Source organism: Equus caballus, chromosome 11 (genome assembly GCF_041296265.1).
Source record: "Equus caballus isolate H_3958 breed thoroughbred chromosome 11, TB-T2T, whole genome shotgun sequence".
NCBI lineage: Eukaryota > Metazoa > Chordata > Mammalia > Perissodactyla > Equidae > Equus > Equus caballus.
In genome coordinates, this window is record NC_091694.1 from 19,829,458 (window position 1) to 19,899,513 (window position 70,056).

Genomic DNA, 70,056 nt, shown 5'->3' on the forward strand with positions numbered 1-70,056 from the left:
CAACATTTACAACTTTGTTTTAAACAAAAGTGGCATAAAATAGCTTCTGTTTTCAACTCTGCAGATACAGCTGGGACAAGAAAAACAAAAGTCTGGTTACTACCTCGTCGTAAGGTAGAGAGGAAAATACAGAGAACCAAATACAATTTAAAATCTCACCAAATGAGATTCACGCAGAATGAAGATCCCGCCTGGGAAGCCAGGAAAGCCAGCAGGAGGGAACGGGTTAGAGAAGCATGGGTACCAACTAGGGAGGTAGGGGGAAGGGGCTCCAGGAGCCAATCCCCTCCCGGCTGAGTGCACACTGGGGACTAGGGGGAAGGGAGACATTTAAAGGGAGAGGAGCAGAGGCAGGGGATGCCTGCCCTTGTGGTACCAGTAAGTTGAAGTAGGGATGGAAGGTGGAGCCGGGAGGAACCAGCCCCTCGCACATCACTGGAACTTCAGGGGTCCCTTCCCTAATCTGAGACTCAGTTTCTTTGTCTATAAAATGAAGGGTTTGGCCCAGAAAGATCTCCAGGTGCCTCGCAGCTCTAATATTCTCTGATTTGATGGCTGCAGCCTTCTGCAAACGTGCATAAACTAGATTAGTTTTAGCAGTAGTAAAAACAAAACTGAAAATCAGATTTATCATTTTAATTAAATATACTTTACATGCTCAATTTCTAGGGAGCAAAATGCTCCCCCCGCCATCAGTTTTCCCTTTGTGGGAGCCGTTCATGTCTGATGTGCAATTTAAGAAAATGCCGAACCACCCCCTAAGAAGACACACAATTAACAAGACCCTAACAGGTATTTCTTAACAGGAAAGTGGGACTTGTAGGGGGGAAAAAAGAACATAAAAAGGAAATGTCAGGGAGGGTCAGGTCAGGTGGGGTCAGGATATCAGAGGACTGGGGATCAGGCTGGTGAGAACAACCTGCTTTTGTCACCACTGGGCTCTCAGAAGCAAGTGCGCGGAGCGCGGACAGGGACTCAGGAGCTGGGAGTTTGGTCCCTTTGCCACCCCCCTTCACACACCCCCACCCCACCCCAGGGGTGACATAAGGCAAATTGCTCTCTGAACTTTAGAGTGCTCAACTATAAAATGGAACTAACAATACCTACTTGGAGGAACGCTGGGAAAATGTAATAAGATAACATATCTGCACAGGCTTAGGAAAACAATGAAGTACAAAGCAGACGTCAAACACCGTATTTTGGAAACTTAAATTGGGATCCAGAGCGCCTGGTCCCCATGTGGTTAGGCATTGTGTCCTCCCAGCATGCATCCACCTAACATCCTTCCTTTGTGCCATGCTCTTGCCCACCCAGGCGCTGGGTCCCCACAGAAGCCAGAAGAAAGCAGCGCCTTCACCCAGGAGGAGCGTCATTTCCTGGGCTCTGGGCGCCATGGCCCCAACTCGTAAATTAACAAGTGAGGCTGTAAATTACGAGATAAATCTGGGCTGGGGTCGCCAGCAGAATAGATGAGAATCAACAGGAGAAATAAATCTACAGCAGCAGCTCCTTGAGTCCCAAGGAAGCCCTAGAAGCCTCAGGGACAGAGGGGTGGAGGGGTGGGGTCGGGTGGGTGGCAACAGAAGGGGGAAAGACTTTCCGTTAGAGGAAAGAACACTCAGAAATGAAACCAGGAATCCCCAGCCTCACCACCATTTCCCCCAGAAAGAGTCCAGGATGAATCAAGTCCTCAGGCTTCTGCCAGCTGTGGGGTTTCCTGACACTGCCTTAGTGAGCTGGGGCCTCCACTCGGCTGCCCATTATTCATGATGACAAGAGCAAATATAGGCACTCTCAGAGAACTCAGGAGAGACTAAGTGGAATAAACGGCAGCGTTTAATCTTTAAAAAGAGCAACTGCCTTCCCTGGGCAGAGCCCCGCCCAGTGGGAGCTGTGGCCCCTCATAATTCAAGTCCACACTTAATTAAAAAGGGGAGCATCCTGGACTCTGCCCAACTGGCACTGATTCCATTCTAATCCTTCAGGCTGCTGACATTTGTCCGTTTGTCTCTCTTTGACAGAAAGGGAAAAAATTCAAAAGGAAAAATAAGATGTTATATGCCGCAGCTTTCAGCGAGGGCCTGTCCTTGAGCTGGGGTGCTTCGTCTCAAAACAGAGGGTTGAAGTCTAAATGAACAGGCGAAGAGACAGAACAGGACAAGGAAGGCTCTGCATTTGGGGGGAGCCCTGAGCGGCTGCAGGCAGCAAATAGGACAAGCTGAAGTTACCAGCACCTTCTAAAAAGAATTACTTTCCTTGGGCTGCCCATGGTCTCTCTTTGGCCTCCCAGACAGATTCTTTTCCCAGCCTTAGGCTCAACGCCTCCTCCTGGACAATGTTCCAGATGAAAGGAGGGCGCATTTATTCAGGCCTGTTTAGAATATTAAAATGCTCTTCACTGGGTTCTGACAAGTTCCTATTACAGTTCCCCAAAAGGTGACTCCCCAGGAGGAATTCCAAAATCATCCCCTCCCGGGATTGGCTTGGTCCCACAGAGGTCACTGTGTCCAGCCCGCTGCTCCTGAGAATTTCCTAGCTGTCACTCCCAGATGAGGGTCTCTGGGGAACCAGAAGCTCCCACCTCAGCTCCTCCTGACTGCCGGCTCTACCCACAGTAGGAGAGCCCGAGGGGGTGGGGCTGGGGTGACCCTCTCCTCCTTGTTCTCCCAAGGTTCTTGAGGACATCCCAACCCTACCACACTCAGGGGAAAGAGAGGCTCGGTCCCCACCCAAGCCCTCATTTTTAGGACTTTTCTAATGAGACAGCTCTCCTCCACCGGAGCACCTCTGGAGTTGAGCAAGACACCAGCTTTACCTGTACCTTCCGTCTGCAGCCCCAGCTGCTCCCAGCCAGCTTGCTGGAGCTCCTGGAGGGCTTCCTTTTCTGTGGGATCTCAAGAGAGGTCTTGGGCTAAGTGGAAGGCAGAGAGGAACAAGGGAAGCAGTTGCTCTGCCCTCTTCCAACCACATTCTCCGAAAGTGGTGCCTTTCCAACCATTTTTGTTAAAGATTTTATTTTTCCTTTTTTCTCCCCAAAGCCCCCTGGTACATAGTTGTGTATTTTTAGTTGTGGGTCCTTCTAGTTGTGGCATGTGGGACACCGCCCCAGTATGGCCCGACAAGCAGTGCTGTGTCTGCGCCCAAGATCTGAACCAGCGAAACCCTGGGCCGCCGAAGTGGAGAACACGAGCCCAACAGCTCGGCCACGGGGCCGGCCCCTTCCCAACCATTTTTAAGGTAAGATCTATTGACAAGATTTATGATCTTGTAAAGCCATCTATGAAAAAAGACATTAGCACAGTGGTTCTTAACCCAGGGAGGGGGCTTCACACATCTGCTCTGTGATGACCTTGATAAAAGCTATGGACCCTCTCCTCAGCAAAATGCACACACACACACGCACACACCAGTGCAGGCAGTTGGTCTCAGGGGCTTGCACACCCATGGACCCCAGGTTCAGAACCCCTGCTGTTTAGAGGAAGCAGTGTGAAAGTGGGGCTGTGAGACACGGACAAAAGGAAATCCAAGCGTGGCACTTCTGTTTTGGTGGTCCTGACCCACCAGCCCATGGGGAAGACCCATGTTCCCCGACCCCTAGTGCCTGACCCTGCTCTCTGGTTCATTCCCCCTGGTGACAGCTCCAGTCTGGGAGACACTAAAGGGACATAAGATACCACTCAACCCTGTTATTTCATCTCTCTGTCCTTCCGAGCTGTCTCCCTAGGGTGCCCTCTGAGTTCCCCCCTTTAAGCCTCTGAGACTCTCAGCTCTTCCAGAGTCAAGGATGAGTCAAAGGAAGCCGGGCCCTTGAAGACATTTCTGTCTTCCCCTCACAGTCCGGCTGCACAGGTCACCCAGCCCCCCACCACTACACTCTCTGGAGGCCACTGGAAAGAGCCAGCATCTCTGACGGCTCCTGGGCCTCTTGGTCTGCTCCAGGTGCGTCAAATAGCTTCCTCTCCCTTCTCATCCCAGTGCTCCAACCTTCCAGCTCCCTGAGCAAGCCCCAGGCTTCCTTTGAATGAATATTTGCATACCTAAAATCCATATTTACATTTTATAACTTAGACTCCTGGGAAACAGGTCAGAGTCCAGCCCCAATAGACTAGAGGAAAGGAAGTATTTACCTGTGCGACCCCTACCAAAGATGTGTTGAGGGGTGAAGGAGTATGTCGTGTGTGCTCTCCATGAAGCTGTGTGTCCAGGAGGGGACCGTGAGCGTCCTTAATCCGGTGTACCTATGTGTACTCTCGGGCTCAGGCTTGTCCCCCATCTGCCCTGTTGTATGTTCCCTCAAAGGGTAGTGTTTGTGCCTATGAGTCCATTTGGGGTGTCCTCAGTCTTTTGAGTGGACCCTTGGGGTAGATGTGTGTCTTCGAGGTCTCGGTTTCCTCATTTGTAAAGTGAGGACGCCGCCTCACAGGACTGCTGCGAAGGCTGCATGAGTTAACGCAGGTCAGGCACTGGCAGCAGCGTGTGGCAAGTGCACGCGCTCACTAAGTGATGGTTATTGTCATGTGATTTCCACAGAAACCTCCAGCCCCTCCTCTCCTCTCCCCAACTACCTGGGGCCCTGGAAGAGGCTCGAATGTTCCCCCCAGAGATGTTACTGCGCTGAGCCTGCAGGTTGATTAGAGGCCAGGTAACAGCAGTGTCGGCAGCTGAAGTATCTTCTCTCACTCAGCCTGCATGCTGAGCCATAGCTGGAGGAGGAGGGCTCCCCAGCCACGACCCTGGAAGGGGAATGGGGAGGAGTGCTTACTCTCTAGGGAGCCAAGGGCCCTTCCAGAGAAATGAAAGAACTCAGAACCAGTAGGGCACCCCGAGAGAGCCACAACTGGAGTGCTCACTCGGGACCCACCGGACTCTTCCTCATTGTCAGGGAGACCACATCAGAGCTGCCTTCCCTGGAAGAACCCTCTGTCCTCCTCCCTGACTTCTCTTGGCCCTGAGACACAAGCTCCTCCCTAAATTGCTTCCATCCAGCCCTAAGCTGGGATTTGCTTGGGCTTGTCTCGCCTTCCATGGGCAGGGTTCCTGCTAAGCTCGATTAGTTTGGTCTTTATTGTACCTATTCACTGAACAAGTATTTTGCAGGATACTCACAAGATTGAAGCAGGCTGGAAGAGGACTTACAGAAGCAAATGAGACCTCCTCCGGGCCCTGGAGAGCTCTCTGTACATAGGGATGATTATACCATGAGGCAGAATTGAAGACATATGCACCAGAGATATAGGCAAGAATGTTGTGGGGCCGTTAAGGAACTGATTCAGGCTGTCTGGAAGGCTTCCAGGAGGAGATGGGCATTAAATACGAGACTTAAAGACTATTTCAGCAGAGAGGAAAGGGAAATTTATTTTCATTTACCCAAGATGATCGCATGGAATGAGCCCTAAACAGGTGTTCTAGTCCCAGTTCTGATTGACCAGCTGAAAGAACTTACGGGTATCATCTTCTCTGAACCCCTGCTGCCTCATCTGTAGAGTGATTTTGAAAGCAGCCCCTACTGGCCTGGGATTTGTCCAGTCTCTTGTATTTATCACAAACAGGAAGCAAAATCAGGCTGTCCTCAAAGATCGCATAGACTGTAGACCCAGAGAATTGTCTCAGAAAAAAGGCCTGGGGGATTTTATGTCCTGTGTGTCCCCATGGCTGCAGCCGAAGCAGACCAGCTCCCGTCAAGTGCTTGTCTTAGTCACAGCTGCCTGCCTGGCACCCAGCATTGTATCTGGCACAATAAATGTTTACTGAATAAAGTGAACGAATGAGGTGACAGAGACTATGACAGCTTTTTGGCTAGAACTGAAACCAGTCCTGCCCCCAGATCATCAGATCCCTTGAAGGTTTTGCTCCCTAATACACTATATGTGCTCTCAGGATAAGAGGAAAGATGGCTGAGAGGGAGCTATGCTTTCAGAGGTCTACGCTGGGGCCTCTGGTTTCTGCTGCAATCAACAGAAAGTGGGTCACAGAACAGCTCTACAGAGCACAGACCCTTGAGGAAAAGCCTTGATTCCGTGCCAACTTACATCTATTGTGTACCTACTGTGTATCAATTGTCACACAGCTTTAATTCATTTAATTGTGGCCTCAAAAGGCTGTACAGGAGAATGCGGAGGGTTGGGGGCTGTAAGCCTCACCGTGCTGACTGTGACCTCAGCAGAGTCACCGCCCCTCTCTGAGTTTTCATTTTCGATCTCTGTAAAATGGAAACAATAGAACCACTTCGCCAGGTTATGGGAATGAAATGAGCACGTGGAAGCAGAGCGCTTCATAAATGCTAGTTATAATTGTTCCTCTGGGCACCCAAGTCCGCTCGCCTTCCCCCAGGGCGCACACACAGACATGTTCACACTCCCACGTACGAGCAGAAGCAGAGACGTGTGCAGACGCCAGCTGGAGGAGCTCGCCGAGCCTCAGACCCCGGGCCACCTCCAAGCCCCGCAGAGAAGCCGTCGGGTCCCCGGCTTCGCTCCTTTTCTCTCAGCTCTTATGAATGAACTCCGGCCGCGAGTTTATTTTTTTATGAATGGGAGCGCAGACAGTGAATGAAGCCGGGAGCCAGCCCCTGTGTTCTGATTGGCCCTCGTGGCTGGGAAACTCCGCCCCCCGGCTCAGCCGGGCGAGTCTCCGGATTGGCGGGCGTGCCGGCCCTGGGGTTTCATTCACAAAAGTCAATGAAACAAAGGGAAAGGGGTGGGAGGGAGAGAGAGCCGAGGCCGAGGCTAAGGAAATGCACCAATCAGCGGGTCCCCCGGGCTCACAACTGTCGGCGACGCCGGGAAAACAAGCCGGTGAGCGGGGAACCCGGGGCCGGGGCCGCCTCTCTCCACCCTAGCCCCGCGGTCCTCGGTGCGGCCCCGGAGTATGCTCGGGAGCCCCCGCGACTCCAGCACAGACGCCCCGGCCTCAGGTGAGGCTGCGGGAGGGGGAGGGAGGGAGAGTGTCCGTGATTCCCCTCACGCCCCCAACAAACACCACATTCTCACCACCGCCTCCGCAGATTCCAGGGTGGGGGTGGGAGGCGCTGGGATTCAGGGTTGGAGGGGGCGCAGGAGTTGTGGGCGTGCGAATGGTGCGCGCCTCGCCTGCTCCTCCGCGCGCGAGCACGCGAGCGCGCTCGCGCATGCACACACACACACACACACACACACACACACACACACGTCTTATGTAACCGAGCCTGGTCATAGCAGGGCTGCAGAAAGCAGCCGAAACGGCAAGTCCGGTTCCCAGAAGCAGGTGGGACCTCCTTTGGCGGGAGGGGAGTGGCGGCGGCGCTCAGCTCCGCAGGCGGAAATCTCCCCATCGCCGAGTGAGTCGGAGAAGTTTTGCCGTCGGACCCATTGCCTCGGGACTGCCCTCTCCCTGCCGCCCTTACCCGCCCCCACCCCGCTGCCTTCCCAAGACAGTCTGCGAACGCAGCCCCACCCCCCCACCCCCAGGTCTCTGCCCCCGCGCGGGGCCCGGGCCGTGCGGCCGGAGGGAGCGGCCGGATGGAGCGGAGGATGAAAGGCGGATACTTGGACCAGCAAGTGCCCTACACCTTCTGCAGCGTGAGCGGCGCGCCGGCCTCCACGCCCGCCCCCGCCCTCATCCCGCTCCTCCCCGCCCCACAGCCCCGTACCCGCGGCCCCAGAGGGCTCCAGAGCTGGCCGGCCCCTTAGTCACCCCGGGACCCCAGCCCCGCCCCCCGGACCTGGCGGCCTCAGGGTGACTCGGGGGCATTCTTCCCCTGCCCGGCAGAAATCGTCCGGAAATGGGAGCTTGCGCGAAGCGCTGATGGTCCCGCAGGGGAAGCTCATGGACCCAGGCTCCCTGCCACCCCCCGACTCTGAAGGTAAAGAGCCGGAGAGACAAACTGCGACCCTCCTCCCCACCACGCACAACCCGAGAGCCGACCCTGGAGCCCTCACCCTTTCTCAAAATGGCTTGCCCTCCAAGGGACTCCGATCATTCTCCGCGCCTAACCCCCAAGGCGGGGGTCACCGGGCTCACTAGGGCTCCCTCTCTCTCACCATCACCTTCACCTCACCTTCTCCAATTCCATTATTCACCCCTCAGATCTCTTCCAGGATCTAAGTCACTTCCAGGAGACGTGGCTCACTGAAGGTGAGTAGTTTCTCCTATCGGGGTGGGGGTGCTCTCTGACCCGGTGTTACAACTTAGCCCACTTCCTCTCTCCCTGGCCTCTAGGAGCTCTCCAAGGCCCCCTCCCTAAGTCCTCTGCCTCTCGGCTCTCCCCAGCACCCAGAGTGGACACTTATATTGATATTTATTTTCTCTGCCCTGAGCTAGGCTGGTGTGACTAGGCCTGGGGATGAATCAGACCATTGTGTGGGGTATTTGCTTATTTGAATGGAACTTGGCCCCAGGCCCGTTTTCCTGGTTGAAATTTTCACTTGCAAGGTTTGTTTGGCAGCGGTGCCGAGGTGTGTGTTGGGGTCTGGGGGGGGGAGTTGAGGGACAGGAGGATGAGGAGAAGGAGCAGTTAATTTGTTACCTATCTTACAGAGTTGCCAAAACATTGGTTTTTACTCCCTTGGTTTCTCTTCTTTCCAACTCCCAGCACCAAACAATTTACTGTCTGAGCCAAAAGAACAATAAAAGTTTAAATAATTTCCTTTTGCAAAACTTTGGCAAAGAGGGCCCAGGGCTTTCCCCCCAAGTAGCCTTGATTGTAGTTCTGACGGCAACTGGTCCTCCCTCCTTCTTTCCTCCTGAATTCCTCGGCCCCGGGCAAATTCCTCCTCCTGGGTGCTGGGAGGTTAGCTGCAAGCTGGCTGGGGTGGGGTGGGGTTAGTAGCTGGACCTTGGCTGGCTGGGGAGTGTGTTCTGGGCATCTCCTGGTGGGATTCATTGCGTGTTTTGGTGGGGCCTGAGGGTGTCGCTGGCGGGGCTGCAGGTAGGAGGCCAATGGTGTTTAGACAGTCTCTGAGAGGGAAGGGTTAACACCCCCATCTTACAGACCCTTTATTTATTTTAACACTCTGAAAACCAAGAAACCACAATATTAGGAACACCTTTTTGAGGGCTTTTTCTCTTCCTTAGGATCTCCCCATCCCTCCACCTGGGTATCTTTGGTGATTTTTTTAAGCTCAAACCCAGCTCCTCTGGAACCCTCTATAAAAGCTTGGGGTAGAAGGGAAACACCCCTGACTAGGTCCTTGGAGTGGAACTAGGTCCATCTGGACCACTGTGGTATCTCAAAAATATGTATGTTAACAGGACGACTATTTAGCATAGAGCAGGCACTTGAGACATTTTGTGGAATTCATGGCTGGACAGCTGCATGGGCGCTGGAGAGGTCTCGGGGTTCTGGGTATTTTGCACATCTTCCCCAACTCTGCAAGCCCTGCGTGCCCAGCTCTGAGTTACAAGCAGAGCTATGCCCAGTCTGCCCATCCTCCTCCTGAGGTTCCGGAGCTGGGCTGGAGCTGAAGAACGCAGAGGTGTCAGTTTCCAGGGTCTCTCAAAGACTTCCTTTCCCAACGCCTGATTTCCTTCTGGCTCGCCAAGCTCCTTGTCTGTCAGCTGAGGGTCCCTGTGCTCCCGACATCAGGCAGTTCGTGGGGCTGTGATCTAGGGGTAGGCTCAGAGGCTGGCGTTTTGGCAGCAGCTGGTCCATTTGTGCCTGGGTTTGGAATGGGAAGGGGAGGAAAACGTTCTCCTCTCTCAACCTTGGAAGCCCCACCCCTTGGCAGTGGGCGTCTAGAGATTGTATGTGTGTCTATCTGCATGTGTCGGTGTGACAGTGAGAGAGTGTGTGTGTGTGTGTATGTGTTTCATGCTGCTGCCCTGGGAGCCCCTGTACATTTAAATCCAGTGGGTGGGGAGGTGGGGGTGGGGATCGCAAGGCAGAGGGGGGTGCCTGGGATCTTCTTGGTTCCCTCTCCTTCCTTCTGAGGGAGCAGCTCAGGTTCCCGGCTGGCGATGGATGGCCAGGCCTGAGGGGGGGATGCTGAGGCCGCTCGCTCCTTCTCACTCTCTCTGCGGAGACAGATGCAGCTGCCGGGGCCCTGTCCCCCTGCACCATCCCAGCACCACCCCAGCCTCCTCTCCTGCCTCTTCCCACCAGGTCAGTGACCCCTGCAGCCTAGGGGGAGCTTTGGGGTGGCAGGGAGGGACTAGCTCCTTTGGAAACTTGCCAGTGGTGGGGTGCGTCAGTCGGAATGGGGGTCGGAGCCCGACCTCCTCCCTCAGCTTGATTTCTTCCTAAAGCCCCAATTTGGAGAGAAGCAGCGGATCCTTGTAGTGTGGGTGGGGCTGTGAAGAATTCGGGGGATGCCCAAGTTGGATCTGGGCAGATGTGGTTGCGGTTGTGGGTTCAGAGTCCGGTGTCCTGGGCATCACTGGGGTGAGTGTGAGTGGTGCTGTGTAAAGGCAACTTAGACATCTTTGGGGTTGGGGTTTTTCTAGACAGAGTTGGGGGGATGAAGTGAGGCCGAGAGAGCATGTCTGATTAAGGGGTGCCCGGGATCCGTTGAGTTACTGAACAGAGGATCAGGCTACGGGAGGGAAACCCAGGTTCAGGCAGACAGAACCCATGCTGTGCCTGCTTTTGGTAAAAGATGTGCTGCTTCTGGGCGCGGGTTCTTTTCCCGGCTTGCTGGAAGTCCCCAGGAACGTTCGGGGACAATGACTTTGGTCTATTTGGTAGAAAGGAACATTGACTCTGCACCATGTATGTCCTTTGTGTGAGGCTGGAGTCCATAACCTGGGGTCTGTGGATTGCTAGCAGCTCTAGATAGGTTGCAGGGGTCCCTGAGTCCTCTGATATCGTGTATAAAATTGTTGGGGGTGCACCATCCACAAAGGAATACAGATTTTTCTAGGAGGAGAATGATCCATAGCTTTTATGAGATTCTCAAAGGGGTGTGTCTGTGCTCCCCTTTTCATAAGAATCACTGCTCCCAAATCCCCATCCAAGGTTTCCAGTCCCCTTGCCCTTTGATTTTCCCCCATGATATTTATAAGTCCGAAAAGGGACCCCGTGTGTGAAGGGTGTGCATGGAGGCTGTGTTTCACTCGTGTGCTGCCGTGAAATTAAAAGCAATTAACGTGTGTGTGAATTCATGTGTATGCACACTGGTGCCTCAGCACATCTGTGGGAAGGGATGAGGTTAATTCCCTCCCCCAGTCTTTCTTAGCTACAATGCCTCCTTCTACATCTTTCTGTCTCCTCCCCTTCCAGAAGGCTCTTGGGGACGAATGTCCCCTCCATAGATAGAGAACTGGTTCCTTCCAGTACAGAGGCTGCAGGGTGGGGGCTGGGTAAGGGTGAGCGCTGAGCCCAGTGGTGACACAATGGAGCAGAAGCTCCGGAGGATGCCTTCCCTCTCTCCCTATCTCCACTAGGACTTTTTAAGAGGCCCCTTACCCTGTGATTGGATCCTAGGAAGGGGACAAGGCGATGGGGCATATATGGTGTAGGTGGGCGGCTAACCTGAGGTGGGCCTAGCTGCTTGGCTGTTTGAACCTCCCAGTTCTCCTGGAGCCCAGCTTGGAGGGCCCCCAAGTCCCTCCTCTTCTGCTGACTCCCCTGTTGGAGGGATGTTCCTTAAAATTCTCTCTCTCTAGGGATTATGCTGGTTTGGCACTTTTCCCATCCCCTCCTTAATCATCAGCCATGTCCCCAGGGAGATAAACTTCACCTTACTGCCAGGATAGATTTGGGGGCAGACCCTGGCACACTGGCTTGGCAGCCAAAACTCAGCCAAGTCAACAAACAAATAGAGTGGCGTACACTCAAGACCAAACATGGTAATTAGAAATTCTCCTGCTCTCCAGGAACACAAGGCTCAGTGTCACTGTTCCTATTTCTATCCTTTTTGACAGTCTCTGAGCGACTGAGGCGTTGTCCTGCCCTTTTGGGAGAAGCCAGTGTTCTGGGGAGGGGCCAAGCAGGACTCAGATTCACACCATAGCCCATTTTTGCTTTTGCTGATCTCTCTTGGCCCTAGGAACAGGATGGCACCACCTCTTTTGGGGTGTGATCTGTGTGCTGGGGGTGGCCATCCCTGGGACTGCGGGGGAGGAAGGGTTCTGGTCAAACCTTCAGGCCTGAGGCGGGAGGAAAGGCAAGAGGACCCCTAGGGCTCTCCAGCATCATGTGAACTGGCCTGTGACGCCAGCAGGAGATGCCCCCAGCCCATTACCTCAGTGGAAACTGGTGATTAATGAAGCCCCAGAGGGGGCCCAGCCTGCGTCAGCCTCCCCCGTGTTCTGCACCCCTCTACCCTCGGGACCTTCCGTGCCTAGGCAGCAGGGAGGGAAATGTTGTTCATCCTGTTCCCGCCACCCTCATCCTGCCACCTTTGGGGGTGTCACCTGTGGTGTGGCCAGAAACCACACCAGCATGAGCCTGGGGCTTGGCCCCTGGGCAGCTGAGCAGGTTTTGCTTCCTTCTCTTTATCCAGTGTTTCCCAAACCCGCCTATTCCTAAGCGCCACTAGAGGCACTGGTTAAAAATACAGACTCCTGGGCCCCACCCAAGGCCTATGGAATGGGACTCTCGGGGGAGGGGGCTGGGTACTTTTCACAATGCCCCAGAGGAATGGCTGCCTTTGTCCCTTGTGCTCCTGAAAAGATGTGTGCTGCCTGTGTGTGTGTTTGTTTTTGCCAAGGGATTTCAGGTCCTACTGATTTATTTGATCACTTTAGGATTGTTTTATGCTGACTTTTCATAAGTTCTTTAGCTGCTGGGGCTCCTGATTCTTAAAACCCTTCAGCCCAATCCTCTGTCAAGAATCACCTATCTGTAAACATCTATTTAAAAGCACTTGGCACCTCTGATATTTAAAGCAAGTTGAAAGCAATTGATCACAGTCAAAAGTGTCCCTTGTGAGGCGTGCCTTCTCCAGAGGCCCTGCCTCTGATGGTACCTGGCTCCAGGAGGGGGGCCCTGGTGGGGGAGGTGGGGGAGCTGGTTGGTGAGGATCTCTTCAGTTCTTGCTCCCAGACCCACAATGCTGGCTCCCACCAGCCTGAGGACAGGGGTCTTTGTATGTTTATTCACATAGTCAACAAATAATGCATCAAGTGTCTGAGCCAGACCCTCTTCCGGGTACTGGGAGATCAGATGAACAAAACAGATAAAACCTCTGCCCTCAAGGAGCTCAACTTCCTGGTCCAGAGATGGACAAAAACATGTAGACATAAATTCATAAGATAAGTTCAGGTAGCCACATGTGCTAGGGAAAAAATAAAACAGATGCCGTAGAGAGCCGGGAGGGACTGCTTTGTTTTGGGTGCTCAGAGGAGGCCTCCGAGGAGGTGACAAAGGGAGCTAAGACTTCAATGGCTGGAAAAAACAGGCAGGCAAGGATTGGGGGAAGAGGGATCAAGTCGATCGTGTTTGAGGACTCGAAAGGAGACCAGAGCTCTGGAAAGTAAGGGGCAAGAAGAGGCAGGTCAGAGAGGTGAGCGTTTCCAGACCATGTGGGGCCTTGGAGGCCGAGGGGAAGAGTTTGGGGTTCATGCTGGAAGCAGGGAGAGAAGCGATTCGATTTCTGTTGTACAAAGATCTCTGCCAGCTGTGTGGAGAACGACCGAGGGCAGGTGACCATGGAAGGAGGCAGTTCTGACAAGAGTCTGTGGCTGAAATCCAAGGCAGAAACTCTGGAGCCTCAGCCTGGGAGGGAAGCAGTAGAGATGGGTGTGCACCTGTATCGGCTAAGAGGAGCGGAGGTGTTCTCCAGCCGTCTCCTCGTATCCTTCCCGCTTACCAGCCCTCCTCCACTCTCTGGTCATTTCATCCATCAGTTTCCCCACTGTCCAATCTGACAGCAGTCTCCAGGGAAAAGAGACCCATCTCCTGGGGTTCCTTCGCCTCACCTTAGAGCCATTCTCTTCCTGGACGATCAGGAAGTTCCTCTTGGTGTCTACCCTTGCCCTTCCTGCTGTGATCTCTTTATTCCCAAGAGAGGGGCAAGAGTGGGCAAAGGCTCTGGGGTCAGGGGAAGTACTCAGTCGCGTACTCACCTGAAGTTGGTATGGCCAGGATAAGAACTAGGAATCGAAGCCCGGATATCCAGGTTGAAGGTCACAGATGAGCTGATGTTCTATTTTAGTTTTGCTGCGTAATCCCCAAACCCCACTCCGCCCACACTGGCACCCTGGGAGTGCTCCTCAGACCTCCAAGCTTGGGAAGCCCTCCTCTCTCCTAGCTGCACATCAAAGGAATGAGGCATCTTGGCCTGCCAGTGTCCCCAGCCTCCTCCTCTCCCATTGCCATGCTCTTTTGCCATCCTCTTTTAGCCTCTTTTTTTTTTTTAAAGATTGGCACCTGAGATAACATCTGTTGCCAATCTTTTTTTTTCCTTCTTTCCCTTCTTCTTCTCCCCAAATCCCCCCAGTACATAGTTGTATATTCTAGTTGTAGGTCCTTCTGGTTGTGGCATGTGGGATGCCGCCTCAGCATGGCTTGATGAGCGGTGCCACGTCTGCTCCCAGGAGCCAAACCAGCGAAACCCTGGGCCGCTGAGGCAGAGCACGCAAACTTAACCACTCGGCCACAGGGCCGGCCCCTAGCCTCTCTTGAACTACCCTCTTAACTCCATTCCGTCTCCTTTCCCAGGCTCTAGATTTCTAGATTTCACCTGGGAGTTGTATAAAATGCAGATTCCTGGGCCCAGGCCAGATGCAGAATCTCCCCCTGTGATTCTGAGTCCACAGGATCTCACTCCTCGTAATGCCTGCCCATCCTGGATGACTGCTGTGGCTTTGAGGGTGTTTTGTAAACTCTGAGGGGCAGGGCTGTCTTCCCTTCAGGAAAATGGAGAGAAAAGACAAAGCATCTAGGAAAAGACTGGAATCTGCTCTGACAGGTTCTGGGAACTTGAGCCTTCCCTCCAGGGTCTTAATGGAGCCCAGAGATGGAGGGCACTAGGACCTGGGGTGGAGTTGCCTTCAGTCCTAGGAAGGCTGGTTTCCCCTCGGGCTGGTGCTAATCTGCAGAGCTGCAATACTGGTGTCTCCCAGGGGCTGCCACTGGGCTCCCACCCCAGACTTACCTCTGACCTCTCTCTCTCTCTCTGCAGCTCAGGTACCAGACAGTGATGAGCAGTTTGTTCCTGATTTCCATTCAGAAAACTGTGAGTAGAGGGCCCTGGGTAGAGGGAATGGGAAGTGGGGGAGGGTAGGAAATGAGTCCTGGGGATGGAGAACCACCAAAGATCAACTTGTTCTCTCCTAAAGAAAAGAGTGAAGGGCAGGGCTCCCCGTTATCGGGTTTGGACTCAAAGACCAAGGCAGTAACTGGAAGATGAAGACCTTGGTTCAAATTGGGGCTTGCTCCGTCCTACCTGTGTGACCTTGGAGCAGACACTTCATCTCTCTGTTCCTCCATTTCCTTATTTCTGAAACGAGAGGCTTGAAGCAGTTAGCAGAGTCCAGTTCTCCCATTCTAAGTTACTTTCCTGCAACTGGGGGCAGTTTTGCCTCCCAGGAGACATGTGGCAATGTCTGTAGACATTTTTGGTTGTCACAACTGAGGGTGGGGTGCTACTCGCTTCTAGTGAGTAGAGGCCAGGGATGCTGCTAAACATCCTACAATGCTCAGGACAGCCCCGACAACAAAGAGTTATCTGGCCCAAATGTCAGTAGTGCTACTGTTGAGGAACTCTGCTTCAGTGTCAGAGACTTTGCTCTCAACAGTCTTCAGCAATGAAATGAAACAGGACACAATCGAAAACAGCCTATAACAGAACAGTTGATTGCAGGCATTTGACTCAACTACAGTCTGACAGAATCTCACACTCGCCCAACTTAGAACCAACTCTTTGCTGCTCAGCCTGGTGGCTGGAGTTTTGTGGACCCAGCAGGGGCCACAGGAAAGGCCAACGTTCTTTACAGATAATTAGGAGCATATGTATAATGTTAGTCAGCTGAAATGCAATTGGGCTAATATACAGCCTTAACCAGAAAAAGAAAGATTCTTTATAGCCCCAAATAAGAAAATATTGCTCTCCCTTGGAATTTCCTAGGGCACTCAGGAAAACCACAGGCCCTAGCTTGGAGGTTCTCTCTCCTACAAAGGTCTTTTTTGGGTTTGGGGTTGCATTAAATGTTGAACTTTAGACAGTTTCTTTGGTTAAAATTGGGCATTCATGGGACTGGCCCGGTGGCACAACAGTTAAGTGCGCATGTTCTCCTTCCGCAGCCCGGGGTTCACTAGTTCAGATCCTGGGTGCGAACATGGCGCTGCTTAGCAAGCCAGGCTGTGGTAGGCATCCCATATATAAAGTAGAGGAAATGGGCATGGATATTAGCTCAGGGCCAGTCTTCCTCAGCAAAAAGAGGAGGATTGGCAGCAGTAACTCAGGGCTAATCTTCCAAAAAAAAAATTGGACATTCACCTGACATAATGTAAATAGCCAAACTGCTCTTAAAAAGTGTCTGACTAAATTCTCTGAAAGCTGAGACCCAGAGAGGGGATGAGGCTGCACGGGTTACAGCTGGTCCTCCAAGAGCGGAAGGTGTCGGGACCTCTTCCTGCCACTTCTGTGACGCTCTCTGGCCTTGCTCTGCCTCCCCCTACCCCCGCAGTAGCTTTCCACAGCCCCACCACCAGGATCAAGAAGGAGCCCCAGAGTCCCCGCACAGACCCGGCCCTGTCCTGTAGCAGGAAGCCGCCACTTCCCTACCACCATGGCGAGCAGTGCCTTTATTCCAGGTGAGCCCCAGCCCGGTCCTGGCGAAGGGTAGGACGTCAGGAGGGTGTCAGGAGGAGGGAGGCACCATGAGCAGAGGTGGCAGTTGAGGTGCAAGTTAGACGACAGAGAGGATTTCCGAGCTGTAAGTGAGGGAAGGAGCTATACAGCTCAGGATTTCCTGTGAGTAGCCAGAATCAAAAACGCAGCAGAGGGCTCAAAGGACATGTGTAAGGCTGGGGCAGTCTGTTTCCACTGGAGAAGCCACTGTCTAACCCAGCCCAGTTGCTCTGGACTGGGGAGAGGTGTTCTCAAGATTACATCCAGCTTCAGGATTAATGAAAGGAGAAAAAGAGTTTGCTTGGGGCTGAGTCCAGCTTATGCATTCCTTTCCCGGCCCTCGACTCTTCCTTCTCCCCTAATCCCTGTGACCTCACTTCCCTGGGGATGAAGGGTTCAGAGATGCTCGCTCAGCTTCTCTGCCTCCTCACCCCTGTCTCCCCTCAACTCCAGTGCCTATGACCCCCCTAGACAAATCGCCATCAAGTCCCCCGCCCCCGGTGCCCCTGGACAGTCGCCCCTGCAGCCCTTTTCCCGGGCAGAACAACGGAGTTTCCTGAGATCCTCTGGCACCTCCCAGCCCCACCCTGGCCATGGGTACCTCGGGGAGCAGAGGTAAGGAGACCCACAGAACCTGTGGGCCCAGCGCCCACCGGTTTTTCCTCAATCCTGGAGTGTTCTCCATCTGCCCTTAAGAGAACTGGCGTGGGGGGAGGTAGGGAGGAAGGGATATTGACAGAGACCTCCATGCTAGAGCCCACTCTGCCAGCTCAGGGGGTGGCAGGCACAAAGCAGGGCTTAATTTAATAATTTCTTCTCTTCTCCATCCAACCACATGCAGCTCCGTCTTCCAGCAGCCCTTGGATATTTGCCACTCGTTCACATCTTCTCAGGGAGGGGGCCGGGAATCCCTCCCAGCCCCCTACCAACACCAGCTATCGGAGCCCTGTCCACCCTATCCCCCGCAGAGCTTCAAGCAGGAATACCTTGACCCCCTGTATGAACAGGCGGGCCAGCCGGCAGTGGGCCAGGGTGGGGTCAATGGTCACAGGTACCCAGGGGTGGGGGTGGTGATCAAACAGGAGCAGACGGACTTCGCCTACGATTCAGGTAAGAAATGCTCCCGGGAGTGGGTGGAGGAGTTTGGGTGGGATTGCCGGGTGGCATGGCATGTGACCAAACCCAGAATGTCTTCCCACAAGTTTTTTACCTTCCCATCCGTTTACCAGTTCATATGTCCAAACCACTCGTTCACCTTTTTTTTCACAGATTCAAAACAAATGTCATTTTTCAATCGGTAAACTTATATTCAGAAAAAAAAGATAAGTTGGTTGTAGGTCCTTGCCCTCAGGTAGCTTGTGACTTAGTAGGAAAGTTAAGGCATTTCTATTTCTATTTAGCAAGTGTATGGGGTTTTAATTAACTACTGAGACCAAAGGACGGTGCCAGGAACATGAGGATGTGTCATTCATTCCTGTCTCCACAGAAAATCAAAAATACAGCAGGATTTGAATGAAGAGAAACATGAACTTGAAACTAGCCGGGCTCATAGTTCCCAATTGGAACACGGGGTTAATATGTGTTTCCACATCCTGTCAAGCCTCCAGGTTGAGGGATGGCGCACCATCCCAGCCAGACCTGGGTACCAGAAGTAGGGGCTTCTTTCAATTCTAGTTTCACCTGACTGTTGACAGCAATGAGATGCACTGAGCATATTTGTAAAGAGCTTTGGGTCAAAGCCTCAAGGTTTGAGGGAGGGCCATTCTCATTTAGGAAGTGCCCAGAAAACCTTGGCTTCTGTTACGTTGTTACCATCCCCAAACTTGAGTTTAACTGCAAACTTGCATGAGAAAAATAAATTCAGAGATTCGAGCTAGCTAGAGCTTTCGAATTTCCCTGTTCCTGGGACCCAGTCTTTCAGGGGCAGGGGGAGTGAATCACAAACCCCCAGACTGCCCGAGAGAGAACCAGAAGGGTGCGTCTCTCCTCAAACCCCAGGCAAAAGCCTCAGCCTGCCTGGCAGTGAGATGGAGGAAGGAGGAGGGAGACGCTCTTGCCGCTGACCTTCAAAGGATGTAGACCGGAGGGGATCCTGTTACATGCCCTTGAACTCCTGCCCCTCCCCCTTCAGCTTCCTCTGAATGGAGTCAGGAATTCCATTCACAAAATGGAGGCATGAATGAGCCCACCCTCCCCGCCTCCTCCCGGAGGTGTCGGGTTTCACCGTCTCCTCATTCATCGGTGGGAGGGGCGGGGGTAGGGCGAGAAGGGGCTGGAACTTGAATGGGTGGCTTCACACGACCGCCTCCAGGTGGAGTGGGGAGGTTTCAATCCTATGGAATGGAATGTGCTTTACTGACAGACCTGAAAAAACCCGGCCCAGTGCTCACTGCCTCTTCCCCAGATAGAGACACACGCAGTCCCTCTCTCGGTCCCCTCACCAACCCCTCTCCTCCCTCTCCCCTCTCCCTCACGCACTGGGCTGGGAACCTGACCTGCTGACCGGACGTGCACCATTCCAAGGGAGTCTTAGGCATGGACACTGTACCCTTTCCCCGGAGGTTCATCCCCACCCCCCCTCCTCCCCCTAAACTCACAGGAAACAGCTGCTCCCTGGAATCTTGTGCCTTGTGGAAAGCGTTGCCCAGTCCCAGCTGCTGCCATCCGTGCCCTGGAGCTGAGGAGTTCAGGCCTGGCACTCCCTCAGGGCAAACTTCCCCTGGGATTTGGTGGTGGGCAGGCAGCTGAGAAGAGAACCAGCAGGCAGGCTGGCAGGAAGACGATCTTGAACGTGTGTGGGACTGCTGCCTCCACCCAAACCCAGCCACCTGTAACATCACGCTTTCTTCTTTCTCCCCTGGCAGACGTCCCTGGGTGTGCGTCAATGTACCTTCACACAGAGGGTTTCTCTGGGCCCTCTCCAGGTGATGGGACCATGGGTAAGGCAGCCCCCTTCTCCCTGCGAAGCCCTCCAAGTTGGAGGAGCGAGTCCTGGCCAGGAGTCTCTCTGGGGTCTCATCAGTGAACCCCCAGATCTGAGTGACCCCCAACTTCTTCCTCAAGGTTATGGCTATGAGAAACCTCTGCGACCATTCCCAGATGATGTCTGCATCGTCCCTGAGAAGTTTGAAGGTTGGAGAAGTGACTGTTCATGAGAGGGTTGGGGTCTTACCCATGTCCTCTGATTATGCCCACTCAGGAATCACATTGTTTCATGAGACAGGGCCTGGAGAGACCCCTGGGGGAAAAGGAGGGGGTTGCTGGGGGGACTAAAAGGCACAAGACCTACACCTCCTATTCCCTGTGTTCCCCAGGAGACATCAAGCAGGAAGGGGTTGGAGCATTCCGGGAGGGACCGCCCTACCAGCGCCGGGGTGCCTTGCAGCTGTGGCAGTTTCTGGTGGCCCTGCTGGATGACCCAACAAATGCCCACTTCATTGCCTGGACCGGCCGGGGGATGGAGTTCAAACTAATTGAGCCTGAGGAGGTGGGCCTCTCAGATGTCCCTACCTCTCCCCCTAACAGCTTTGGGGCCCAGAGACGAGAACTGGGGAACTGGTGGCACGTACCTTGACCATCATCATTACCTAACCTGAATTCTTGCCAAACCTGGGTCTGTGGGCTGGTGCTTAGTTGCAGGGCCAGCTTAGCATTTTCCACCAAGAATCTCAAGTGCTCTTTCTGACCTGCCCCCCATTTTCCCTCTGCTGAGCTAGCACTGCCATCCCAAAATTCTGTCTCCTGTTCCCAGGTTGCCAGGCTCTGGGGCATCCAGAAGAACCGGCCAGCCATGAACTACGACAAACTGAGCCGCTCACTCCGATACTATTATGAGAAAGGCATCATGCAGAAGGTCAGGGGCTAAGGGTCCAGGGCAAGAGGCAGGGAAGCGGCTGTGGGACGGTGATGGGGGCAGGGGTCAGGAAAGCATTTCTCATCACGTTTGTAGGAGCAGATAATGAATCTGAGTCAGAGGAGACTAGAAGCTATGGACAATCCCAAGATTTCCCTCTCCCAAAAAAGTGCTAAACAGTAACTGAGAAGCCCAAAGCATAAAGAGCTTGAGAGTAGAGGTGAACAAGAACTGTGAAGGGAATCGGCTTCTTAGAGCAACCAGCAGGGGAGAGAAATGTGCCCATGCACCTGCCTGGACTTGGAGAAGTCTGCATTCCCCATCGCTACACTGACCTGGAGGCAGAGCCAGGCTGACCTGGCCCCTCTCTTCCCACAGGTGGCTGGCGAGCGTTACGTGTACAAGTTCGTTTGCGAGCCTGAGGCCCTCTTCTCTCTGGCCTTCCCGGACAATCAGCGTCCAGCTCTCAAGGCTGAGTTTGACCGGCCAGTCAGTGAGGAGGACACAGTCCCTTTGTCCCACTTGGACGAGAGCCCCGCCTACCTCCCAGAGCTGGCTGGCCCTGCCCAGCCCTTTGGCCCCAAGGGTGGCTACTCTTACTAGCCCCCAGCAGCTGCTCCCCTGCCACCGGTGGGTGCTGTCCTGTGTACATATAGATGAATTTGGTGTTGGGGAAACTCTCACTCTGAAACCCATAGGTGTCTCTGGGGCAGCTCCCCACTGGCCCCTCAGTTGTCCTGGCGCAGACTCTGAGCTGCTCACCAGAGCGCATGGGAAGAAAAGGTGGAGTCCCGGAGACTCGTGGGGGTTTCGCCTCCGGTCTCCTCTTAGGTCCTACTTACAAGCCCAAGCTCCACTCCCTCTCCCCCATCACAGAGAACAAGTTTGTTCTGTTCTGGGGGACAGAGAAGGAGCTTCCCCACTTTATCCTGGCGGGGAGGGGTGCATTGAGCTCCCCAGATCTCCCACTACAGGGAGACAGAAGCCTGGATCCTGCACTCCGCTCCAAGCTGTGGCCCTGGAGGGTCCTGCTTGTCAGTTCTTGGTGCTCTGTGTTCCCAGAGGCAGGGGAAGGCTGGAGGAGGGAACCTGGGCTGGGGTGGGGGTTGCTGGGTGGAGGCGGGGAGGGCTGGGCTCCTGCTCCAAGGGCCCCTCGTCTCTCCTCTGCAGTTTCCTAAGCCCAGGCCTGGCATTTCACCTCCGCCTCCACGTCTGCCAGACCCTAATAAAGGCCCCTGCTTCTCCTGTTAGTGCTCCCGTGTCCTCTTTGCCGCCATGAGAGAAGGACCTGGGGTTGGAAAGAGCTTGGCCTTGGGGCAGATGACTGGAGTTTTGGGGCCTGACTCTGACACTTAACTTCCCCTATGGGTTTGGGAAAAGACAGTTCACCTCTGACTTTTCCCCTGAAAAATGGGCTCAACAATGCCTGCTCTCTCCCAGTCCCGGGATTATTTTGTGACGATCACTAAATAATGGATGAAAGGTACTTTGTAATGTGGCCTGGTGCCCCTTGGCCAACTGCAGCATGGCTCCTGCAGACATCTCCCTGCTTGGGGGCGCAGGTAAGGCTCTGAGCTTCGAGGGCCTCCTGGGGCTTCCTCAGGCAGGGTTTGGCCTGTGGTTTCTATGATCATAGTTGCTCCCAAGACCATGCTACACATGTACCCCAACTGGTGTCCCCGCTCCTGCCATGGTTCCACGCTGCTGTTTTGCGGAAGTTTGGGATGGGTTTGTATGGAGAGGGTCTGGAGAATGGGAAAAGATGAAAGGCCCCCAGGAAGAGGGTGCAGGAAGAGGCTGGAGCAAGCCATGGCCAGTGAAGGAAGGACCCTAGATCTTCAGGGGTGAGGGGAGTGGGAAACAGCATAGATTCGCCTTGCCCAAATTTGGGGGAGGCCAGAACCCTGGGGCCGAGTTTCCTGAGGGGGTGGGGCGGAGGCATGGCTGATAAAGTGGCGACACCTGGAGAGGGAGTGTGTGACTGAGTAGATGTGACAGAGGGGTAGCTGAGGAGGTGGGAGGGGCGGAATGAGCCCTTGAAGAACAGCCACTGTGTAAACAGCTTCCTGGAGCCAGGCTCCGGTAAAATGGTGCTCTCTAGTTAAATCGGAACCGCGGCGGGGTTGAGGTGGGGCCGGCGCGACCCTCATCAATGCCTGGTACTAACACCAAGACCGTGCAGCGCTCACAGGAACAGATGCCTCGCAACCCACAAATCAAAAAGCAATATTCATTTTTTTCCTAGAAACAAAACATCAATGTACTGACTTCTACAAGCAAGGAACAGAAGATTTTAAAATACAAGTTTAAAAAAACATGATTTAGGGGCCGGCCCCGTGGCCGAGTGGTTAAGTTCATGCGCTTGGCTTCGGCGGCCCAGGGTTTCTCCGGTTCAAGTCCTGGGCGCAGAGATGGCACCACTCGTCAGGCCATGTTGAGGCGGCATCCTACATGCCACAACTAGAAGGACGCACAACTAAAATATAGAACTATGTACCGGGAGATTTGGGGAGATAAAGCAGAAAAAAAAAGATTGGCAACAGTTGTTAGCTCAGGTGCCAATCTTTAAAAAAAAAAATTTAATTCCACATGAAAGCCAGGCTATTACCGTGGGAAGAAGGTGTAAAAGTTGAGTGGAAACCCCGAGGGCCTGAGTACAAGCACAGGAGAAAGCAGCCTTCTGGAAGAGGTCTCCACAGGCTGAGACGTGACCTTTGCCCTCTGAAAGCCACTCCTCACAGCTCTTTGTTCAAATCCTTAAACTTGGAGGGGCACTGCTCCCAGGAGAGAGCTACAGCAACCGCCAGAGCAAATTCTTTGGGCTGAAGGAGAAACAGCCCAAACCAAATACACTCCAAACTGCATTAAGGTGGACCCTGGACCCAGGAGCCTGACCCAGCAGTAGAGCCTCCGCACGCCCCGTGGGGATAGTTCCCCACACAAACAAGCACAGACCCAGCACATGGGCAGGGGCAGGAAACTCCCGAGCCAGGCTCCCAAAGAGGTAGGGTGAACAGTATACTTTAAGGGCCGAGAAGATTCCAGCTCCCTGCACGGGAGCCACATCCTCTCCTGAGCTGTCACTCAATCTCGGGAAATATTGGTTCAAGGAAGAGAAACAAGGGCCCCATTGTGTGGGAGCAGCAGGCCGGCCTCCTTCCGAATCTGGCTGGGAGCCCCGTTCTCCCTCTGAGCAGGCTCAACGATGCTGCCCACATGCCATTTCCTGATGGACAGTCAGAAGGTTAGACTCCAGCCACGCTGTCAGAGCAGAGGTGACCCCAGCTCTCGAGGGAGATGTTCAAGGAACACACAAAGCTGGGGTCTTTTTTGCTCACCTAACCCAGAAGTTGACCAGCCCTGGTGTCAATCACCTTGGCCTGTTAAACATCCTCTTCTCAACCTCAGCTTAAATCCCAAACCTCCCTCCCTGGAGGTGATGATCTCAGAGGTGCCCATGCCGTCAGTGCTGGTCACTCAGCTGGGACAGGCAGGCTGCCAAGCCCAGCGTTTGTTCCTGAACTGGAGAGACCTGGGCTGGAATTAGGATTGGGGAGCTGGGCGCCAAGCCCGCTTTCCTTCGGGTTCCTCTGTCGGCCCCTGCACTGTCTCTCCCCAGGAGACCTTAGAGGTTAGCACACAAAGACCCCCCGCCATTAGTTACTGGCCTGGGCTTCCAGCGGTGCCCACTCAGCTCCACGATGGGGCAGGGACCTCAGTGAGCAGACTCCTGGCCTGCACTCCTCTCCACTGGCTTCTCTCTGAATTGCCTTCAGGGTGGTTTGTCTGCTGTCTAATGACAGCCTACCTTCCTTCACATCTGAGAATGTCACACGGTCTCTTAGTATCTGGAAAGTAATTCTATGGTAGTTCTAATATTTGTATCATTTTACTAGAATGGGGATGGGGAGGCAGTGCGGGCCAGAACATACGATGTGCCCCATCCTCCAGGGGCGTCCCCACATCCGGGCCAGAGGTTCCACAGCCTGGTCTGGCAGCATCTGCCTGATGTTCTGCCACATCAAGAGCCTCCTCAGAAACCGTGAGAGGGCTCTAGGAGGTGACCAGTCCCCAACCGAAGGCTAGGGGAAAACCTAAGCATGAGGCCCGGAGCACAGATGCTGGGCAGCACAAACCATCTCCGAGAGGTGTTAGGTTGGTTTTCGGTTTGGGGTGGGGGAGGAGAGGCTTTGACCATAAAAATCCTTTGTTAAAAGCCCATCAAGAACCTTAGGGGAAAAAAATAAAAACAAAGTAAAAGCTGTGTCGTTGTTTGCATGTTTCAAAAGGAAATAGGACATGTTGCTCATTGTGAGTGTGGTAGGCGGGAGAGGGAGCCAGGGAGAGCCTTCTGTATTCAGTATGTGGCATCTGTAACCACTCAGGCACCCAGACTGGAGCGCCTGTGCCGTGGATGTGGTTACTCACGGGGTGATCCGCCACAGAGCCGGGCTAGCATGGGTGCTGAGAGATAAGGCTGGAGGTCTGGGCTGTGCGTCACTTCCCAGCCCCGAGAGGCCCCGGGCTCTGGTTTCAGGGGACTCTCCACCATGTGCACCGAAGCCACAGATACTAAACCTCCTCACCCTGAGTCCAGGCCAATATCCTAACCTTTCAGCTAAAAGAAGCAGCCACGGAAAACCATTTTTGTTTCCTTAAGAAAATAAATATTTCCTGGAGGTTAAGTGAAAGTACAGGGGCTGGACAGGGGCAGGAAGTGGGGTCAACACTGTCAATGAGCTTCGAGGCTCCCTCCTCCAGAGACAACCAGCTAGAGCATCAAGGCCCTCACCAGGTAGGCGTCAGACGCTCGCAACTCCCCTTTCCCATCCTAGGGCGGCATGAGTTGGCTCTTTCTTGGAGATGACGCAGTGTGCACTGTGCTGGCTGGGAGCCCGAGCCGGCCCGGTGACTTGGAGTGGTGTGGACTGGAGGTTCTGGGTCAAACCAGGCCTAAATCCCTGTTTCTATTTTACCACCAGGGAAGAAATGAGAGTCAAGTTTAGAAAATGCCCAGTTAAGATATTTAGTCACTGGACAGCTGTATCCACAGGACCAGCTCTTCATCAGTAAGAGTGAGTCCAAGCCCTGAGCCACCACCGCAGGAGAGGTGAACAGGCGAGTCTTGCTTTTCAGCGCCGCCGGAAGGCCCGGGATATTCTCCAGGCATTGGGCTCCTCATAACGGTTGTACAAGGGTTCAAGGCGCTGCTGCTTTTTCTGCTTGCTTAGCTTGGTCGGGTCGGAGACCTTGAAAAAGGCGGGAGCAAACTCCACGAGCCAGCGGGGGTCGATGGTGGTGACCTCGCGCATGTACTCCTTCGTGGTCAGCACCAGCTCGTGGTACACCACCCTGAGGGGGACAGAGACAGGGCTCAAGCCTCGGGTACAGGCTCCACTCCAGTCACCCTGGGCCCTGGCAGGCCTCAGGTCAGCTTGCATTTCACCCTCTTCTCTCTCCTGCCTGACCCTCAGGCAATGACAGTCTGTTTACGACAGCCAAACCCCAGGACTGAGGAGCCTGCACACCTCTAACCACAAGAAAGCTGTCAGGATAATGTATTCCAGTCCTGGCTCTGGCTCTAACTAGTTAAGTGACATGGAGCCAATCACATCCCTTCTCTGGGCCTCAGTTTCCTGCTCTGTGAAATGGGAGGGTGGTTTTTCAGGCTGTCTCCACAGAACTCTAGGGCCCTGAAAAGGAGCCTCAAGGGTTGGCACGAGGGGATGGAGGCAGCCAAGGCTCTACATCTCCAACCCTTCTTCTACCATGGTGCCACAGCGCTTTTAAATCGGTTTTATATTAGGGTGAGTAAGATCTCAGTTTTTTAAAAACACTACTTGAAAAAAATTTTTTTAAACCACCCCATAGATGATCTCTAAGATCTTTCTTAGCTCTCACCCCTATAATTTTATTTCTCTCAAAAGGACCTGATATTATGCCAAATTCAGGCTTCTGCTGCTCTAGAAACGTAAGCAACATTAGAATAAGAAGTGCTATGCGGGGGGTGAAGACACAAAGTGCCAGTAGATTTACAGGTTCTCTCTGCCCAGAAGCCCCCAGACCCAGGGCCTGCCCACCTACCATTCCGGCTGCCTGTTGAAGAGCGCGCTGGAAGGATGGATGTAGACCACCTGCTGGTCTATCAGTGTCCGGTAGCCCTCCTGCGGGTCTTTCTTGGCAGCATTTCGGAAGAATCCACTGCAGATGGCCTTCTGCACTCGGACTGTGGACTTCCCACAGGAGACCACATCCAGCTTGTGTCTATCAGGAGAAGAGATCAAGAGAGGACAGAGATGTGAGACTACTCTGCTTTCAGAGGTTCGACCTTCCAGAATGATAGCACCCAAAACCCCCATTTTGAGTCCCCAGAGGGGCCCCAGGACCCTCCTTCGAGCCCTAAGTGTTCTACAGGGGCAGCTCTACAGAGTGGGCAAGACGGACGCAGTGAGAGCCAGGGACTTAATTCAACTCAACTAATAATGTTCCAGACAATTGTAAACAAAGCATTTTTCAACAACAAATAAATCATCCTCCTCTTAGGAACTTTCTGGAATGATTCCCAGCAGCACACTTGCCTGGGGAAGAGTATAACAAAGATGGAAAAGCTGGAGGAAAAGGGTTATGTGAGGAGCCTTTAGCTTCCCAGGTACATACAGAGACGAAGAGACGTGACAGTCAAGGAGGTTCAACTCAAACATGGGGAAAAGTCACCAGCTGTTACCTGTCCATTATGCCTAACATCTGCTTGCGAATGTCCTGGGCCCGGCGCAGGGAACGAGCCTGGATAAAGTTCTCATAGCACCATGGGTTGGAGAACTTGTTGTTCTTCCAGGAATTGTACACGGCCAGCAGGGTGAGGTGGTCCCCTTCGGTCTGGTGGAATTTGGCCTTCTTCTGATCTGCAAGGGCTTGTTTATCCTGCCAAGCGGTGGGACAGAGGATCATTTTCCGCCCAACAGCTATAAGTGAACATCCAGCAGTTCCAGGGAGCCCTACATGGCCCTGTCAAGCGTCCACATTAAGCACTGCAGGGCCAATAGGCTGATTTCACCCAACTTCACTGCACCCCTATCTGAACGTGGGTCTGAACTCCTTACCTTGGGCCTGTAGAAGACATTCTGCACAGACAGCATGGACACGATGGTCAGCATTTCCTCACTGCAGCCCAGATGCACAGACATGATCAGCATCTTGCACAGCATTGGCTCCAGGGGGAATTCTGCCATCTAGAGGGAGAGGAAGAAACTACAATTGCTTCCCTGGGGAAGACCCATCTGGACTTGCCAGTGTGAGACACTGGTGAGAGCAGGCAACAGACCACAGGAGGTTTACCCAAGCATGACGACGTGGGATGCCTGGCTCTATCAGAAGAATGCTGTTGTTTTTTATTTCCCAAATAAATCTCAACACAATGTATGCAACCAAGAACATAACTACTGTTGGGATAGGTGGGAATTCTGCAGATATCTTTTAAAATTAAGGCTAGACTGAATAATAAATGCTGAGGTAAAATGACAGTGGACAGAACTCTTTTTTCTATAAAAAGAAACTGTTTTAAGTGATAGTGGAAAATCCAGGTTAAAAACAGGCATCTAGAATTCAACTCAAAGCCTCTCGAGAGCCTCAGAGCTTGATTTTGCAATCAAGAGAACACAGAACAGAGTATGGAAGACTAGCCAGGGCAGCATCTCAAAAGCATTGGAAGTTAAGCCCATCCCCTACCCTGCGGCCCAGGCGAGTAAGCAGGCCCTCGTCGTCCAGGGCCCCCAGCGTGTACAGCTGCTCCATGGCTGTGATCAAGGTTTCCATTGGTGGGGCATCCATGAAGTCAAAGGACAGCAGGTCATTGATGCCCATGGCCTACAACAGAAAGGAAGACAGTGTGTGATGGAAGGGCCAGCCTCACCAGTGTTAACATAGAGACTCCCTGTCAGTTTCTGGTGTTTTTTTTTTGCTGGGAACGATTCACCCTGAGCTAACATCTGTTGCCAATCTTCCTCTTTTTTTCCACCCCAAACGCCCAGTACATAGTTGTATATTCTAGTTTAAGTCCTTCTGGCTCTTCCATGTGAGCTGCCACCACAGCATGGCCACTGACAGATGAGTGGTGTGGTTTCACACCCAGGAACCGAACCTGGGCCGCTGAAGTGGAGCATGCCATCAGGACTGGTTCTATTTGTGACTTTGTCTCTTGTTTCCTCAACTGCAATTAGGAAGCGACAAGAAAGATTACCAGTAACCTCCAGGGCTGGACCACACAAAACTCAGACTAGTAGAAAGCATATACTTTCTCAGGAAACTTTCAAAGACACTCCCTCAAAATGATAGTACAGGGGCCAGCCCCATGGCTGAGTAGTTAAGTTCATGCACTCCACTTTGGCAGCCCAGGGTTTCACCAGTTCGGATCCTAGGCATGTACCTAGCACACTCATCAAGCCATGCTGAGGTGGCGTCCCACATGCCACAACTAGGAAGACCCACAACTAAAATATACAAATATGTACTGGGGGACTTTGGGGAGAAGAAGGGAAAAAAAAAACAACAGTGCATACAACGCAACAAAAAGACAATTAAAAAATGGGCAAAGAACTTGAGTAGACATTTCTCCAAAAAAAAATATAAAAATGTTCAAGAAGCACATGAAAAGATACTTAACACAGCTATCCTAATAACTAGTAATTAGGGAAATGCAAATCAAAACCACCGTGAGATACCACTTCATACCGACTATGATAACTATAATAAAAAAAAAGGAACTAAGTGTTGGCAAGGATATGGAGAAATAGGAATCCTCATACACTGCCGGTGGGAATGTAAAATGGTGCAGCCACGGTGGAGAACAATTTGGTGACTCCTCAGTAAGTTAAACAGAGAGTCACCACATGATCTAACAGTTCCACTTCTAGATATATACCCCCAAAAAGGGCAAGCAGGGACTGACTACTTGTGTACTAACGTTCACAGCAGCATTATTCACAAGAGCCAACAGGGAGAAACCACCCAAACGTCCATCGACAGCTGAGTGGATAAACGAAACATGGTATATACATCTAAGAGAATATTATTCAGCCTTAAAAAGGAATGAAATTCTAGCACATGCTACAACATGATGAACCTTGAAACATTATGCTAAGTAAAATAAGCCAGATACAAAAGGACAAATACTGTATGATTCCACTTACATGAAGTACCTAGAATAGGCAAATTCACAGAGAAAAGAAAGGAGAATAATGGTCACCAAGGGCCAGAGGGAGGGGGGAAGGGCCAGTTAGTTTAATGGGTGCAGAGTTTCTGTTTGGGATGATGAAAAAGTTCTGGAAATGGATAGCGGTGATGGCTACACAACATTGTGAACGTACTTAACGCCATTGAATTGTACATTTTAAAAAGGTTACAGGTAATGTGTTGTGTATTTTACCATAATTTACAAAAAGGATAATACACCAGCTTGTCCTATCTCTTACATGCATAATTTCCACTGTGCGTCCAGGAGGTGCCTCATACTGTGTTAGGTGGTAGGGACATGAAGGTGACTAAGATACGGGCCCTGCTCTCAAGAAGTCCACAAAGGTGAGACACATGGACACAAAACCACAAAACTCACTGCAATCTGGATCCCTGGCACAGAGTAGGCGTTCAACACATTTGTTAGCTAATTTGACGAAGAAACGAATGTTGTACTATCCAAGTGTGTATAAAAGACAATGTGGCAGAACGTAAGCTTTCTGTCTCTTTCCCATAAAGTGACCGTGACCATAAACACAGCAGGTGTTCAACAAATGCTTATGGTATGAATAATAACTACCAGGAATTATGTTAGCAATCAATAAGCAGTGTGCCAAGTGCCTTTACCTGCATTCTCTCATTTATCTTCAAAGAGATATGATTAACACCCCCGCTTTTGAGAGAAGAATACAGAGTAAAGGGCTGAGCAGATAAATTTGCCAAGGACACACAGCTTGGAGCAGAAGTGTGAGCCACAGATGCCTCTCAGTCTTCACTCCGGAGACTGGAGCAGGGTTTTTGTGAAGCTCTGTTTTAGCTTCTCTTACAGTGAATGAATAATAAATTACCACAGAGCACTCTGTACTAGTAAAGTGCCAGGGCTCCAGGGTAGCATCAGTGTCAGGGGGCGGGGATGTCATCATCTGGGAAATTACTCATGCAGCTCCCCTGCCAAAAGAGGATGAAGGTCCTCACTGGGGACTGAGAGAGGAAGAGCAATGATTCAGAATGAAAACCAAGCCCCCAGGGGGCCAGTCGGAAACCTGTACTGACGGCTCCCTTGCAAAGTTTTTGGATTGGGAGTTTTGCTTCCGTTCTAAAAGAACAGAATGGGATCTGAAAGCTAAAGGGTTGACGGAAGTGTATTTGTCCACAGTGTGGCAGTGATTAGATTTTTCTAATATCCTTTCAGAAAATGCTCCTAACTAAAATTCTTCATAACCAAATATCCTGCTGGTTATTATAGTAAGAAAAAAATGTGTGTTCACAGCAGACATGCCAACTTAGCCCCAGACCCGCGGTGGAGAAGCTGTTATCACAGCCATTTGCATTTCATTCAAAGGGACTGGCTCCAGGTTACTAAAGTATTTAACAAGGTTCATAAAACTGAGATGCATTTACTAAGGCCATATGATTGGACCGTTCCACCAACCCATTCTAACATGACAGTGATTGCTACCTTGAGCGAGAGCACAGTGCTGGCTAAGTTGGTTCTCTGGATTTCCGGCACGTTGGTGGTCAGCATTTCATCTCGGTAGGCACGTTCTGTGTACAGCCGGTAACACTTCCCCGGGCCTGTTCTCCCAGCTCTGCCAGCTCGTTGCTTTGCCTGAGCCTAGAGGATGGGCACATAAAAGTAACATTATCTGTCAAATATTGCTTAACAGCTTTACCCAGGAAATCTGTTAAAAGGGGGCACTCAGCAACTGGCAAATCTTAAATGGGGTCTATTTCACTTCCTTAAGGATCATTTCCAAGACTACCAATGCTCTTACCATCCTCCAACACTCAGCATTCAGGAAAGTTTGCACAAATGAGGCAAATACAAGCAAGGTGAATAGAAGAAATATTGTAAAGGTCAGAGAACTATACCTTCAAAATAGTGTGGCACAACATAAAAGAGAAAACATAAAACAAGATGGCAAAACACTCCATAGTTATGGCCAAAAATGTAAGTGAACTAAATAAATGTCTGATTAACATTATACCAGTGACGACTCTGCAGCCATTTTAAAAATAGGTTTGGGGCCGGCTCCGTGGCTGAGTGGTTAAGTTCACGCGCTCCGCTTCAGCGGCCCAGGGTTTCGCCGGTTTGGATCCTGGGCACGGACATGGCACCGCTCAATGGGCCACGCTGAGGCGGCATCTCACATGCCACAACTAGAAGGACCTGCAACTAATATATACAACTATGTACTGGGGGGATTTGGGGAAAAAAAGCAATTTAAAAAAAAAGGTTTGAGACACTCAATGACAGAAGGAAATGTTCACTCACAGAGGTGAAAAAGCAAGTTATAAAACAATAGAATACTAATTTAGTAAAAAAAAAATCTTTATGCATATACACAAACTACCAGAAAGAAAAAAGCCAGGGAAAAATACTCTAAAAATGTTAACTGTGGCTAACTCTGATGGTAGGTTTGCAGAGAAATTTTATTTCTTTACTTTATCAAATACCCAATATTGAACATTGTATTACCTTAATAATCAGGAAAATTAAATACTTAAAAAGTATACAAAACTGCATACTTTCTAGCTACTAGAATTGCAACCAGGAAGGAAACAAACATGAAAAAAGACAGGCAAGATGTCATCAAAGTGATGACAGTGGTGGTGGTAGGATTATGGGTAATTTAATTTTTTTCCTCCTATTTCCCAAAAACAACGTAATATTTCTTCTGTACTTAGGACAGAGGGGCACTGATTTTTGAAATTAAAAAAATATGCAGTTTAGACATAGGCTTCTGGGAAACAGTGATTAGCAATCCAAAGAGAGCTATTTTCTGACAAAACCATCTATCTTACAAATAGTATCAGGATTTATAAATTCCTGTGCCAGCTCCAAACCAAAGGACGGAGTACAAAAGGTCACTAACCACACAGAAGCAGACAGCAACCACACACTGTGGCAGATTCCACAGCATTCTACAGAGGTCTCTCTTCAAATCGGAGACAGGAAGCCTAACTCATTTCTTGATTACTGAGTTGCATGTACTACCCCGAGAGGAGGTACGGAGCACATACACTGGTTCAAATCCTGGCTCCACTAGTTGTGAGACCTTAGGCAAGTCACTTAACCCCTCTGTGCCTCAGTCTCATCTGTGAAATGAGGATAACAATACTACCTACTATAAAGGATCAATGAGAGAACGTAACGAGTTTGTGTATTTGCAGGTACCCAGGACAGCGCCTGGCACTTAGTAAGTACCCTGCAAGTGTTAGCTATTATTACTTAAGTTTCAAATGAAAATGATTTTCATAGAAACAATTTTCTATATGGCTTCTTATGGTTTTCATAGAAAATGAAATAATACGTCTCTTGTAAAATTCTAAGACAATATATAAAAGTATAAAGAAAAAATGTCCTTGGCCCATCAGCACAGTAACCAGCAGTATCATAGAGAGATAATCTTGGCTGACATTTTGACCACAGGCTTTCAGCTTCAGGCACACTCACACACATCATGCACATGCACACACCACGTGTTTTTAAACAAAAATTAGATTATATCATTCACGCTATGTTGAAGTTTTTTTCAAATAATATACCAGTTATACACTTACATCATTAAATATAGATAAGCACCACCATGTTACTGGCACGTAAAATTCTATGCATGGATATACCGTATTTTATTAAACTACTTGCCTTTTGGAGTGTATTTAGAATTTTTCCAGGTTTCCTCTAATACAAACAATGCTTCAGTGAACATTCTCTTCTACTACCTTTGGATATGTGTTCAATCAATTCTAACTTTCAGATATAGTTCTAGAAGTGGGATTGTTAGGTTAAAGAAATGAACTTTTATTTTTTTAGCTTTTTTTGTTTTCAAGTGTACATCCTTATATGTCAATTTCTGCATAGTTTACACCATGTTCACCACCCAGAGACTAATTACAATCCATCATCACACACATGTGCCTAATCACCCCTTTCACCCTCCTCCCTCCCTGCTTCCCCTCTGGTAACCACCAATCCAATCTCTGTCTCTATGTGATTATTTGTTGTTGTTTTTACCTTCTATTTATGAGCAAGATCATATGGTATTTGACTTTCTCCCTCTGACTTATTTCGCTTGGCATAATACCCACAAGGCCCATCCATGTTGTCACAAATGGCCAGATTTCATCATTTTTTATGGCTGAGTAGTATTTCATTGTGTATATATACCACATCTTCTTTATCCATGTGTCCCTTGATGGACACCTAGGTTGCTTCCAAGTCTTGGCTATTGTAAATAATGCTGTGATGAACTCAGGGGTGCATGTATCTTTACACATTCGTGTTTTTATGTTCTTTGGATAAAACCCAACGGTGGAATAGCTGGACCATAAGGTAGGTCTACTCTTAACTTTTTGAGTAATCTCCATAGTTTTTCATAGTGGCTGCATCAGTTTGCACTCCCACCAGCAGAGTACAAGAGTTCCCTTTTCTCCACATCCTCTCCAATACTTATTTCCTGTCTTGTTAATTACAGCCATTCTGACCGGAGTGAGGAGCTATCTCCCTGTAGTTTTGATTTGCATTTCCCTGAGAGTTAGTGATTTGAACATTTTTTCATGTGCCTGTTGGCCATCTGTAAATCTCCTTTGGAGAAATGTCTGCTCAGGTCTTGTGCCCATTTTTTAAATGGGTTGTTGGTTTTTTTGTTGTTGAGATGTATGAGTTCTTTACACATTTTGGATATAAACCCTTTATCAGATATGTGGTTTGCAAATATATTCTCCTAGTTGTTAGGTTATCTTTTGGTTTTAACGATGGTTTCCATTGTGTGCAGAAGCTTTTTAGTTTGATATAGTCCCATTTGTTTATTTTTTCTACTGTTTCCCTTGCCCGGTCAGACTGAAATTTTAAATTTTGCACACACTGTGGCCAAACTGCCTTCAAAAAGGATGATCAGGTTATTCATTTTTTAATATAATTTAAGCAGAAAATTACTCCATAATTATCTTATAAATTATTACTAGATATTTGTGGCTAAGTACAGTCCTTTAAAAATATGTTCTTATGACTTGAATTAGATCATCTAGGGTGCTAAAATTCAAACTTTTTTTTTAAGTTTTATGAGGCTATTTAATGTTAAACACTACTCTCAAAATTAAGGACAAACAACACAAAAATCTCCCTTATCTCATGAAAGCACCAAGTATCTTAAAAATCCATCTTTGAAAACAATAAAGTTCAAAATACAAAACCATAAAAATTTCAGAAACCCCTAACCAGGATTTTCAGGAAAGCTGTTGGTAGAAGCCACCATACCTGAGAAATAGGGGTCACCACGAGCTGGTCAATCCCTGTCTTGGAATTATACACTTTCTGCTTCACGAATCCAGGGTCCACCACATAGTAAATGCCGTCAATAGTCAGCGATGTCTCAGCAATGTTGGTGGCAATCACGACCTGCAGGTGAGAAAGACACAGCTGGACTGAGCTGCCCAGGCTCAGCTCCCAGCTGTGAAACGGGACTTCTGAACTCAGGTATCTTCCAAACGAGTGTGCAGGTATCTCCCTCCCTAGACAGTTAGAGAGCACTTAATCTCATTCTGGCCTCAAATGTGTGGAAGGGGAGGTGCCTTCATCTTAAAGGTTAGGTTTGGGAGGGGGTGGTACCTAAACGGAGAAGTGGAATAGGAAAAAGCGAAGGCCAATCAAAGCCAATGTCATTTGGTGCAAATAGCCACATATCTCATTCTCTAGATCCAATGTTGATTACTACAATTTTAATTTTCCACCATGCTGGGAAAGCAGAGATTTCCTGGCATCACATATGCCGGTGCAAAATGAGATTCTTCTTCCCCCACAGGGACATCTGGACTACAAAATGGGCTGTTTGCGTAGGTGGAATAAGACGGAGATTTTTTTTTTTTTTCTGATCATAAAATGAACCACAAGGCAGCAGAGGAATTTTCGTGTGTATGCAGTGGTATATGTGGTCTAGAAGATTATTGGTCTCAGTTTGGCACTGCCACTGTTCTCCCACCCAGAGGCTCAGCTAATAAAATACAATTGCTTGGAAAAATCATTGCTAGGAGACACCAGAACATCTCGCATCATGCCAGCATCTTACTGGCCCTGGAAGGCTTCTATCTGCCACAGAGCTGCAGAAGCCCTGCTTAGAAAGCAGTCCAATTATCAGGAGCAGAACAGAGGAGGAATCACCATCTTTCCCCCAATGCCTGCTTCTCCTCCATGTTTCCCTCCTCAGCGCCATCTCCCATCCAGCTGCCCAAGCCAGAAACCTGGGAGTCATTCCTGACTTCTCCCCTCCACCTCTGGGCACCCACTATGTCTTGTCCGTTCTAACTCTTTAATGTTATTCAAATTCATCTGTCTTCCACTCCTAAGTATATACTCTAAAGAAATAAAAACATGTCCACATTAAAACTTGTAAACAAATATCCATAGCAGCATTATTCATAAGAGTTAAAATGCAGAAACAACCCAAATGTCCATCAACGGATGAATGGATAAACAAAATGTGGTACATCCACGTTTTGGATATAGAATGATATTCTACAATAGAATATTATTCAGCAATAAAAAGAAATAAAGTATTTATACATGCTACAACATGGATGAACCTTGAAAACATGCTAAGTGAAAGAAGCTCGTCACCTAGGACCACATATGATATGATTCTATTTATATGAAATGTCCAGATTAGGCAAAGTCATAGAGATAGAAAGTCGATTAGTGGTTTCCAGGGGCCGAGCAGAGGGGTGAATGGGAGGGTGACTGCTAAACGGTACAGTTTTTTTGGAGGGTAATGAAATCGTTCTAAAATTAATTGTGGTGTTTAATGGATTAATCACCATTAATCATGATAATTAATGGTTGCACAATTCTGTGAATATACTAAACAACCAATGAACTATACACTTTAAAAGGGTGGATTATATGGTATCTACATTATATCTTAATAAAGGTGTTATTTTAAAAAATTCACCTGTCTCCCTTCCCATTGTCTCATACACATACTCAGAAACTCAGTTCCAGCTACTATAACTGCGCAGCTCGCTGAACCAGCCACACTCTCCCGCCTGTAGGCTACCACAGGCTGTCCCGCCTACTCAGAACACGTGCCCTCCTGCCCTACTCGCCTAGATGAACTTCCACGTGTTCCTGAGGACTACCTCAGATCCTTGCTTTCTTTAGGCGTCCTGGGTTGGGTGTCCTTCTCCCGGGGATCCAGAGCACCAGCAGCACTCTCACACTACATGTTAACGGCCTGTCTGCCAGTGGATGCCCCGCAGCAGGTGGAGGCCTGTCCTCAGACCGCAGCCCTGGCATCAACCCCAAAGCCTAGGATATGCTCAAAATATATTTGTCGAACAGCGGAAAGGAGAGGAAAAGGAGCAGGGTCACATACAGGACCCTCATTCGTTAAACTGGTTGGACTAGTCTCTAAAACATAATCAACAAGACGTGCATGCACCTTAAGCAAACCCCATTAGGGCCCGCTGCATCCACAACATGGTTTCAGAACACAAGGGAGCTTCATTTCTGCCCAGTGTTACCTTTCTGCTGCCAGGTGGGGCTGGGTCAAAGATTCGGGTCTGCATCTCACTGGGAAGAGCAGAGTACACTGGGAGGATAATCAGCTCAGGAACATCAGGTCCCAGGGATTTCATTCTTTCATACAAGATCTCACAAGCAGTATCGATCTCTTCCTGCCCAGTCAGGAAGACCAGGATATCACCTGAGAAGAGAAGAGGAGCATTAATTTACTTTCTGTGTGTGTTCTATACAAAGGCCACGGTGACATTAACCAAACTCCAAATGACAGAAAACACACTCAAATTCTGACCTCCAATAAATCAAGAGGTTTTCATCTGTCCATGTTTATTGTTTTAAAAAATGTTTGTTTTATTTATTTGTAATTCGTGCCTATGTTTAAAAGAGGCATTTAAACACACACATCAGTTTATATTTTTACCACCATTTCAATCATGCAAACTTGAGACTTATAAAAAGATCAACATTTAAATGGCATTTTTAAGAAGAGGAACAAAAAAGAAACCAACGTTAGGACTTCCGGCCTAAGAGGGAAAAATACCTGGCGGTTCTGTTAAATGGATCTGCATGACCGTGATCAAGCTGGCGTCCAGATAGTCTGTCTCAGGCTCCTTTGTGTACAAGATTTCCACCGGATATGTTCGACCTGGGATGGTGAAGATGGGAGCCTCGTAGAAGTACTGAGAAAACTTCACTGCATCCAAGGTGGCTGAGGTGACAATCAGCTTCATGTCCTGCCGTTTCTGAACGGTCTAAAGGGAAATGTGACGTGGCTTACTAAAGGACTACCCAAGCGGCACAAGGACTCAAAGCCAAATCTCCGCATTCAGTTCCCAACAGGCGTAAGGGTCACCAAAGAACACCTAGGTACCTTTTTCAACAACCCAAAGAGCACGTCAGTGTGAATTGTTCTCTCATGCGCCTCATCCAACATGATGATCGCGTACTGAGTGAGATCGGGGTCAATCAGGCACTCTCGGAGCAACATCCCATCTGTCATGTACTTGATGACTGTTTCCGGGCTGGTGCAGTCCTCAAATCGAATGGTGTAGCCCACCTAAAGCAGAAAAGAAGCTGAAAACCTCAGACACAAACCTCTCCTTTTTGCCATTAACCAGGCAAGATTTCTGCCCAGATTGGTATCCGTAATCTTAATAGCTAAGAATTTTGAGCAGGGGCCTGGCCCTGTGGCCTAGCGGTTAAGTTCAGCGTGCTCCACTTCAGTCGGTGGCTGGGGTTCAGTTCCCGAGCGTGCATCTACACCACTCATCAGCGGCCATGCTGTGGTGGAGACCCACATACAAAAGAGGAAGATTGGCACAGAGCAAATCTCCCGCAAGCAAAAATAGGAAGATTGGCAACAGATGTTAGCTTAGGATGAATCTTCCTCAGCAAAAAAAAAAAAGAATATGACCAAAAGGTACAGTAATTTCCTCACAGTAAAATCTGCCTTAGACTTGATCCTGAACAGATCAATGATGACAACAAGAACCCTCTCTTCCTCAAGAGAAACCTGAAAAAAGGTATTATCATACCCATTTTATAGATAGAGATCTGGGCCTTTACACTTTCTTCAGACATTTCCAGAACAGCTTCACTACCCACTTACCTCCTGGCCTAAGCAACAACCAAATTCCTCTGACACTCTCTTGGCCACTGACATGGCTGCCACTCTTCTCGGCTGGGTACATCCGATCTTGCCCCTGGAAGTGTAGCCCGCCTCCGCCAGGTACTGAGTGATCTGCGTTGTCTTCCCAGATCCTGTCTCTCCGATAACAATCAGGATTTGATTGTCATGGACAGCCTGAAAGCAACAGAACATAAATACGCTCATTACAGTTTACCAAATAGTACTCTGGAGTGAAATAATTAATGTTTACGTTCTACAACTAAAGAAGAAAAAGGGGACAAAACAGTATATATGTTAAGATTACAACCAGGGTTTAAATTACTTTTAATCATGCATAGAAAAAAAATTAATGCTGATTTTCCATGGGTGATGCTCTTTCTTTTTTCTTTTAAAGATTTCATTTTTCCTTTTTCTCCCCAAAGCCCCCTGGTACATAGTTGTGTATTTTTAACTGTGGGTCCCCCTAGCTGTGGCGTGTGGGATGCCACCTCAGCAAGGCCTGATGAGCGGTGCCATGTCCACACCCAGGATTTGAACCGGTGAAACCCCGGGCCACCGATGCAGAGCACTCAAACCTAACCACTCGGCCACGGGGCCAGCCCGATGCTCTTTCTTATTTTAAATGCATGTACAACTTAAATTACAAACTTCAAATTTTATGGGTATTCTTTTTTTAATTGACTCATTTATTTTTTTATTTATATTTTTTTGAGGAAGATTAGCCCTGAGCTAACTGCTGCCAATCCTCCTCTTTTGCTGAGGAAGCCTGGCCCTGAGCTAACATCCGTGCCCATCTTCCTCTACTTTATACATGGGATGCCTACCACAGCATGGCTTCCCACGCGGTGCCATGTCCACCCAGGATCTGAACCGGCAAACCCCAGGCCGCCAAAGCGGAACGTGCACACTTCACTGCTGTGCCACCGGGTGGCCCCAATCACTTATTTTTTTAATTTATTAGTTTTGTTAAATTCCTAAAAACATAAAGATGCTGCTAAAAGCACAACCTATCACCCAGATATCCCTGATTTTTCAATATATATATATTTTAAGTATTACATGCACGTGATTAAAGAATTCAACAGTAAATAAAAAAGGTATAGGGGCCGGCCTGATGGCGCAGCTGTTAAGTGAGCACATTCCGCTTCTCAGCTGCCTGGGGTTCACCGGTTCGGATCCCAGGTGTGGACATGGCACCACTTGGCAAACGCCATGCTGTGGTAGGCATCCCACGTATAAAGTAGAGGAAGATGGGTACGGATGTTAGCTCAGGGCCAGTCTTCCTCAGCAAAAAGAGAAGGATTGGCAGTAGTTAGCTCAGGGCTAATCTTCCACAAAAACACAAAAATAAAAAGGTATATAAAGTGTTCCTTTCTACTGCCACTCCCAAATCTCCAGTATCTTATCCCCAAAAGTCATCTTATTTCTATACTGTTTATAACAGCAAAGGATTGCCATCAACCTCTATGTCCATTATTACAGGAGTAATTAAATACGCTAGAGCACATCCACATAACACAGCACTAAAAAAAATAGGGAACAATCTCTGAGCTATATCATTAAGGGGAAAAAGCAAGATGCAGAACAGTGTATATAATATGTTGCCATCTAGAAACACAAACAGTAGCCATAAACATATAATGTCTGTGTGTATACATATACATTTGTACTTCCTTGTATAATGGGATCACTGGCCAAGCAGCCCCATTTTTCTTATTGACGGGAGCCGTTGGTCTGTGCAACACCACACTCTCCCCACTGGAACTGCTCTAGGGTCCCCCAATTCAAACAGATTTACTTCCACATGGGAAAAAATAAACGTGTAGACTGATATATGTATTTTTAAAAAGAACCTGGAAATGTTCTGCTTTTTTCCTATCCCCTTGGAAAAGCCACTTCAAATGTGCACATAGATGTCCAGCTAATTTCCATTAAAACATGTCATCCTTCTTCCAGAAAACATCCCCACTCCCTCACCAGTACATCATAAAGGGGCTTCTGACCTGGACCAGCTGCTCCTTCAGTTTGTAGATGGGCAGGCTCTCTCTCTGCTCAATGATTGACATCTGTGTCTTTTTTCCATAAGAAGCTTTATTGCCCCCAAATGCATGTTTCTTCCACTCGGGAATGTCATTGGGCATCATCCCAATACCCCTCATGTTGGCAGCAATCTGCCTGCCTTCCGCTGTAAAGGAAAACAGGCAGCTTAGTATTATCCTCAGGCTACCTCACTGCCCCCTCCCCAATGTTCAACACATCACATTTCTCCAGTCCATCCCTCCTCTCCGCTACCTCCGTGTTCCAGCCACCATCCTCTCTCCTCTGAACTATCATGTAAGCCTCCTAATTCATCTCATGCGTCTACTCTTGCCGCATCCAACCCAGTCTGCAGGATACCCTCAACAATCCTCTGATCATGCCACTCCCCTGCTTGGAACCTTGCAACATTTCCCAGAGAACTTTAGAACTGAGTCCCAATTCCTAATGCCATCTACAAAGTCCTGGCCTGTCGCACCTCATCCCCTACCATTCGTCCACCACTCTCTGTATTCCAGCCATACAGGCCGTCTTTCCCAGCTCATAGGCCCAGTACAGGCCATTGCTCAGCCTGGAACACACTACCCAAGCCCCATCCCCTTTCATAGACTGTGTCTTATGTATCCTTCGGGTCTCAATTTTCCCAGGGAAATGACCCACCATAGCCCACGACACCACTTCATAGGGCACTGGTCATGATTTAATTAATTAGTTATTTAGTAAATATTTGATTAATGTCATCTTCCCCACTACATGGTAAGCCTCACAAGAGCAGGGATTATGTCTATTTACCTCACAGCTGTATTCCCAGTTGCCTAATACAAATTAACAAGTACTTGTCTTGACTGTGTCCAGTAGTTAGTTAATATTTACTACATAAAGAATTATATGAAAAGGGAAGTTTCAAAGCTGTACTATCTTCAGAATAAAAATTTTTAAGTCATTCAGAAGAAAAATTCAGCCAGTTTAATGATTTGACCAGGGTTACTAAAACATCTTTGGTTATAAACATTTGTTTCAAAAACAAAACAAACAAAAACATGCTTTAACCGAAGGGAAAAACCAAATCACCAAAGCCATGGCTAACGGCTGTGGGTTTCAGCCAAGGCTAAATGTATGTGCTGGCAATGCCCCCTCCCTGTGTACTCAAAGGCTCAGAATTTTTTTGAAAAGTCCACACCCGCCTCCCAAGGTCCTACCATCAGGCAGAGGATCAACCCAGTGTTTGTTGAGTCCCATGGGAATAGAATCCATCTCGGCTTCCCGCTGGGCCTGCTTGAGTTCCCGCCTTTCTTTGGCCAAAGCGCTCTGCATCATCGCTGCTTGGGAGAGGGAGCCATCAGGGTTCTAGGGCAACAGAGGACAAAGCAATCTCAGAAGGGGATCTCAGCACGCATTAAACATCCGGGAAATAAAATGTCGATGTTAAGCCACGAATCGAAAAAATGAGACCCACCTGGAGAAAAGTTCTTATCAATGTACAGATTACATGAAAAAAACAGACAAATTGTAACATATTCAGAGAAAGTAAATGAGGACAATGACAAATGATCGAAAGAAGTGGGGATGTTTGGTTTGAAGATGAGAACTCCAAGAGAGATAGGACATATAAGAAAGGGATAAGAATTCCTCTGTATGGTCCCAAGAACTAAAATGAAAACCAATGCAGACATTTCGGTAAGACAGATTTCAGTTCTGCCTAAAGAAGAACTAAAGACCAGATCCATCTGAAGATGGAATGGGTCTCCTTAAGGGCTGGTGAATCCCATCACCAACAATGTCAAGCAGACGTCAGAAGGCTAAGAACACTGCAGAGGGATACGGGGGTGGATTACAAGCAATGTAGGTGTCTGGACTGGGAGACCTTTAAGATCCCCTTTTCTAAACCTAAAATTTTATCATAACTCTTCCATGAATTCTTCCCCTCACAGCTCTGCCCTCCACAACACCCAAGTGCTATAGTTTCCTGCTAGGGGCCAGCCCAAGGTTAAGAGAATCTTTCAAAACTGCCTTTGAATCTGGAAGGTAATGAATGATTCAAGCCCTAAGGCCTGGGGAAAGCTAGTGATGACAGATCCAGCACTCATATTTATGTCTGCTTCCTCCCAAAACAGACTACACTGAGAGCGAAAGCATTAAAAATGCAAAGGCAACAAAGCCAAGTCCATGTCCCTTTAAAACAAAAATAATCTAGACCTGGACCAACAGTCAACACCACCTCCTGCCGCCTGAGTTCTGCTTACACAGACCTAATAACCTGCTCTGAAAACTGAACTGTAACTTGAAGAAATTCACTTGACACGTGCAGGTTGGAGTCCCAGCTTTTCTCACCTTAACGATCTTAATAGGGCTCATGTCCATGCTTTGCTTGGTGTGTCCTCTCAGGAATGGAGGCTCTTCTTCAACCAGTTCGATCTCAAGGTCCTCATCTAAAAGTTCCCCCCAAAAGAAGAATTAGCCAAAAACAAAAGAGAGAAATGACCGATAATTTCAGCAAAACAATTAATTTCCACAGGTCCCAGCAATCTATCAAAGACAGCTCCGAAGCTCAAAAGGAGAGCAATGCAAGTGAAACTCTAATGCAGGTGACTGTTGCCCCACCCCAGCCATTTCTAGGGCATTTGTGCTCCAGCCCAAGAATGGATCAGAGCTCCTTTCAAAAGAAGTAAAACCTGTGGAAAAATGCTATCTGACATTCTAACTGGTACTAAGGCATTCACCATCCAATTTCATTATGGAATAACTCTCAACCCATAATAGATTGGCAAAAAAAAATTAAGTTGGACGACAGGACAATACCAAATGTTGGCAAGAATGTGGAGCAACAGGAACTCACTTATGGGAGAAGTGTAAATTGGTACAAAAACTCTAGAAAACAATTTGGACTGCCTGGTAAAGTTGAACATGCACACTTCCTACTACCCATAATTCTCCTACATATTTAGGAAAAAGAGAGGGTCTTGCATACGTGCATTAAGAGACAAATACAGGAATTGCACAGCAGTATTTTTCATAAAGGTTAACAAAAAACCAGAAATAGCCCATATACCCACAAAAAGTAAAATGGATAATTTATGGTAAACTTATATACAGAAACACTCTAAGCAGTGAAAATGAATGAAATACAACTATAAAAATCAACATAGATAAATATCAAAAGAATAATGATGAATCCAAAAAAAAGAATTAAATTCAAAAACAGACTAACAAAAAGATACAATGTTTAGGGATAGATATATAGATGGTAAATTGCTACAGAAAAGCAAGGAAATGATTAACACAAAATTTAGAATGGTGGTTATCCAGGGAAGGAAGAAGATCTATTCAGAGGGGCATGTAAGGGCTTCAACGCTGGCAAAGTTCCGCGGAAGCCAGGATGTAGGTACGTGTTCATTTACTATTGTTATATAAATTACATATGCTCCCAATATAGGAGTTATTTCTTAATTTTTAAAAATTGTTAATGGGTGGAGCTAAAAGTTGTTTCCAGGGCAACTCAGAGGTAATCTAGGTGGATCCAGGGTTTCCAAAACACTTAAGTAAGAATATGAGATCAAATTTACTCCCCAAAATATAACTCGAACTTTTTATATCCCAAAAACATATTATAAGCAACAACTGTAACAATATGTAAACGTTTGTCTGAAAAATGAGTTTTTTTGCTTCCATCATGGAGGGGCCCTCGTTCTTCGAGAGATGAGCGGTGAGACCCAGGAACAAATGAGTTCAACCACTGGGGTTAAACTACAAACAAACCACCTCATCCAGTGGCTCTCAACTTGCCAGCTGTGCTCCCGATCCACGACCCTGCTCGGTCCAGGACCCTGCTCGGTCCAGTGGCCAATTACCTTCTTCATCATCCACCTTGGGGAGAATGCCGGTCTCCTCGTCAAAGTCTGGAAACTCCTCTTTGGAAAGGACATTGGCAGCGATCATCTGGCCAAAGGACAGAGGCAGCACTTGTAACACACTAGGATCAAAACTTTTCTTTTGTAGGAGAGTTAATACAGAGGTTTCACACAGGAAAGCAAGGTTTTTTCCTCCTCTGACTCAGGACTGCAGGGCCTCACACATCACATATCCCATCCCTAGGAGGCACAACTACATGGTGCCCAACAGCATGGCCCAAGGGTCTCACCCCGAGGAAGATTTATCTGCTCCTTCCCTTGTTTCCACAGCACTCTGCACATTCCTTAACATGTAATTACTTGTTTCTATCTGTCTCCCCCACTGGACTTTGAGTTCCTCAAGGGTAGGAACTCTGTAGCCCTGGCATCTACACGGTGCCTGACACACCGTGGTTCTGATGTTCACCGATGAATGATGGAAAGTAAGAACAAACACTACATAGCACTCACCAGATGTGGGCGCCAACCTAAGAGCTTCACTTCTATTAGCTCACTGAAGCCCACAGTGCTACCATCGGCCCTATCTTACAGAGGAGGGCACGGAGGCACAAAGAGATAAAGTAACTTGGCTCAGGCTCACACAGCTGGTAAGTGGCCAGAAGTCAGCCGGGGCCTTCGTGCTCAGGGGCCCACACTCCTAACCACTTGCTACATGCTGAATGCCCATGTGGCCATAAAAGCAAATGGCCCCAACCTGTTTGATCTCCCACTTCTCTGGGTCAGAGATGCGGGTGAGGCGCTTGCGCTCCAGCGAGTCATCCTCTACTTCAGGGGCGCTGACGAGGGAGAGGTGAGTGGGTCTGTCCGGATTCCTCATTGACGTCTCCTCATTGGTCTCCCCGACAAGATTTCGTCGCCGATTTGGGTTTAGATCTTCTCCAGTCTCTTGATCTACATCCTAAGGCACAAAAACAAGGGAGTCAGCTCACCTGCTGTCGTCTATGTTTCCCTGGCCATCAGATGTGGAAACACGCTGGCTACCTTACCTACCTTCATGCTCAGGCTGGTCTTGGTCCCAGTGAAGGACAGCACTTTGACCTTGACCCTCTGGCCTTTGCTCACCACATCAGCCACATTGGCCACACGGCCTTCCCGCCGGAGCTCAGAGATGTGCACCAGGCCTTCCCACCGCTTCCTGGAGGAGAGGCAGACATATCTGGGGCACGCCTAGAATACCTCTTCCCCAACCAACTTCCACCCTTGTTAGAAGTGAACAAAAGGAAATGGTCTTAAACTCAAGAACAAAGTACCAAACAGGTGGTCAAACAATAAAATAGTATCACCACCCTCCCAAAGAAAACATACTGTGGGCGGGGGGAGGCTGACACAAATTCTCATCTGTCTAAACCAGCAAAAGGGCAGGGGCCGGCCCGGTGGCGCAGCGGTTAAGTGCACACGTTCCCCTTCTCGGTGGCCCGGGGTTCGCTGGTTTGGATCCCGGGTGCGGACATGGCACTACTTGGCAAGCCATGCTGTGGCAGGCGTCCCACATATAAAGTAGAGGAGGATGGGCATGGATGTTAGCTCAGGGCCAGTCTTCCTCAGCAAAAAGAGGAGGATTGGCAGTAGTTAGCTCAGGGCTGATCTTCCTCAAAAAAAAAAACAAAAAAACAGCAAAAGGGCAGATTTCCTGAAGGCAAACGAAGGATATTTCCAAGAAAAAGTCAAATTCTATGACATTTCCAATAAAAAGTCAATTTCTAACAATCTCCTATGGCTGATTTGATTAAAGTGTCATTAACCACAGTAACTTTTTAGAATGTGAAAATCCCCAGTGATGAAAGAAATTCTGCCCATCACTGGTGTGAAAGAGCACCAGCCATTACCTTAGTCCCTCCAGCTGCACAAAGCATCCAAACTGCATGATGCTGGTAACTTTGCCATTGTAAATGTCCCCGATGGCAGGCTCTTCCGGGGGAGGGCGGTCCACATGCTTATCCCGCCATCTGTCCAGATTCCTCTCCCCATACTTGTCTCGGTCCTTCCGGTCTTTGGGGGGACTCTGACTTCTGCTCCTGGACCGATATCTAGACTTCCCTTTATTCCTCTCCCGGGTCCTGGAATGTGACCGAGAGCGGGACCGGTGTCTCCGCTTGTGGTCCCTATCGCGGTCTCGGTCTCGGTCTCGGTCTCGCTCTCTGTCTCGATCTCGATCGCGGTCGCGGTCTCGCTCTCGGCTCCGGCTCCGCTTCTTTTTCTTTGTCTTGTCCCTAACAAATCAAAAAACACCTGTTTGAAAAAAAAACCCAGCCCAATTTCACCTCTGCATCCCCAAGCACCCAGCACAGTGCCATGCACATGGTAGGTGCCTACCAAGTGTCGAACTAAATAAGTGTAAACAACTACGACATCCCTGCAGGCCAATAAAGAATGAGGTCACAAACATATTCAGCCTTTTTCAACCCAGGTTTCCATCCTCTGAACATCTTAGCATCTGCTGCATAAAAACTTTCGACAGTGAGCAATGAAAATGGATCCAACAATATGGTACATGGCCAGTCTGGATTGTGTAAACTTGCCCAAAACTTGGCTTGGCTGGCCCACAAAATTCACCTATCACAGTATCCTAAACTTCCAAGGGAAAGGACACTAAGGACAAACCGGTGCTCAACGTCTCTTTGCTTCTCCTGGGCTGCCGCGCTGGGCATTAAGGCCTCCAGTTCCTTCAGGACATCCACAGCGACTTTCACATCATCCTCGTCCAGCATGGTCTACAGGGGCAGAGGCCAGCAAAGTTAGGAGGAGAGGGGAAAAAAAATCACTCAAGAATCTGGACTTCAGGTCCATCTACAGATCTGACAGCCCCTTATCACTGACCACCTAGGTGAAGGAAGCAGAAAGGGGTGGAGATGTCCAATACAATTTGAGATAGAGGCAGAAGGAATGGGTGAAGGCTCTCAGAAGTTATTTCTACATTTGGCAAATCCCCTTTGTCCTTAATAAAGCCTACAGAAGATATCACCCCTCCTGTGAAAGCATGCAAGTAATGATTACAAATAGAAAACAGATGTTAAAATTTTTAAAAAGCAACTCCCCCTCTGCACTCCCTTCCCCTGCTTTATTTTTTTCCATAGTTCTTATCACTATCGGCTACATTATACACTTATTTACTTGTTTATTGCTGTCTCCTCCCCACTAGAGTTTACATGTTTATTTCCTGCCCCCACCCCAATACTAGGACATCATCTCCAAGAGGGCAGACGCTCCAGTCTGTTTTGCTCACTGCTGTATCCCTGATACTTACAACAGTGCTGGGTACACAGTAGGTACTCTATAAATACTTGCTAAAATGAAATTAAAAAATCAAAACTCTTCCAAAATTAGCCCTTCTAACATGTAACGGAGCAAACAATCTAATGTCATACATTAGGCATCTGTTCCAGAACCTTAAGTTATTTCATACCTATTTCATATCCCTGATCTCTGCTTCCCACTATTGCCAACCTCATTTCCCTCGAACATTGTTCTCTGAACTCTTTAACACTACTCTATTCTTAGTATACGCTCAGGAAGGGATCAAACACCTTCACTTTGAAAAATATGTTACAACGAAGGCAAACTTAAAATTAATAACTAATGAGACAAGCGGGCGGGAGAAGGGGAAACAGGCAGTTATAGCAGACGTTCTCACAATGGTATCAGTACCCGAACGGAAGGGTTGTCTGGTTGGCAAAGCACTGGGAAGAGTTCCTTCAGCTTTTCTTTTTCAGTTTTGGGTTTAACAATTGGATCTTGTTTCAGTGAAGAGCGTGAGTGGGTAAAAAAAAAAAAAAAAGATCCATTTAATATTCTTAATGGTTAACAAAAGAACTTCAACATTAGATTAGCAACAAACTAACAACAGGGCATTTTTTTAAATATTACTCATATACATTACTACAAACGTGATTTTATTTAAAAAACACTGATTACAAAACCCTCAACAAACTATCTGGGTATGTGGCAGGGGGGTGGACCAGTATTAACTTGATTGATTATATCTTATAATTTTAATTTTGTCTTAAGTCAAAATTTTACTTGAAAATTTTTACTAGAACATTTACTTGCTCAGTAGCTGCATTAAGGGAAACCAACGCAATTTACAGGATGTTCACAATCTAAACCATTCTGGAGGCTGAGCTCATCTACAAGCTCCGCTCACCTTTGCTAGTAGAAGGCTTCGCTGGAGGTCGCATGGTTTGTATGAGACGCAGCAAGTTACTAATAAGAGAATCCTTTGAAAAGAAACAGAACAAAAATTGTCAGTGCCTAGATCAGTGCTTAAAAACACTAAGAAAAGGGATGTCCTTTAGAGAAGGGTGGTCACACACCTGAATTTAGCTAACTGGAACAAATGAAGCAGAGTGTCAACTTGATATGGCATAAACCTAGTAAAATGGCTTCAGAGAAAGCTGATATTTAGGACTCTTTGCAGGGAAAAGTAATTTAGTTCCCTGCAACTGTTTTACTTTCCATAGTTTAGAACTATCTCCAAATCCTAGACTCTTGTTTTTAACTTCCTGATTCATAGAACAAGAATGTAAACACCCATAAAGACTGAATGGAAATCCTGTCCCATTTTCATAGAGAGGTGTCACAGGAAATCCGGCTCCCTCACCACTGCTTAGTGGCATGAAAACGTTACTCACTTAATGGTTTATTTGATTGATATGTACACATTATCTCCTTTCTTTAGCAAAATCCCATACTAAATCCTATCAAAATTTAAATTTGATAGTGACAGTAAAGCAAAAGAGGGGTCTCCAGATACACGTACCGTGAATTCTGCACCATTTTTGACCAGAGAAGCCTTAAAAGTATCAAAGGTGGTATTTTTCTCAGCAAGACTGATCACAAATTCAGCTACAAATGAGAAAAGAGATTAAAACAAGAAGAGTGAAGACTTGAGCAAGAAATAAGTTTCAAGTACATTAAAACCAAACCAATCAGGCTATCCAACCAAACACCACCATCCAGGAAGGGTAAAGAAAGAGAATTCAGACTACCGAGATTATCCATGCGTGTTCTAGTTAATTTTTATAAAGGAAAAGAAGATATTACTACAAAATAGCTCACTCTAAAGTTTCCAGAAGGACAGATCCAATCTACATATGAGGCCCAGGCAGCTGCCAGATGGCACAATCTCCAAGTTAATGAAAGACTCACTTGCCCCCCAAATTTTTCTCTACAAACCTGCCTAATTCTTGAAATTTCTAATATTAGAGCTATTTACTAATTAAGAGACTCAAGAGAGAAGTGCATTTTGTGACAGGCTGAGATAATAAGCCTCATACTGCAAGTCCCACACGAAAACTTTAACAATTTCATTTGGATTTTAATCCTAAAAAATAACAACAACATGGAAAGGTGGCTAACTGAATATGAACTAGTAGTCCATACCGCTTCCATGGTGGAATTTGCCTTTACCTTTTTGATGACATTAAGTGAAAGCCAAATGCCATCAGATGACATGGAAAGAGCTTCGGCATAACGAGTTAACAACAACAACACTAATGGTTAAGACTTGCTGTTTGTTTTTGTGAGGAAGATTGGCCCTGAGCTAACATCCGTGCCAATCTTCCTCTATTTTGTATACGGGATGCCGTCACAGCATAGTTGGGTAAGCCCTGTGTAGGCCCATGCATGGGATCCGAACCCACAAACCCCTGGCTGCTGAAGTGGAGCGCATGAAGTTAACTATTACGCCACCGGGCCGGCCCCGATTAAGACTTGTTGACCATCTACTACCTACCGGGCACTATGCTCCGTGCTTCACACGGGTTATCCCCATGACCCTCACAACAACCCGGGTAGGTAGGTACCATTATTGTCCCTGTTTTACAGACGAGGGGGCTGAGAGTTTGAGACCTACCCAGTAATAATTGGTGCAGCCAGCACTGGAACCCAGGCAATCTGACTTCAGAGCCCACATTCTTGAGAGAAACGTGGAGAGAGAACTAAGTCACACGGTGACAGGCAGGCAATGCTCAAAAGAGACTATCCCAAAGCAGCCAGCAGCATATTCATACTGCAGCCACCATGAATCAGGGATGGTTTTTAATTTTCAGAATTCTACCAGGGGCATCATTAAATTAACTGAACTATGAAAAATGGACTGGTAGTTAAAAACAAGTCCATTACTGAAAACAGGAAAAATAATGACACTGACGTAAATAACACATCAAGGTCAAAAGCAAAAGAATCAAGTCAACAAATAAAACATAAAAGAAGTAAATATATACCTTTTGTTATCAAACCCAACTCTGGCAATTTAGTTTCAACAAAACAATATTATCACATTTTTCCAATGTTAGTATTTTTAATGTAATTGGTTATGTAATTCTGTGTTTAACAGTATGATATTGTGATTTATAAGAAACATATATTGGTCTTCATCCCAGTTCCTGGCACAGAGCTCCTAAAACTCTTGGAATTTCCTAAGAGTAGAGAGTGAGAAAAGTGTCTTTTGTTATGTTAATAAGGTGACTTTAGGAAAGCCCCTAGGTAACACCAGGTTGGGGGCTGGTTGTCAGGGGAGCCAACCAGGTGCTTAGAGGTTGGAAGTTTCAGCCCCACCCCTGACCTCTGGGGGAGGGGAGAGGGGCTAGAGATTGAGTTCAGCCACCAACGGCCGGTGATTTAATCAATTATGTCTACGTAACGAAGCCTCCATAAACACCAAAAAGGACGGGCTTGGAGAGCTTCTGGGCTGGTGAACACGTGGCGATTCAGGGACAGTAGGGAACTCAGAGAGCATGGACGCTCCTCTCTCCTTCACATATATATTGCCCTATATCTCCCATCTGGCTGTTCCTGTGTTATATATTTTTATAATAAACCAGTAATCTAGTAAGTAAAATGTTTCTCTGAGTTCTGTGAGCCGCTCTAGCAAATTAATTGAACCCAAGGAGGAGGGCTGTTGGAACCTCTGATCTAGAGCTGCCCGGTCAGAAGCACAGGCGACAACTTGGACTTGCGACTGGCATCTGAAGTTGGGAGCAGGGCAGTCTTGTGGGCCTGAGCCCTTAACCTGTGGGAGATGATGCTATTTCCAAGTAGATAGTGTCAGAATTGAGTTCAATTGTAGGACACCCAGCTGGTGTCTAGAATTGCTTGGTAGTATTGGAAAAAACACACATCATAATTCGTGTCAGAATTGGAAACAGAAAAAGCATATTTGTGGTTTACTTGTAAATTAAATAGGGTCTTTTAGGGTCTTTAATTATATATAAGCTAGAAAATTATGAAGTTTATACCTCATTTTTTGTATGTAATGAGGTTAACATGAAAACAACTTAACACTGGAAGGTCTCAATATCTTTTGGTTTTCTCTAAAAGTGGTCAAAGGGCCAGCCTGGTGCCATAGTGGTTAAGTTTGCACACTCTGCTTCGGCGGCCCGGGGTTTGCAGGTTCGGATCCTGGCAGCAGACCTACACACTGCTCTTCAAGCCATGCTGTGGTGGCATCCAACATACAAAACAGAGGAAGTGGGGCCGGCCCCGTGGCCGAGTGGTTAAGTTTGAACGCTCTGCTTTGGTGGCCCAGGGTTTCACCAGTTCAGATCATGGGCATGGACCTAGCACGGCTCATCAAGCCATGCTGAGGTGGCATCCCACATGCCACAACTAGAAGGACTCACAACTAAAAACATACAAATATGTAGGGGGGGGGGGCTTTGGGGAGAAGGAAAAATAAAATCTTAAAAAAAAAAAAAAGATGTGGGGCCAGCCTGGTGGCGCAGTGGTTAAGTGCGCACGTTCCGCTTTGGTGGCCCGGGGTTCATCAGTTTGGATCCCGGGTGTGGACATGGCACTGCTTGGCAAGCCATGCTGGGGTAGGTGTCCCACATATAAAATAGAGGAAGATGGGCACGGATGTTAGCTCAGGGCCAGTCTTCCTCAGCAAAAAGAGGAGGATTGGCGGCAGCAGTTAGTTCAGGGCTAATCTTCCTCAAAAAAAAAATAAAAGAGGAAGATTGGCACGGATGTTAGCTCCATGAGAATCTTCCTCAAGCAAAAAGAGGAAGATTGGCAACAGATGTTAGCTCAGGACCAATCTCCCTCACCAAAATAACTAACTAAAATGAAATAAAAGGGGTCAAGGCACTAGTAGTTCAAAAAGAGAAAGAAATGTAAGCTCCATGTCAGCAGGAATCTATCTTGTTCCTTACTGTATTCCTAATCCCCTAGTTCAATAAATATTTGCTGAATGAAGGAACATATTACCCAGATAAATAGCAAATGGACAAGAGTGTCACCTCATTATCATCTAAAAGAGGAGACTGAGGAAAGATAATACAGGACAGGCACATCCTGACTGGGAGGCAAGAGAAAAGTGAACTAAAATATACAAGGTGCAGGGCATCTTCCTAGGTGTTACATGGAAAGCCTGTGAAGGGTCATTATCATCCCCAATCCACAGATGAGAAAAACAGCTGCAGAGAAACTAAGTACCTTACCCAAGGTCACACATCTAAGGTCCCTGACCTCTCTTGTCATATGCCCCTTCCCTTCCATCTCTCCAGTTGATAACTTCACTTCATCTTAATTTGGAAAATAGAACAGTCAAATGGACCTCTCTCCCTCATCTTCCTTCCACCAACCCCTAAACCTATTTGCATCTGCAACCACATTCTCTGTCCTCCTTTCTGTTAAAATGGACGAAGCATCCCTGTACCTATCAAAGGTCAGCCCCTCCACTCACGCCCTTGATCCCATCCACCCCTTGGCCTGCATAAGGATTCCACCTGCCTGTGGCCTGAGCTCTAGGACTCTAGCCTTTTCCAGTTCCTCAGTTTGGGTTCTCCACGTGTACAGTTTGCCCCAAAACGTCTAATAACTGGTGTTTGAGAGACAGTATAGGATGAATGGTTAAGAGCACAACTAAAGGCACAGACTTCAAAGACTTGCATTCTGGACCAGGCTCGTATTTGATATGGGATCTTGAAGGGTGTTACTTAATTATTCAGAGCCTTGTTTTCTTAATCTAGAAACAGATAATACTATCTCACAAGGTGGTGTGAAAAGTAAATAAGACAATCAAAGTAACACTGAGCATAATATCTGGCATGTAGTGAGAAGCCAATAAATGTCTGCCATTATTATCATCATCACCATGTGACTGCTGCTTTCGTTGTTGTTAATGTTGTTTAAGTATCTGGGGCTGAGAGGAAAAAAAAAAAAGCAAGCAGCGATGGCCGCTCCGGGTTCCACTGACAGCTCTGGGAAATGGTTTCTAACAGCTCGGCCTGGAGGGCTCTCAAGCGGAGGCCACGGCCACAGGTTCCCTGGGCCCAAGTCTCCGGGACACAGAGAGAGATTCACACAGGGACACACACTCAGCCCATCAACCCCATTTCTCCTTCCGCTTCCCTCAGCCCCAAACCTAGAGGCCGCAGGGACCTCCCGGGGCTCACCCAGATCCTTGTCGTTGATCCCCAAGTGATTGTCCAGCTCGGTGCAAACCTTCGACACTAAAGACAAGTACTCGAGTTTGGCGAGTTCTTCCGCGGGGCCCAGGTCCGTCCCGTTCACGGCTGCGGCCACGGCCACAGCCACCGCCATGGCTACGGCTTCCCCCCGCCTCCCCACTGCCGGCCTTCGGAGCAACTCCGGCCTAGCTCCAGTCTCCACTTCCGGGTCGGCGCACGTCCCTTTTGTTTACGGTAAATTGAAATCTCCAGGAGCGTCTCCTGGCGTAACCGGATGAATCAGAGAGATCAGACAGGAAGTGCTTAAGGAAGGGACGGCCGAGTAGGTTACTCGGCCCACCGGCAGGCGCCCTCTACAGGCCAGCGAGCTTCCTGGCCGGCTCTCAGGCCCGGAAGCGTTCACTCTCGGCGTGCTCCCACCCTACGTCGGCAGAGGGCGCGCGTGGCCTGCGCTAGGGGCGCGGGGAAGAGTCAGGACCCGCCAGCGCCCGCGCAGGCGCTTTAGGAGCCTAGAGAAGGGAATCCGAATTCAAGTCTGGAGGAGGCAAAACTCGCTTTACACCAGATCCGTATGTTTCCGGGGCTCTGCCTCTTCGTGGTTCGTGACTATCTCAAGCGACTCTGTAACAAACGAGCAGGCGAGCAGAGTCCAGTTCTGTTATGAGCTCATTTTACAAATGAGGAAACTGACCCTTCCACTATCTAGCTGAGTGACCTTGAGCAAATTAATCTCTGGGGCCTTAATTTTCTCATCTGTAAACTGGGATAATGTGGCTCTAACTGGGTTTAGGTGATGACTTAAATGAGATAACTGTTCAAGAAGCCTGACACCTAGTAAACACACTACAAATGGCAGTTAACCATAATCCCAAGGCCCAGCAAACAGTCACGGTAAAGTCTGTGGAGCACAGATCCCTTCAATCTGAGAGCCGCCAGGTTCCTCTCTTGTGAAAACTATTTCTCAACCCCCGATTTTCTCTATGACAATACCCTAAGTCCTCTCAGAATTTCTTCCCCCAAATATCAGCTGTGCTGTGAACCCAAGGTCATAAGCTCAAGTCTCCCAACTTGTACTCCAGGTCCCCGTCTCCCCGTCTCCTCCCCTATGGTGAGGTGAGGATTTTCCCACACCACACTGCTCTGTGTGATGAAGAAGGAAACCCAAGCCCCCCACAGTGAGTGGCCCTCCAACTGATCGCAAGGGAGGAACTCAGACCCTTTTGCTTTTAGCTTCAGGCAATATTACACTGCTGCACCTTTGGACTCTGTTCCTCCAACATCTCGCTATGGACCAAAGAATGGCAGACGGACAAAACCCCAGGGCAGTAGTTCTCGCTGCCTCCAAGAGCTACGTGTTTCCAGGTTCCTGAGGAATTGGTACTGTACCCTCTGAGTTCTTCCCACTTTTCCCCATGAATGGAATGAAAAATCCTTTACTTGATTAGACGTGCTCAACTTGACAGCTTGGAGTTAGGAAATAAGGGACTAATTCCGTTTGACTTCCTTTCTTTGTGCTTACGTTCTGCTATCCTCCAATATTTAACTGGAAGAGGGGAAAAAACATGGAGTTTGTTTTGTTTTAAAAGCTCTATTGGGGGGCCGGCCCGGTGGCGCAGCGGTTAAGTTCGCACGTTCCGCTTCTCAGCGGCCTGGGGTTTGCTGGTTCAGATCCCGGGTACAGACATGGCACTGCTTGGCATGCCATGCTGTGGTAGGCGTCCCACATATAAAGTAGAGGAAGATGGGCACGGATGTTAGCTCAGGGCCGGGCTTCCTTGGCAAAAAGAGGAGGACTGGCAGTAGTTAGCTCAGGGCTAGTCTTCCTCAAAAAAAATAAATAAATAAAAGCTCTACTGGGGGGCAGGCCTATGGCGCAGTGGTTAAGTGTGCATGTTCTGCTTCAGTGGCCCAGGGTTCACAGGTTCAGATCCCCAGTGTAGACATGGCACCACCTGGCATGCCATGCTGTGGTGGTGTCCCATATGTAAAGTAGAGGAAGATGGGCACAGATGTTAGCTCAGGGCCAGTCTTCCTTAGCAAAAAGAGGAGGATTGGCAGCAGTTAGCTCAGGGCTAATCTTCCTCAAAAAAAAAAAGGAAACAAATAGCCTATGCTTAGTCACTACTCATAGTACCACTCATGATGGATAAAAAATTATTTCCCACCACCCTCCGTGTAGCAACAAGGCTTTGCTTTTATGCCTATTCCTAGACTGATATATGTGTCCATCTCCAAATACAATTCCCACATCATTTCTACTCTGTCCCAACAGTGGCATCTGGTTAAGAACGTAGGGGTTGGAGGAAGGTAGAAAGCAGAGAAGAGGGGCCAGCCCGTGGCCAAGTGGTTAAATTCTCGAGCTCTGCTTCAGTGGCCCAGGGTTTTGCTGGTTTGGATCCTGGCCGCAGACATGGCAGACATGGCACCGCTCATCAAGCCACTCTGAGGCGGCATCCTACATGCCACAACTAGAAGGACCCACAACTAAAAATACATGACTATGTACCAGGGGGCTTTGGGAGAAAAAGGAGAAATAAAATCTTTAAAAAAAAAAAAAGAAAGCAGAGAAGAAAGTATTGGAACTCTTAGCAACCCTAGCTTGGATGGGGGAGGGCAGCAATCATCTGTGTGTGTAACTGAAAGGTGACATTCTCAGGGAAGTTGGTGAGAAAAATCACAGTCACCAAAACAAAATGATGTCACTGAAACCAAGAAAGCCTGGCTTTTTCTGCTGGGGTATAATGGGGCTTTTAGGGGAAACACCTCTGCTCTGGAAGGCAAAATCAGGACGATTTGCTTCTAAGCACATAACCGCCACTCAACTGTTACTGTTATTCACTCAGGGAGACTTCAGAAAAAATGGCACCTTCTTCACTGCTCTACTGGGGCCCTGACGCAACCCGAGAGCCTGTGAACCAACCTAAAGACATTGATGAGAAGGGCCTGAGCCCTTTCATCTGAGGACTTCGAGGACAGGGACGGGACCCCAGGGAAAGTGAAGTCATTCTTCACTCTTAACTTTTCCCCCAAATTTATCTCCAAATATGAGTCAATTCATCAAACATGTATTGAACATCTACTTTGTGCCAGGCCCTGTGGTAGGTTCTGGAAAGGATCATCAAGGGTCTGAAAGTGGAAAACCATCAAGGAAGAACTGGAATACTCTAAATGCCGCCCCCGTGGGTGGTGGCAGGGCTTTGTTTATAACTTGGCTCTCTCTGCTGCCTAAACATGAGGGCAGGTGATTGGAAGACAAAGAACAAAGCAGGGATGCTCCCTGTCGTCTGAGGGCAGCTGGCTGCGGGGAGGCGAGGGGGCAGACGGGGCCAGGGCCATCCCACAGGGCCGCTCCTCTGCTTGCGATCCATTGTTTGTCTGCCTTATCTTCTAACCCCCAAGCACAGCCTCAATTTTGCCCAAAATGTCCCTGACCTAAAATTCCCTCTCTTCTTATGCCATCCACCCGCCCTCAGCAATAATGAATCTTTGGGCTCTAAATTCTCCAAAGCTTTCTAGTATTAGGCAAAAAAAAGATCCTCCTCAAAAGGCTGCTTCTTTTTTGTCACAGTCAAGCTTCCTCCTTTCTCTCTCACTTTAAGGGCTGTCTTAAAAATGTCAGGAAAAAGGGAAAAACCAGACACGCTTATGAAATGAACTTAAGAAAATGTATTCTCCCATCTCCACCTCCTCACCTTTTGTAGGGATGGTAGGGAATTTTCACATATTTATTAACGAGTTAATCATCCGTTAAGGGGCCTTGCTTCAGGATCTAGTATTTCTTTTTTTTTTTTTTTAAAGATTTTATTTTTTCCTTTTTCTCCCCAAAGCCCCCCGGTACATAGTTGTGTATTCTTCGTTGTCGGTTCTTCTAGTTGTGGCATGTGGGACGCTGCCTCAGCGTGGTCTGATGAGCAGTGCCATGTCCGCGCCCAGGATTCGAACCAACGAAACACTGGGCCGCCTGCAGCAGAGCGCGCGAACTTAACCACTCGGCCACGGGGCCAGCCCCAGGACCTAGTATTTCTCAGACTTAGCTTAGGTTGGTTTTCTTTAAAAAGAAGTATTTTCAAATCAATATTATAAGTGTAGGTGACAAAGTGACAAGTTACATTGGGCTTCTTTTTTCTCTAGTGATATTTAGCCCCCACCTCTAGGGGTGGGGTATTTTTGTAGCTTCTGGTTTCTGTTTGAGGTAATTCTTTAGGAATTTTTAATTTTTGCATTAGGACAGATGCAAAAAACAAGCTGAATCAAGAAGTGAAGATATCAGAGAAGAGAGGGGCTGACGTTCTTTTCGCAAGTATGTAAACAGCTGTCCAGTTCCCCCGGGCCAAAGGTCTCCTTAATCTGCACACTCTTGCCACTAACTCCAAAGAAACTGCTCCTCGGGAAACTCCATTTCTTCCCCAAGTGAAGGAGGATGAGATTCCAGCATGCCCTCCATCCCAAATCTGGAGCGCCTGGCAGAGCAAGCCTCGTGGGGCCCCTCCCCCAGCTCCCCCGGCCCCGAACCTCAGGTGGGAGAGTTTTGGTGGCAGCAACAGCTGCTGCTCTGGTGCCAGAAGAGTTGCCTCTCCGTTTCGGGATTACAGTGATTATGGTGATTTATGCCTCCAGAGTGAAAATCAGCAATCTGGTGAGGTAACTAAAAATGAACGCATCTCTTCCTAGAGTTCACTCCACCCAGCTGAGCCACCAAATAAAACCAGCATAGGGGGCAATTAGGGAGCCAAGCTCCCAATTTCAGAGCCCAGCAGAAAGAGACAGTTCAGAGGCCCGGGGTCCGCCGCCTGGTTCAGTAACGATCACAAGTCATAACGAGCATCCCCTTTGCCTCTCAACAGTGCTCCCTCCCACAAACACCAGCAAGTGGTTTCACCTTTCAAACGAGGTCGTTTGTTCCAGGGCAGCATTTTACCCTCTTTTGTTGCAAATTGGCTGAGGGAGGGAAGGGGGAAGTGGGGATGGGCCTCCATCACATGGGGATGTGTGAGGCAAAGATATTTTTCTTCTTAGTCATATATTTGCTGTTACATGACCCAGAAAGACTCTGATCTTCCCTAACTCCCACAGCCCACTCTCAAACATTGGTGTGAGTAGAATTTATACAAAAATTTTTGAAAAAGAGATGAAACATTGCTTGTTCGTCCTCGCCACTGAGCACAGGTGGAAATCCCCATTCTGTTTATTCCCATGGACTTAGACCTAACGGGACTTCACGTGTAACAAGCATTGATTGGGGTCACGCTCTCAGCTGCTCGGAAATCTGGATTTAAATGCAGTATTCAATCACTCCCATTTCTCATAAAGTTTTAGAGTTAGAAGGGATTTAAGAGGTAACATAATCAAATTCACTCCAAGATATTATGAGTCAATTGGTCGGGGTGTGACCTGGGCATCAGTTTTTAAAAGCTTCACTGGTGATTCTCACGTGTAGCAGAGCTTGGGAAGCATTGCCCTGATCCCCTAAGACAGGCTTTCTCAAACTCAGCACCGCTGACACTTGCGCCACCATCATTCTTTCTTGTTGGGGGTTTTCCTGTGCATTGTGGGGTGTTTAGCAGCATCCCTGACCTCTACCTACTGGATGCCAATAGCATCCCCTCCCTCCAGTTGTCACACATGTGAAAAATATCTCCAGAGATGGCCAAAAATTCCTGGGGGAACAAAATTGGCCTGGCAGAGGGCCACTCCCTCAGTCTTCAGCTCTCATCCTCCTTGACCTGTAGGTAGCATTGTGAAACCCCTCCTTCAGAAGACTCTCCTTAATTCAGCTTTCACAGCGCGGGCACTCTCTGACTCAGTAGGCAAGGATGTATTGATATTCAAAACATGTTTATAGAGCGGACCTAGAAGTTGCTCAATGCCTTCTGCTCGCCTCCTATTGCCTGCTTATCTGCAAGGGAGAATGAGAAATGTAACCTTTATTATGGGCAGCCATGTGTGTAGGTAAGACTGGGGTTCTGGTCCTATGGTACTTTCAGGTCATGTCTTTTTCCCATTTTCCCCCCTTCCCAGTGGCTGGAAGTGCAGACGGGGTAGTGTTGTCATCTTGGACCCTATGAACAAGGTCCAAGTGTTTGTGAAGCAAAAAGATAGGCGTCAAAGTCTGATCTCTCAGGGCCACCATACCAGCCCTAGACTGCTTACTCTTGAATTATTGTGTGAGAAAGAAAGAAATACAAATCTGTGTGGTTTAAACTACCATTATTTGGGTGTCATTATTATATCAGCTGAACCTACATCCTAATTGATACAGATCCAATCAAATTCAACTATCACTTCTGGCTGCTCTCAGACCTCTATCTCCAGCCCCTACAATTCTCCCAAGCTCTAATCTTACATTTCAGTTGTGTATTAGAAGCTCCCGCCGCGTATCCAACTAGGATCGTAAACTTAGTATATTTAAAACCAAAACCATCATTCTTTTCCCCACACTAAGTAATTATCTTTCTTTTTCCCACGCTACTCTCCCCGCTATTTTCCCTAATACTGCTTATGAGACATCCCCTTCTCCAAGTCACCCAGGCTCCAGATCTGAGACGCTGGCTGCCCTGATGACCCCTATATCCAGTGACTAGCTCCCCAACAACCTGAGCTCCCCCTTCTCCTCTACAGGTCCCACGCACTTCAACCAAACTAAGCCACTTGCTAGTCCCTAGTCCTAAATATGCCCTATGCTTCCGGAACTATTGCAGATTCTCTACTTACCTCTACCCAGCATGCCCTTCTCCTTAAAGACATGTCTGAGCCATCCCACAGAAGTCCATCCCAAAGCCTCGCACGTGGTAGGCATGAAAATGTTTTTCAAATTGAAGAGATCAAATTGCTTGCCCAAAGCCACATGACTAGTTAGAAATGTTCTGCTATGTGATGGAGATTGCACATTCAGATGATAACCTACGTTTCCTGCTTTTCTTATTGGGCTGACAAGGTCACGAGGACGTGGGCTTCTTAGGAAAAGGTAGTGATTTGAGAAAATCTAAACTGCAATTTAAATAAGTGTCCTGCTATTCTGAGCCTTTGGCACATCATGCACTGTAATTATTTTCATGCGTCTGTGTAATACAAGATAAAACGTAAGCAATTTCTGTATTTTTGGGGACTAGATGTGAATCTTCCAAACCTGTGCCAGCATGCCTGGTTCCTTATTGGCCAGGAAGCATTTAGAATACGGAGAGATTTTTCAAATTGAAAATCACTGTGGGATCCTCTGGGACTGTTTTAAACAAATCAGAGGGTACCAAGGTCAGTATCTGAGCCATGTGGCCCGCTCTTGTTCTGTAAGAACAATTAAATGTCTTCAGCCAACCTATTTATATGGCCATGTCTTTTTAAAGATTTTTGAGCCACAGGAAAAAGAAAGAGAGTCAGTGTTTATTGGGCACCTACTTAGGCACGGGGCTGGATACTTGAGTCATTATCATCGCAACCCTAGGAGGCGGGGAGGAACTGCAAGATACGAGGAAGGAGGGAGACAGGCAGAAAGGCCCTTTGGCCAGGCCTCAAATGATGGGGCCTCCAGTTTTGATTGCTTTTCAGAAGCCAATCTGAGCAGGGTTGGTTTAAGCCTCCGACTCTTTCTGAGTGCCACGTAGCACCCAACTGTCTTGACCGGGTTAGTCACTCACAGCTGCCTGTGAATTCCAGCTGGGTCTGTGATCAAGAAACTGTCCCTTTGGCCAAGTAGGAGAAGGTGCTCAGGTTATTATCACTCCTGCTCACGAGGAAAGCTTTCTTCCTCCGGAGCACAAGGGAACATGCTCTTTGGGTGTCATTCAGTTATTTCAGTAAATATAAAAGAAAGACTGATGTATTGCACATGCTCTTGGATGTTATAAATTGCGCACAAAATGACATATTAACGTATTTTTATTACAGTTTTAAATTTCTGATTTATAAAAAAATCTATTCCTTATAATTTTCTAAATTTTACCTTTCTCTCTGCTGGTTTTAAAGCTGGCTTACATAAAACAGAAAGGTTTCACATTCAATTAAGTTCTTTTATGCCTACACTAGTGTTTTTTGTCTTTTTGTCAGTTCTGTAATAATAGCCTTCAGATCAGTTTGCTTTTTTTAATATTCACACAGCTTCATTTAACATTTTTAAAGGTATTATTTAATTAGACACTGAATTCCAGAATTTAAGTCTTGCCTAGGAAATAATTTAGGTTTAAAAGTAATTGCTTTACACACGTTTGGTATGTGGAAGTAGGTATTGCAGGTCACCAAATTTCTTTGTACTAATACATTAAAGTTTTTCTGGTTTGTCCCATTCTTTTTTAGCCCCCAGTACTAGCTAAATCTAAAGGCTAGATGAAGGTGTCAAATGTGACACCTTCGTTGTGGCATTGGACGGTATTATTAGTCCCATTTTACACAGGGGAAAACTGAGGCTCAGAGACGTGAAGTAACTGCGTGGGTGGGTTAGCTGCCTGACTCAGTGAATTTCCCAATCTCTGGGAATGGTTTTGTCTCCACCGCTTGACAACCCCCCCAACCCCGCCCCTTATCACCGTTGATTGGTCTATGACCAGACACTTGAGGGAAGTCAGACCAATCAGACTTCTGCTCCAGGATTTCTGAAATTGGAATTGAGAGAAGAGACCAGGCCTTCTCTAAAGATAAAGTTATGATCCGTGAGACACAAGAGCTACCAGAAGCTATGATCCCCTCTCTGAGGAGAAAGCTGGACAGAAAGAATAAAGCCAACACGCAGGGAGAAAAAAAAAATCCCAGAGAGGGAAGAATGTCCTGGGGGCATTAAAATCCCTGACTTCAGGGGCCCGCCCGTGGCCGAGTGGTTAAGTTCGGGCGCTCAACTGCAAGCAGCCCAGTGTTTCGTCGGTTTGCGAATCCTGGGCGCAGACATGGCACTGCTCATGGAGCCACGCTGAGGCAGCATCCCACATGCCACAACTAGAAGGACCCACAACTAAGAAGATACAACTATCTATCAGGGGGCTTTGGAGAGAAAAAGGAAAAAAATAAAATAAAATAAAATAAAATAAAATTCCTGACCAGTTATCCCTGATTCTCAGTTCCCTAGGATCCTTCTCCTGGATCCCTGTTTTTGCCTAAACTGGGTCTAGCTGTCTTTGTGCAACTAGTAACTGGCAGAGCAGAGAGACCTGGATCGGAGGGTCTGACTCCCTAGCACATGCTCTTTCTGCTGCAGGAGATCAAGTTCACCTGATCACTCAGATCTTGTCTCTGACAACGTGGGAGTGAACAGCGCTAAGGCACAGAACCCAGCCCTTCAACTTCACGTGATTCACACACATATTCAGCCTCGATCTCCCACAGCATGTGGGAAGCTGGTGTTCCCACTGGTGTTGTACATTTCAAATGACACGTGCACCGAAGGGCATGGGTTCGGGAGGAAATGCAACACTCCCAGCTATGTGTCTACACTGGACTTGGGTGGCATGGTGAATAATCAGCCCCACAAAGCCACACCCAGGCAAACTCGTACAGACTTGGAAGCATGGGAAGGGAAAACAGAGGAAGTGGAAAATCTGAATTAAAGGCAACGGCAACAGGTCTCCATACGGTTATATGCTTTGCTGCTTCCAGAGTATTTTCCCACACATCTTGTTTTGGGTCCCATGGCAACCCTGGAGGGACAGAGAGCAGGTACAGTATTCACTACACTTTATAGAGAAGAAAACTGAAAAGACACCTATGAGCGTGTCAGGAGCATAGCATAGCTCACTAAATTCATTCATTCATCCCCTCCATGTGCTACCAATGCCCAGTGCCCATTTGATGAATGAACAAATGTAGCTCAGAGGCATGAAGTGACTTGTCCAAGGCTTAGGCACAGCTAGAAGAGGCAGAGAAAGCACTTAAACTTGGGTTGTCTCGCTCTGCACTTCACTCCAACAATGCCACATCCAAAACGGTGTGCGTTTCTATCCCCTTCGTGAATTCATGTATTACAAGTTCAGAGACCTGAATTCCCCACTTGATGAGAGAGGAACTTCTCATGCCTGCCAGCCCTGCAGAAACTTCTTCAAATAAATGCTTCCTGCCCCTAGAAATTATTACATCTTCTGGCACTGAAAGGTCTTGCTTCTCCAGCAAGCTGTTTCAGAAACCCACACTCCAGCACAAAAATACTCAGGAAAAGAAGAATGATTCCTGGGGATGATTTATGGATCAGACACGCCGTCTCAATCCTCTTTTCGCTACTCTCAATGGCATAGGCAGCTAGTTCGAGGAGGCAGGAGGACATTCCATTGCCGAAATCCCGTGGAAGTGAAGACCTGCCCTTTTATGGTAGGCAATCCCAGCGGCAGAAAATGTGATTTCTTCTGCTGAGCACACGAAGATGATTGAGGCCTGTCATTGCTTTATTCCCTTGTCACCAGAAAAATATCAGTTCAGAAGTCATATGCAGAAATTAGATCAAAACTTAAATGGGGGCGAAGGCGTTGCTGTCACTTGGGGAATCTCCCCCAGCTGAGGTTGCAGAAGCTCTTCCTGCATTGCCTGGGAGGCATCTGTCCCCGACTCCCCCGGTACTTGACAGATGCTTCTCTTCCCCTGGCAGGCAGAATCAGCAGAGTGTGACTCCCTAACTCAGATCCATCTTGGACCTCAGAGTTCCTGGCTAGATTCCAACCAGACCCAATCTTGAGGAAATCATCTTGGGAAGATGATTTGCTCCTTAGGGCAGACTCTTCGGGGCCAGCCACGAGCAACCTGGGATCCCCCTGGGCTTTGGAGAAAATGAGAACTCAGACTTGTCCCAGGTCTCGGGGTGGCTCTGGGCAATAGGTAACTCATGCCAGCAATCCAGCAGAGCAGCTGAGCTAAATGCTTTAGCAGTGTGGCTCCCCCATGGTTGATCGCCTCAAACCTCAAGCCAACAAACTGGATTGTAAACTGCATCGGTCCCCCCAGGTTGGTGAGTGGTCTCTGGAGAATTTACTGATACTCGCCAAAGTCATCAAGAGACTGACTTAGAAATCAGGAGGCCAAGTTGACCATTTATAATGAGGATGAAGCTTCCCAGTGGTGGTACCCCGGCCTGGAATCATGCAGGCGCCAGGACCACATGGCACTTTCATCAGCTGAACAGTCCTAGCTGACTTACTGGATGGGGGTCTCTTCAGTGTGTAGAGTCATAAGGCCCTGAGCAAGCTTCTCAAAGGGCAGCAGTTGTCTTAAAATTTTATCTTTCCCTATTTCGCAACATTATCCAATTTTTAAATCTCAAACACTCCATCCCCAGGGAAATGGTTAAATGAATCATGGTACATCCATACAGTGAACACAGGCAGCCAGAAAGTGGCAGAGTGGTATAAACAGTAAGATTCCATTGTTGTTTCTTTTTTAAAGAATAGATTATACAGATATAAACATACTTGGAAACATATGCTTTTAGACATGTTTAAGCTGGAAAGAAGTACAAGAAACAGGAGAGAGAACTAAGGAGGAACAATTAATTTTCTCTTGATATCCTTTTATTCAGTTTAACATCTTTATAATGGAGCATCTATTATCTTTAAATTTTTTTAAACAAATCCTATCCTTCAATCTTTTTTCCGAATGCTGTCAGCCCAGCACCTGTCCCACCTGACGGTTGTCTGGATCACTAGTTGCCCGGTGAGCTTGCCCTTGAGCTTGGCGGGCCCCAGTGACCTGTGACTCCGAGGCACCTTCCCGGCCGCAGATGCAGAGGGGGAGCATTCAATCAGTCGACCCCGTTATAGGCCGGTGATTCACATGGCCGTGTAATCACTTCTTCCTAGAAACAGTGATGAGCAGAGACCTGGGTCAGTTAAGCAGGACAAAGCCACATTATTAATGCTCCTTTTGATCATCTTAGGACATGCTGTCAAAACAAAGGATGTGGAGTTATTGTTTAATGGTTACAGAGTTTCAGTTTTGCAAGATGAAAAAGAGTTCCCTGGAAAGATGGTGGTGATGGTTGCACAACAAGGAATGTACTCAATACCACTGAATGTGCACCTAAAAACGGTTAGGAGGGGGCCGCCCCGCGGCCGAGTGGGTAAGTTCGCGCGCTCTGCTTCCGCCGCCCGGGGGCTCACCAGGGTCGGATCCTGGGCGCGGACATGGCACTGCTCATCAGGCCACGCTGAGGCGGCGTCCCACATCCCACAACTAGAGGGACCCACAACAAGAATATACAACTATGTACTGGGGGGCTTTGGGGAGAAGAAGAAGAAAATAAAAATAAATAAATAAAGATTGGCAACAGATGGTAGCTCAGTTGTCAATCTTTAAAAAAAAAATGGTTAGGAGGGTAAGTTTTACGTGATGTGCATTTTACCACAATTTAAAAAAATGCATGCAGATAGCCACTCTTCCATTCAACTTCACTTACTAAATCACACTCCACACATCCATTAAATCACAGTTTATTTTTTTAAAAGGTAACAAGAAAATAAAACAAAAACAAATCCTCTACCCCTTTTTTGTGTGTGAGGAAGATTGGCCCAGAGCCACCATCCATTGCCAACCCTCCTCTTTTTGCTTGAGGAAGATTGGCCCTGAGCTAACATCCGTGTCCATCTTCCTCTATCTTATATGTGGGAGGCATGCTGCAGCATGGCTTGATAAGAGGTGCATAGGCCCATGCACAGGATCCAGGCCAGTGAACCCCAGGCCGCCAAAGTGGAGCACCTGAACTTAACCACTATGCCACATGGCCAGCTCAACCTCTACCCTTTTTTTTTTTTTTTTGAGGAAGATTAGCCCTTAGCTAAGGAAAACTGGCCCCAAGCTAACATCCATGACCATCTTCCTCTACTTTATATGTGGGATGCCTGCCACATTATGGCTTGTCAAGCGGTGCATAGGTGCACACCCGGGATCCGAACTGGTGAACCCCCGGCCGCCAAAGTGGAACACGCGAACTTAAACTCTGTGCCACCGGCTGGCCCCAACCCCTACCCTTTTTTTAATGCATTCTATCTGAAAGCAGAACCAAGGACAGCCACTGGGATTTTGGCAAACTAGGCCCACTCCCTCCTCAAAACAAAAGTCTTTCATTATATGACCCAACTCTAAAGATAGCTTTTTCTCCCTATTACAGGATGTTATTTTTAAAAGGAAAGATTTTTGTAGGACACTAAGAAGGGAGCCATTTGTAACCTTCTTGTAAAAGACCAGGACAAAAGAAAATTAATTGTAAGCCCTTGAGGGTGACAGACAAATAATGCGCCAAGATGCATAAAACGAAACAGTGGCCCTTCCTGAGGGGCCCGAACAGACATCCCAGGAGCTTCTCCTGCAGGTCATTGCATCCGTGTTTTCTCGTCAGTCACTCATTAACATCCAGTCGTCCGGCCATGTCACAGAGGAGATGTGCCAACTCAGAAAAACCGGGAACGTGTGGCAAGTTCTGCACGTAAAAGAAGTTTACTGTTGCAGGATAGTAATCTATCTGGTGAGTGGAAAGGACAGGCTGGCCCTTGGTCCTTTTCCTGATTTCCAGTTTAAATCTGAGCAGACCACAGGTCTGGAAAAAATGCTTCTCTTCTCAGAGATTCTGGAAAAATTATAAGTAGGAAATATTTTGAAAAATCTTTTGAGCCAAGAAATGGCACAGGTCCACATCCACTTTGCCACCCAGAGGCCGACTGCTTCATTTGCTGCTGCAAGAATTCTCTCAACTTCCCTTCTTCAGCCTCAATTTTGTCATCTGTAAAGTGGGGTGATAGCAGTGCCTACTTCACGTGGTAGTGGTCAGGATTAAACGAGCTAACACTGGCACAGCGATCAGCACAGAACCCGACACATGGCACTCAAGCAGTGTTAGAGATAACGCCACAGTCACCATCACCACCTGTGTTATTTCAGGTGTTCCCAACTGTGTCTTTGCCTCAGTCGCAGCCAGCTCTTTGCCAATCCCACTCTCTCTTAGTCATTATTTATTGTTGATTTGGAAATATTTTCCTTGGCCCTGTTTTTTGTCCTCTCTACAGATTTCCCCATGTGTTACCCAGTTTACTTTACCAGCAAGAGCCTGACAAGGTCATTTTCACAATCCCCCTATCTCATTAGTGATCAGCGAACTGGATGCCACAGGGGCTAGAGGTAATTATGGCTTTACCTACAAAATAGCTGACCTTGAAAAGCTGTAGTTGAGAGGCAGAAGTAAGTTGCCCAACCATCCTGGGTTGTCTGGGACTGAGAGGGCTCCCAGAATGTCGGACTTTGGGTGCCAAATCTGGAAAGTTCTAGGCAAATGAGGACAAATTGATCACCATGGGCAGAAGAGCAGAATGTAGGCTCTGGAGGCTAGATTCAATTCTGATCCTGCCACTTCCTAGCTGTGTAACTTTGGACAAGTGACTTAACCTCTCTGACCCTTAGTTTTCTCTTCTGTGGAATGGAGATAGTAAAAGTATCTACATGGGACTGCCGTAAGGATTAAATGAGTTAATAATGTAAACAGCTCAGGATAGGGCCTGGCACATAGTAATTGCGTGATACTTGTCACCTACTATTAGTGAGTCAAAGTTGTGTAACATCAACGCATAATCCAAATGGACAATAAAATGTCTGCTGACCAGACACAATCTAATCTGGATCTTTAACGAATTTTGTTTGTTTCAGCACTTCTCTTTTGACTGGAAGATACGAAAGCAGAACAATACTTTGCTCCCCCCAAATGTAAAGTCCAGGCCCCATCTTTGGTGTCATGTCAGTTTTAGCCTAAATCCCCTACATACATCTGCTGTACGTATCTGCCGTTGCTGGCCAGGAGCCATCACTGCTAATGGTGATCATAACTACTCCCAAGCAAGGCCCTTGTTCCTGGATCAAGAAACATCCAATCACCTTTACACACTCTTCTAGAATCACAGACCAGGACAATGTAGCCCTCCTTTAACCAGAAAACTCCATTATTCAGAACCTCCTCTCCTCCCAAACATGCTAGTTTATCAAGACATTCCTGTACTAAACAAGCCAGTCCTAGAGATGTATTTACATCACAAAGGTAACAGATAGTTGCTATGGGTTGAAGTGTGTCCCTCCAAAAGATACTGTGGTGAGGATTCTGCAGCCTGTTACAGCGTGTGGGTTTTTCGCCACACCACCAAACAGTTCTCCAATACCCGCTGGGTGTCCTACAGCTTAACTCAATTCTAGCACTGTCTACCTGCAGATAGCATTGGATCCCACAGATAAAGGCTCAGTCCTATAAGACAGTCACCTCTCCCAACACTTCAGACACCAATGGCAAGTCCAGGCTGTTCCCTGCGCTTCTGACCAATTAGCTATAGACTGACCAGCTAGAGATCAGAGGTTCCAATGACCCCTCCTTGGGTTCGATTAATTTGCTAGAGTGGCTCCCAGAACTCAGAGAAACGTTTTACTTGCTAGATTACTGGTTCATTTTAAAAGGCTATAACTCAAGAACAGCCAGATGGAAGAGATACACAGGGCAAGGTATGTGGGAAGGAGAGAGGAGTTTCCTTGCTCTGAGCACACCACTCTCCCTGAATCTCCGTGTGCTCACCAGCCCAGAAGCTCTCTGAACCCCAATCCTTAGGGGTTTAATCGAGGTTTCATTACATAGGCACGACTGACTAAATCATTGAGTATTAGCAATTGAACTCAATCTCTAGCCCCTCTCCCCTCCCTGGAGGTGGCGGGGGAGGGGGTGCGGGGGGGGGCGCGGGGGGGGGGGTTGAAAGTTACAATCCTCTAATCACATGGTTGGCTCCCCTTAGCAACCAGCCCTGATCCTTAGGTGTGATCCAAAATTCACCTTATTACCTT

The 70,056-nt window shown here is 48.0% G+C and overlaps 2 protein-coding genes and 1 long non-coding RNA gene across 18 annotated transcripts in view; 1 reads left to right on the forward strand and 2 right to left on the reverse strand.

Moving 5' to 3' along the window:
• The first annotated feature begins 6,675 nt into the window (after nucleotides 1-6,675).
• On the forward strand, nucleotides 6,676-21,815 carry ETV4 (ETS variant transcription factor 4). Of its 15 annotated transcripts, none has more exons than XM_070226142.1 (13): nucleotides 6,676-6,794; nucleotides 7,446-7,556; nucleotides 7,747-7,840; nucleotides 8,065-8,112; nucleotides 15,042-15,095; nucleotides 16,549-16,675; nucleotides 17,166-17,327; nucleotides 17,554-17,822; nucleotides 19,577-19,651; nucleotides 19,776-19,844; nucleotides 20,027-20,199; nucleotides 20,464-20,565; nucleotides 20,944-21,815. In XM_070226142.1, exons 1-13 carry the CDS (start codon nucleotides 6,678-6,680, stop codon nucleotides 21,166-21,168), a joined length of 1,626 nt encoding a protein of 541 aa, XP_070082243.1. In that variant the 5' UTR covers nucleotides 6,676-6,677; the 3' UTR covers nucleotides 21,169-21,815. The 15 variants fall into 15 exon arrangements, with proteins under 15 accessions (XP_070082243.1, XP_014595403.2, XP_023508231.1 ...); XM_014739917.3 differs by having other exon boundaries at nucleotides 6,677-6,913; nucleotides 17,184-17,327; XM_023652463.2 differs by having other exon boundaries at nucleotides 6,688-6,913.
• A 966-nt stretch (nucleotides 21,816-22,781) lies between these two features.
• DHX8 (DEAH-box helicase 8) lies at nucleotides 22,782-54,725 on the reverse strand. 2 transcript variants are annotated; one of them, XM_001491690.7, is made up of 23 exons: nucleotides 54,280-54,725; nucleotides 49,641-49,726; nucleotides 49,026-49,098; nucleotides 48,530-48,615; nucleotides 47,486-47,595; nucleotides 46,711-47,094; nucleotides 45,875-46,019; nucleotides 45,579-45,782; nucleotides 44,825-44,912; nucleotides 43,308-43,405; nucleotides 42,176-42,323; nucleotides 40,943-41,124; nucleotides 38,919-39,113; nucleotides 38,181-38,366; nucleotides 37,851-38,061; nucleotides 37,312-37,493; nucleotides 35,054-35,194; nucleotides 31,253-31,408; nucleotides 28,291-28,428; nucleotides 27,666-27,794; nucleotides 27,290-27,486; nucleotides 26,650-26,829; nucleotides 22,782-25,917 (listed from the first exon to the last, which is right to left on the reverse strand). In XM_001491690.7, exons 1-23 carry the CDS (start codon nucleotides 54,425-54,427, stop codon nucleotides 25,698-25,700), a joined length of 3,687 nt encoding a protein of 1,228 aa, XP_001491740.3. In that variant the 5' UTR covers nucleotides 54,428-54,725; the 3' UTR covers nucleotides 22,782-25,697. The 2 variants fall into 2 exon arrangements, with proteins under 2 accessions (XP_001491740.3, XP_023508229.1); XM_023652461.2 differs by lacking the exon at nucleotides 54,280-54,725 and adding an exon at nucleotides 50,736-50,791.
• A 9,262-nt stretch (nucleotides 54,726-63,987) lies between these two features.
• The window catches only part of LOC138916229 (uncharacterized), a 21,708-nt gene continuing 15,639 nt past the window's right edge, over nucleotides 63,988-70,056 (reverse strand). The window contains exon 3 of the long non-coding RNA XR_011423186.1: nucleotides 63,988-66,049. This is a non-coding gene — a long non-coding RNA (uncharacterized lncRNA). The remainder of the gene's footprint in view (nucleotides 66,050-70,056) is intronic.

What these genes read in the sequence shown, in the direction of transcription:
- ETV4 (XM_070226142.1), top strand. Translation starts at nt 6,678, where the DNA reads ATGAAACAAAGGGAAAGGGGTGGGAGGGAGAGAGAGCCGAGGCCGAGG. An exon ending in GACGCCGGGAAAACAAGCCG is followed by an intron (nt 6,795 to 7,445) that starts GTGAGCGGGGAA and finishes CCCCACCCCCAG; the next exon opens with GTCTCTGCCCCCGCGCGGGG. An exon ending in TGATTTCCATTCAGAAAACT is followed by an intron (nt 15,096 to 16,548) that starts GTGAGTAGAGGG and finishes CTACCCCCGCAG; the next exon opens with TAGCTTTCCACAGCCCCACC.
- DHX8 (XM_001491690.7), bottom strand. Translation starts at nt 54,427, where the DNA reads ATGGCGGTGGCTGTGGCCGTGGCCGCAGCCGTGAACGGGACGGACCTG. An exon ending in TCTTTGGGTTGTTGAAAAAG is followed by an intron (nt 38,062 to 38,180) that starts GTACCTAGGTGT and finishes ATTTCCCTTTAG; the next exon opens with ACCGTTCAGAAACGGCAGGA. An exon ending in ATGTCTTCTACAGGCCCAAG is followed by an intron (nt 27,487 to 27,665) that starts GTAAGGAGTTCA and finishes ACCGCTTGGCAG; the next exon opens with GATAAACAAGCCCTTGCAGA.